The 62924-nt window shown below is 35.6% G+C and overlaps 2 protein-coding genes and 1 long non-coding RNA gene across 3 annotated transcripts; 2 read left to right on the plus strand and 1 right to left on the minus strand.

Moving 5' to 3' along the window:
- The first annotated feature begins 19658 nt into the window (after nt 1–19658).
- On the plus strand, nt 19659–22520 carry LOC111518286 (uncharacterized). The gene is made up of 2 exons (XR_002723938.2): nt 19659–20487; nt 22305–22520. It is a non-coding gene; the product is annotated as an uncharacterized lncRNA (long non-coding RNA).
- A 2567-nt stretch (nt 22521–25087) lies between these two features.
- Nucleotides 25088–26071, minus strand: Bin1 (histone deacetylase complex subunit SAP18). Its single transcript, XM_023174705.2, has 2 exons — nt 25833–26071; nt 25088–25773 (listed from the first exon to the last, which is right to left on the minus strand). The coding sequence occupies exons 1-2, from the start codon at nt 25890–25892 to the stop codon at nt 25360–25362; spliced, it is 474 nt and encodes a 157-aa protein (XP_023030473.1). The 5' UTR covers nt 25893–26071; the 3' UTR covers nt 25088–25359.
- Nucleotides 26072–29281: 3210 nt separating this feature from the next.
- On the plus strand, nt 29282–57563 carry LOC111518288 (luciferin 4-monooxygenase). Its single transcript, XM_023174706.2, has 9 exons — nt 29282–29591; nt 37290–37497; nt 47047–47380; nt 50167–50347; nt 50402–50547; nt 53468–53594; nt 53652–53876; nt 53968–54133; nt 56956–57563. Exons 1-9 carry the CDS (start codon nt 29475–29477, stop codon nt 57084–57086), a joined length of 1635 nt encoding a protein of 544 aa, XP_023030474.2. The 5' UTR covers nt 29282–29474; the 3' UTR covers nt 57087–57563.
- The last annotated feature ends 5361 nt before the right edge of the window (nt 57564–62924 follow it).

A 62924-nucleotide genomic window follows, 5' to 3' on the forward strand; every position in this document is an offset into this window, starting at 1 on the left:
GGTAATTCTGATTTAGGCATACAACGCAAGATATCTTAATTTCAAAAGAAAAGACGTGATATACTTTGGCTTGGTCTAATATATTTAAAATGAACGACTTACATTCGTTGTACAGTATGTTGAAGAACATACTCTTTACATCGAATAAAACTGAGATTGAATTATGTGGCGTGGTCTGGTTACGTATTTTTTCTGCTAAGGTGAGCGAATTTTCAATGCTGTGACGTGGGACGAAATTGATATTATTTTTGAACAAGCCGTATTCCTAGTTTTTTTACCGGATTGATTACATACGAAACTACCGAACATATGGGGTTACCTTCTTCATTCGTTTTTATTAGGCCATATAGTTCAGGGTATGTGGGGTTCATGTTAGTGATTTTTCAATGAAAATTGATTTTTCAATGAAAAATTCAATGAAAATAAGTGTTGTATCTGAAAGGAAATGTTTCAGTTTGACTATTTCTCGTTGGGTCTTTCTTGATGACAGTAATATTTTTAACGAGTTGAAATTCAGTTTTTCCATCTTCTTATTCATTTCGAATACTTCTAAGAACAGTTCTCATTGTTACCTTTGAGAATTATCTTCTTCAAATATTTATTTGTACATTAAATCAAAAATCTTCCATAAAAAACAAAGCTGTAACCGAAAAATCTTCGAAATAAACCGTCAGCAGGGGGTTATAATTTGAGTCAATAATACTTTATCGTTGTTTAAATAGATGACAACAGCATTACAAATGAAGATTTAACAATTTGAATAACAATAAATAAACACACATTCGAGTATATAAATTCTCTCAAAAGGCAACATTTTCATAGTTTGCCAGACAACGAATAGTCATCCCTATCAATTGTTATCTTCAATTACCAAAATGAAATACTTAGTAGCATTCGTTTTTTTTGCCATTGTTGTTGTGGCACATTGTCAAGATGCAGGAGATGAACCAGTTAAAGGAAAATGGACGAAAGGTGAGCAAGTTGAAATTGATGTCACTGATAATAAAATGTCATCGTCAAATAATTCAATTCCCTGTTCCTACTGTTTCTACAATCTGGTAGAGGAAAATATTGCTTATGTATAGTTCATGTAAACAGAATGTATAAAGGAATATTCATGTAATAATAAATGATAGAGAGTTTCTACATTAAGGTAACTCTGGACTATAACTAATAATTTTGAAGTCCGCGGAAAGTAAATAAATGGATACTAAATAGTTTCAGTAGTATGAAAATATTAATGAGACCTAAGAATTGTTGAATTTGTATTGATTTCACACCCAATTGTGTAAATCATAACCAAGTACCTAGTTGGTACTTGGTTTGTTGGACGACCTTCGTCGTCCTACAAAAGGACGACGAAGGTTGATTAGAACAAATTAATAATGTGGAAATAATGAAGGAAATGTAGAACAAAATATATAATTTGGATTATTTCGAATATACATGAGGCGGTGAATTTATTTTCAATAAGGTATACAAAAAATCAATTTTTAGAGGGTTCTTTCTGTCTTTATGTTTCTTTTCGATTCCTTAAACATTTGATCAGTGAAATTTGTAACCTTCATTATAAAAAGCCCAGGTTCATTGTTGAAAAATCATTACCAATATGGAAATAATTTTCTTGAAATGAGTTGATGTGGAATAAGTATTTTAAGTCAATGTTTCTTATTTTTGAGAATAATGTACACAAAACTGTTATTACTTTTTCGTTGAGTTTATGCAGACATAGTTCAGATTGAAATTGCTAATTATATTTTTTCTGTTTCAGAACAAGTACTTGATAAAATAAAATCCAAACTTCCAGCCGATAATGGAATTTGTATCAATCCGAGATGTAAGATGAGTTGTGTAGCAGGAGGACATAAGGCAGGATATTGCGCGGCAAATACATGCACTTGCATTGCTTAACTTTGCATGATACAATAAACGGAGATATTACATTTAAGTTTATATTTTATATGGGTACTTCAAAATCCACTTAATTCCACAATTCCACATACCTATCCCATTAGAAAAGAATATTTTATTCGGTATGGGCAAATCATACTCTATAGATTTTTTTCAGAATTATCATGAAATTATTTAACGGGTTTCTTTGAAAGTTCTCAGTAAATATCTTACTATTCTGTGATTGATACTTTCTACACATTTCCCGAGAGAAATAAAAAAAAACGATATAATAACATAAATATTACTATCCATGATGATAATCATTATGTATGTTATTCATTTTCATCAAGTAACGGGTCAGTCCGTTTTTACATAAATATTACAAAATATGTTATTGCACCTCAAAGTTTTCACATAATTATTGCAATTTGAACCAGATATTGATCGAATAATTTTTAAGTCTATCATGCATTAATGATACTCTCAACTATCTTAAAGAAACATTCAATGAAAAAATAACATTTGATCAGAAATGATCATAAAAAATCCCAAGAATATACCTTTAAAGTGTTCTTCTCCTCTTTAGAATTGTCATAAAAAAATTTCACTTTGAAATATTCTATTCGGTTCATATTGCCCTGAAAAACTTTTTAATGCAATTTTTAAAACATATCAATATCTTTTGAGACATAACTGGGGATGAAGAGGTAATAATTTTACTTTATTTATCAAATATTTTAATGAAATTGATAAAATTCATGGGTTTGGATTCTGTGAGCATAGATTTATTCTAAATTTTAAAATCATTTGTTTCTGTCCATCCTAGTAATTCGGGTAAACGTTTCAGTTTCGTTAAGTGCTCTTTTATTTTATTTTATTATATTTTACTTTACTTTCTATACAGACTTAACAGCCTAATTACATGGAAATTCTCATTACAAATTAATTGTGTGAGCTCACTTCTGTAATTCTGAAAGCTTTATTTTCAATTATCTACGATCACAGTTATATTTCTAATAAATAATTAATAACATCATATCTGTAACCTGAAAAGGAATTACTGAAATCTAAATTTTTCAAAACATTAATTTCATTTGCTTTACGAAGCATGGTTGAGAGAGGACTCAGAGCAGTTATTTTTTTACTTGCCTTGGGTAGTTTAAAAAAGATTGGACTTCTTGTAGGATACTGAGGTACATTAAAATCTATGAGTTCGAGTATGTTTATATCTGTATTGTTGTTCATCACCTTGTATAAAAATATTATTTGTGTTACATCCCGTCTAATATAAAGAGATGATATTTTGAAATGCTGCCTCGAATCCATTGATCTGACTTTTGTGTAATCCGGCAAACAATGTTTTTCTTTATAGTATAGATATCTCAGTAACCTATTTTGTATTTTTTCGATTCTGTTAAAATGCATCTGTGGTTGGGATTTCCAAATAAACGAACCAAATTCTAATATTGGTCTTACAAATGTGATATAAAGATATTCTATCGTGGCTACGTTCACAAACGAATAGCTAGATCTTATAATAAATCCCAACATTTTGTTAGCTCTTTTACAAATTTCATCAAAATGTTTCGAGAATGACAAAATATGATCATAAATAATCCCAAGATCTTTCACTTCGTTTTTTCTGTCAAGGAAAGTATCTCCAATTTCCTAACTAAATTCAATGGGTTTTTTTCGCAAAGAAAAGGTAACGATATTACATTTATCAATATTAAAGTATAATTTATTTTAGATGGTCCAATTATATATTCTATCAATGTAATTTGGTAGTGCAACACAATTTCTGACGTTTGAATTTCTTCAAAACATTTGAAATCATCTGCAAAAAGGATCCCTATAGAAAAATTTAAACATGATGTTAGATCAGTGATGAATAAAACAAACAGCAAAGGCCCCAAGTTTGATCCGTGTGTGACACCCGAGTTGATTTCATAGGGATCAGAGTAAATACCATTATATATGACTACAACGTTACGATTCTGGAGATAATTATTGATTAAACCATTGTTGATACCAAATTTGTTGACTTTTGAAAGCAATATGTCCTGATCAACTTTATCGAAAGCTTTCGAGAAATCTGTATAAATCGTATCAATTTGCTGTTCGTTCTCAAAAGTTTTGTAAGCATCATTGGTAAATAGGAATAACTTTGTATTTATAGATTTTCTGTTAACAAAACCATGTTGCCACTGATCAATAGTATTTTGAGCATGAAGATAAATTTTGTGTATAGGATTTGCTCAAACAATTTTGCCGGGGCGCATATTATGGAAATTCTCCTACAATTAGTGATATCGTTTTTGTCCCCGGATTTGTAAATGGGTTTACATATGGCTAACTTCCAAATCATTGGAAACTCTTCGTTTTCAATCGCTAGATTAAAAATAAATAGGAGTGGAGATTCCAGCCATTCAAAACATGCTTTCAGTACATATGGTGGTATATGGTCAACTTCAGCAGATTTATTTGGTTTCATTTTTTTTACAGCTAAAAGAAAATCCTGTTCGTACAATTTGAAACATTTCACCCAAAAATTGTTGAGATATTTTGAATTCAAAATCATATGACATCAGAACAACTATATCTCAAGTACACTTGTATATTAGTTTGAAACCGTGTCGAAACTATTTCCCGGGTTTGTTGGCCGTTATCTGCAGGTGGCTATGCCTGACGTTTCATCTAAGATTGGGACAAACATTATTAAAGGCAATGAGGCGATGGACAAAGTGATTTAGTTTTCGTCACACAAAACGAACCTAAAAAATAGCTTTGACACAACTACATTCTGTCATGAAAGTTTACTCTCTCTGATAGTTCAGAATTGTTTATGAATTGTCATGACCTCACAAATCAAGAATGTGTTGAGTTTGACGGAAACATTTACGCTAACATCGTTAAGTTCACAAACAGGCAAGCATGGAGTTTTAATTCGTTGCTCTCGTAATCTTTGCTGTGATATGGTGTGCATTCAGCATCAAAACAAGTAGTAATAGTCCAATTGCTACTTATATATATATATATAAAGAGAAATCGAATAAAAGTACCATTCACTAAATATAGGAACTTTCAACAGGGACTTCTGAACGTTGACAATTGATAACGGCCATCTTGTATAACTTACATCAGTCTGATTTGCTAAATCACCATGGACGAACATATCATTCAACAACACGATCGACCAACACTCGTACGTCGACGAAACGCAAGATCTGCCGAAAGCATTGCCGCTGTCTGTAAGAGTGTGCAGGATAAAGGCCGGGACATATATATATATATATATATATATATATATATATATATATATATATATATATATATATATATATAAAGAGAAATCGAATAAAAGTACCATTCACTAAATATAGGAACTTTCAACAGGGACTTCTGAACGTTGACTATTGATAACGGCCATCTTGTCTAAGTTACATCAGTCTGATTTGCCAAATCACCTTGGACGAATATATCATTCAACAACACGTATAATGGGTGTTCTGTTCGGGCAACGTAGGGTCAGGTGGGATACAGTATTACAAAAAAAAATTAGATTATAGTGACAAAAATATTTGTTTAATCAGTCTGTTTTTTGCATACAAATAAATTTTAATAATCCCTCTTTAATTAAAATAACTCATAGTAACATTATTTTAAACCACTTAATAAAATTTGCACTTTAAAAAAATCAGTCTATTGTTACACTCAGCCCCGCATCTGGGGTACTCTGTTACAGGGTAAGGGGCACAGTGTTACAACATAAAAGTTATCGAAAGACTAACAAATAATAAAAAAAAAGTGTTACAACATAAAAAAATTAAAAATTAACAACATTTTAACAAATATTAAATTTCTTAACAATATTCTTTGGAAACGTATAGACATCTGTCTGGCGTTTGGTATTCCTTTCTGCAACATTTTCCAGAGGTAGCACAATTTTGATATCTTCTAAATATACTTCAATAGGAAAAGTAGAAATTATTGTCAACTTTACCACTTTTACGTAAGTAGCTTATGTCATATTCATTATTCTCAATATTTGTGAGTAATTTTCCAACATAATGCCTGACTAGCTGTTTTCCAACAAATTGAACGACTACAAAATCGTTCTTTTTCGGTTCCACAAAATGAGCTAGTGGCAGTTCATCCTCAGACGTTAAACTATCAGAGGAGGCTATCGAGATGTTTTCTGTATCAGTTTCATCGTCATCAAATATAACTCTTTCAACTGTTTCTTTTGTTTTCAGTCTCTTGCTAGGAATTCTTTTTTTTAGGCACCTTATTTTTATTTCCTTTTCCCAATGTTTTACGTTCTCTTTCCAAGGATTCTCTTTCAATTTCATTCTTGATAGGGGTATCAGTTGGGATGCAGCTTTTTCCTCTCTTTCTACCACGATGTGACTGGAGTCTTGGCTGAGCTTTTGGATAAGCTCGACATTCTAGAGGAGAAACAAGAATTAAATCAGCAGTAGATGGATGAAGAAGAATTGTGAATGAAGAGTGTTCATTAGCTGCTGTGGATGGTGCTTCCGCAGGTTGGGTTAGCAAACTTGGGCTCACGGATTCAGAATGTCTATTCTTCATCACTTGACGATCACGAGTAGCTGGCACTTGAACGATCCAAGATGAATGTAGTTCTGTATCAGTAACATGATCATTACCATCTTGACTTGAACTGGAGGCATCTGAAGAATCTTGCTGAGGTTTAAAGAGCTGTTTGGATCCAAGGGCATTAGAAGACGAAGCTGTTTGAGAATCATGTTTTTGACCAAAAGTTTGACTTGTACTGGGAGCACCAGAAGAAACTGGTTGAGTTTCTATGATCTGACGTAATCCAGAGGCACTAGAAGGATCCATGAGGCTTACTAGGATCGGGAGCATTAGAAGGGTCTGTGAGTGGCCGATTTGTTACTTCGCTTGGCATGAAATCATTGTCAGTAAAAATGTGCCTATCAAACGGAAATATTCCAGTTTTGCGGAATCCTGATTTAATACTTGAGGGTGTCATGGCTCGATCGAAAGCTTGTCCTAACAATTCAGCAACATTATAGATAGAAATTGTCTTCCCAGGGTGACGCATCAACCAGGAATCCATTGCTGCGTTGTAATAAGTTTGCAAAGGCCCAAATACCGCCACATCAAGTGGCTGTAATCTGTGGCTTAAGTGTGGAAGTATTGTTAGTAAGGTAACACCATTATCCTTTGCTATATTCAACACTGCAGGTGCCAGGTGGCTATCATGATTGTCAACTATCAGTAAAGACGGGTTGTCTTTTGTAGAGGCTGTTACTTTCACAAAATGTTTCATGACTTCAGAAAACAATTCGCTATTCATCCATCCGGTGGGTTGTGCTAGACCTAGGGTTTCTACTGGTGCACCATTAATCATGAAAGACTTGTATTGCTTTCTGGGAAACACCATTGCTGGAGGTAGAGCTGATCCCGTTGCAGCCACAGCACAACACGTGGTAACGACTGTACCTCTCTCGGCGCTTGTTACTTTATTCAGCTGTCTAGCTCCCTTTGCTACAATGACTTTTTTGGGTTTCTGGACAGTAGTGGTCCCAGTTTCATCTTGACAATATACTCTACTGCCATCTGCAAAACTAGGACATCGCCGCATAACATCTTCCAAATTATTAAAAAATTCATTCACATTGTGACGATTGAATGATGTTGTCCGGGTCAAGCTACAAGGTTCAGGCTTTCTTAAGGTTAAATCACGATGCCGTTTTCTAAACCCATATAACCAGTCAATTCCTGCCATCTTCTTGTCTTCCCAGTTTTTTGGAATATTCAAATTATAATAAACAGTCATCTCACAAGCAAGCTTTCTGCACTCAACCGTATCGAGACCATAGCCCATCCTGGAACAGTTAATTAAATACTCCTTCAATGCATTTTCTTGAATTGCACTGAATACGACTCTATTGGCATAATTTGGAGTAAGTCGCATATTTTCGGCTTCTTGCGATGTAATTTTTTTCTTTGCAATGTCATGAAGTTAACATTCTTTTCAGTTACTGCTTTTCGAAAACTAATACCACTTTTAACCATCAGAATTGCTTCTGCCATATTTTTTTCAGTATGAAGACCGTAATCCGTCTTCCTCTTACGATTTCGCACCATTTTCCTTTAATACCTTCAAATAATAAAAAAATATTTAATTGGGGCTGACTGTTACAGTGTCACACAGTGCCCCGTAATACAGTACCCCGGAGGTACAAGCCTAATAAATAATGCGGATGAGTATTTTAGGTTATGTTTGCAACAAACTACTTGCCGGTAATTTATAGCGAAATATACATGAAATAAAGGGAAATTAACATGACTTACCCAAACACGATACGCCCGGAAAGAAATGAAAAACTTTGAAATGATTCATATCATAACATCATAAAAATACAAGAAAGGAACAGAGATATTTGCATTGTAACATTGTACCCCGTGTAACACTGCGCCCCCTCTGACCCTACCGCAGTTTTGCCTATTTTACGCTACCGAGAGGACTATTCGGAATGTGGTGGATAAATTTGAGTCCACTGGTTCAGTAAACGATCGACCAACACTCGTACGTTGACGAAACGCAAGATCTGCCGAAAGCATTGCCGTTGTCTGTAAGAGTGTGCAGGATAAAGGCCGGGACACACCTGTAATACACCCTTCAGATCCGATACACATCATATAGTCGGACGAGTGTCTGAGAGGGAAATGGTACTTTAGTCACAGATATTTACGGCCGATTTCATAATCAACATCTAAAGTCCATTTTGCCGAAAGGAGACTTTACACTAAAGTCCCCTTTGAAGTAGCTGTTGCCGTCATTTGGTTTCATAATTAATATTAAAGTGTCCTTTCCAGAAAGTATCTTTTAAGTAATTTTCAAGATGTTGGTTAACCTGGAATTCATGGATTCAGACGAAATTTGTCATATTTCGCGAGTATTTAAGTTCCATGTTTGAATAAGTAAGGTTAAGAGTTGTGGTGTTTGGTGTTTTTGTTATTTGTATTTGTGAGGACGATTTATTTGGACAGAAATGGAAATGTTAAAAAATAAGAAAGTTCGCTCATCAAATTTTTCTCGGTAGGAAGAAATTAATTTATTATGAGAAATTGAAAAATTCAAGCATATATTAGAATGCAAAACTACTGATAAAGTAACTAATGCAGAAAAGATATGTATTACAACTACAAGCAATGTTTTGTGTGTATTTTATTTATTGTAGAATACATGTTCATATAATCGTAACCCTAATTTTACTTCATCAAGGGTGAAGCTTGAAATAATAAATTAAAACTATATATATTTATGTAGTTAGATACCTCAATATAAATAAATTTAAATATAATTTTAGGAAGAGGCATGGCGCAAAGTACTTTCCAGCTTCAACTCCAGAAATCTACAAGTGAGAAGTATATCTCAGATTAAAGCAAAATTTGAAAATCTAAAAACAAAAGCTAGAAAGGATATGGCGAAACAAAAATCATATATGACGGGAACATGGGGTGGTCCCGCAATAAACATTGATTTAGATCCTGTTACAGAAGCAACCCTAAATATAATAAATATGAAAACGGTGGTGGGTTTGAATAACAGCTTGGATAGCGATTTCATAAATGCCAACGGAAAACTACGCCCAATCAAAATAAACCCGTTATATAATGCAAAAGAAGATTATTATAAAAAGAAAAAGGAGCTTCTTGAAAAAACGGTAGAAGCAGAGGAGAAGGAGAGATCAAGGAGAACGGAGAGAGAAGAAGAAGAACATTAAAAAAAAATGACTTTATTGGATTTAGAAATAAAATTGAAAGAAAAACAATTAAATGAATTAAATGTTTCATAAAACTGATTTTTAATTGTTATTAGTATTTACAATCTAGCAAAATGTTCATTAATTATCAAATTCCTTATGTTTTCTGCTATATTTGGATTATTTTCCATGGGGGGTAATACATCCTTATTGTCTTCCTCTATTTCATCTTCTTCAGTAAAGTTATCATTCATATCAATGGCAATGTTATGAAGAACTGCAGTTGCGACTATTACTGCCATTGTGGTTTCTAGTTTTAGTCTCATGCCAAACCTCAAAACGGGAAATCGTCTTTTCCATAAACCGTATTGACGCTCTACTACATTTTGAGTCCTTATTATAGACTCATTGTATAAATTTTCAGCAGGTGTTCTAGTTTGTTGTAACTTAGTCATAAGATATGGCTTTAGAGAATATCCACTGTCACCAATTAGCATATACTGACCAAATACACCATTTTCAAATTTTTGCTTAAAACTGCTATTATTAAAAATTGTTTGGTCATGCACCGATCCTGGCCATCTCACAACAATATCTCTTATTTTCAATTTAGCATCGCTTACTGTCTGAACATTTAATGCAAAATAAGATTTTCTACATCTGAATATTTCTGCATCATTTCCACCGGGAGAATCAATTTTAACTAATGTGCAATCAATTGCTCCAATGGTCTTGGGAAATGAAGCTATTTCATAAAATTTTTCAACTGCTTCTTCCAATTCTCGATTATTTTCTACATGCGAATGTGTTGTCGGGCTAGTGAGGCAATAGCAATAGACACCTTTTTGATAATCCTGCTAGCTGAACTTCTAGACACTCCCATAAAATCTGATACGATTATTTGCATTTTTCCTGATGCGTAGAATCTTAAAGTCAACAACAATTGTTGTAATGGTGTAATGCACCCACCTCTAAAAAATAAATAAATTTTTTTTATAATTCTGTTATTAATAAAAATTTTACAACTTACTTATTAGTAGGTAACTCAATTTGCTCTTTTATTTCATCTAGTAGAGACAAAACAGTTTGTCTCTACTAGAAATGGAAAGAGTCTCTCATCACTCCAATTTTCAAATCAGGTGAACGTCGTGAACCAAGTAATTATAGACCAATATCTGTTATAAACAACTTAGCAAAAATATTTGAACAGGTGGTAAAAAAAAGACTGTTGGATTTTTTCACAAACATAATGTCATCACTGATAGGCAATATGGTTTTGTACAGAACTCAAACACTGAAAATGCTGTAGTGGATTTCCTGGAGGAGACAGTCGGGGCCTTGGACAAATCGATGAAATGCGTTGCAGTATTCCTCGACCTTGCCAAGGCCTTCGACACAGTTTCTCACGAAATTTTACTCAATAAGCTGCACCATTACAGTATACGTGGTCTGTCGGCTGACCTTATGACTGATTACCTAACAAGTAGAGAACAACAGGTAAAAGTTGGACAAGAAATAAGTAACGTTTCAAAAGTAAAAATCGGTGTACCACAGGGGACAGTATTAGGACCGATACTGTTCCTTGTGTACATGAATGATATTACAAGAATTAATGGATTTAAAGGACACTATTTTTGTTTCTCCTGTGATCTTCACAGGAGAAACTTGGGAGGAAGTAAAAGAAACTACTGAGACTGACTTGCAAAAAATACACGACTGGCTAAACTTAAACAAACTCACCCTAAATATTGAAAAAACAAAATTTCTCACATTTACGCCAACAGTCACTACCCAACCAAAAAATATTCTGATACAATTACACATCACAAAGTGTCATAAGATCGATTGCACATGTTCCATAGTAAAAAAAGTGGAAAAAATCAAATATTTAGGAGTAGTCTTAGATCAATGCACGCGCTGGTCAGATCACATCACAAATGTGAATAACCGTTTAAGAGTCTTGATGCACAGTTTTTATATCCTGAGAGACGTACTCACCAGAAGAAATCTCCTTTTACTTTACAATTCCCTAGCTGAATCTGTAATGACCTACTGTATTACAGCATGGGGTGGGGCCTTCAATACTACACTTGATTCTCTGCAAAAAACACAAAATATTCTTCTAAGAATTATTCTGAAAAAAAATAAACGCTATTCCACTGACATGCTATACCAAGAATCACAGGTCTTGAATATAAAACTGTTATTTACTCACCAGTGTTTAAAAAGAATGTACATCAGACACGAAACATCTAATCAGAGAAAAACTGGAATAACCAGATCCACTAGTAATTTGAATCTCAGTATACAACTTTTCAGAAAATCTTTAACGCAAAGATCTGTCTTTTTCTTCGGCCCTAAATTCTTCTACTGCATTCCGATTGAATTGAAATGTATTCGAAAACTAGAACAATTCAAAAAAGAAACAAAGAAACATATTCTACAATTTTCAAAGCAATTTTATAATATAATGAATAATAATTTAATATGAACCTTACCTTTAAAAACTATCTGTTCTCCTCTGTAACTGACCCTGCTTGAAACGGTTTGGAATCCTCACCATTTGCAACTTATATTATATAATTATTTTTTATTAATTATTAATTATTATATAATTATTTGTTATTTTTTAAAAAAAGAAAAAAATTCATTGAATCCATCATGTTAATTTTTCTACTAAATTTTTTCTCTACTCACTGCTTAGTTATTATCATAAAATGTACACTTTTTTAGAAAGTCTATAGATCTAATACATGGCAGAACAGATAAACATATCTAGGCCAAGTTACTGGATCTGAGACTTTTGAAAAACACGATATATTACATGTAAATATATAAACTGTATTTCAATATATCAATATATCAATATCAATATCAATATTATTCATATTATTCTAATCAACGGCTAAACAGAGAGAGTATCAGGTTTTATTGTTGCTTAATTACATTTTCAAACTTAACATTTCAAACTTAACTTAAGGTACTTAAGGTAGAGATTGTGTCTGAAAAGGACGACCTAGGCACAGGTGCCTGTTGTGTCTTTGTCCATTTCAGACAATAGAATTATATAACAAAAGGAAATAAAAGCGATATGTAGAGGTAGGTAGTTACAAGAGGCAGACAACCTGGAACAGAGACCAGTAAGTGGAATATTATGAAAAATACTAATTAACTAATTAATTAATTAATTAATGAGGAACAATATAAGATTATGATTAGATGATTGGAAGAGGGATTCAGATGATTTCTCAGAAAATATTGAATTGTGTATCACTGTTGAAAATAAGCTTCTTTATTTCATATTTAAATTTATTTTTATTGCGGATTTTTTTTTTTTTTTTTTTTTTTTATTGCGGACGAACACAAAACTAGCAAACGTAGCGAGTAGCACAACAAATAACCAACACAACATTAAAACCAGAGGAGCTTATTAAAAGTTAGAAAATATCCAGTTCTGTATGACCAGACTAAAGAGTTGTACCGCTGTTCTCTATGAGAGCTCTCCGATTTTCTTCATCTTCTTCTTTCAAACAGAGTGCCATAATGGCTAAATCGTAGTTGCTAAAATTCTTGAACATTTTGCTTAGAAGACCTCCGAGATATTGTTTGAATCGACACTGGCGATAGTGGCAATTGTATCAAGCCGGAGCGGTAAATCGGAAAGAAGTCGGAAGCATGTATGACAAGTGTGATTACCCACTGGCGATCCTACACCAATCCGCTTTTGGTGCAAAATCAAACCGGAGTCCGATCGGAGAAGTGTATGACGAAGTGTGGATCAGCCTGTAAAGCTTGTTGCCTACTTGTCCGGCACAGCACAGTACGTCGCTGTCCGTCGCCTGATGGCGACGGGTAGTAGCATCGCCCACTTGTCCAGCTACAACCAGCATACTGAAAGTGCTGCTTGTTCGATTTCAAAGTAATTTCGTTTGACATCGAGCGGTGACAGAAACATGTCCATCACTCGCAGTTCTGACGAAGAAGTCGTCATTATAATGGCCGCATTATTGAATGTAGAAGAAAATAGTCACAATAGTCCATCCCATTAATCAAGAGAGGACAAATCTGGGAGGTTTTCATCATCTTTCCGAATGACTCCAGGGAAATTTTCAGAACTTATGGATATTTTACAGCCTGCCTCAACAAGCAACTCAATTTTTCCTCGTCCATTTTCATATGCCCATCTGACACTGTGTTATACAACTGATGTTATAGCAAAACAGAGAGACAGAAAATTCCCAGGCACGTTTGGACAAGTTGATGGTGGCAAGCGCTGACCGGCGACGCACTCACTTGGCCAATCCGTCACAGCACGTTCCGTTGTTTGCCGGTTAGGATCGGAGAGCTGGAATCCTTTCCAGAGGCGCACGCTATTGGCTGTGCCGTGCCGGGCTAGTGGATGGTTGTCCATTCATTTTCGTTGTTCCAATCCTATACGAATTTTGACGGGACGGGCCGTGCCCTGCTGTGCTGGACAAGTGGGCTCGTTACGCGCTCCTAGTATTACATAACCAAAAGACGTGGTATTTCAAGACTGTTGACGAAGCGGTGTTGATGAATTTTGAAATTTAGGTTCAAACATCTCTTTGAAAGTTGTTTCAAAGAACATAATAGCCATCGTGCGCGGCGGTGTACGTAGGTTCTGCTGCTGACAGCTCTTCCCACAAGAAGAATCAGAGCCAAGAGTCTTTCGACTCCTGGAGTATCCTCAAAGGCGATAACCAACAGCTACGTTAGCGTTGATGGAATTTCAGAAAAATACTCGATTCATTTTTAAGACCTAACACACTTCTGAGGTGAACAAAAAAAGCGATGATATAACAACCATCAACATCATCGCTAGCTGCATAACTCCTATCACTGAAAGTGCGAAAAGCCTACGGAAGGTCGCCGTAAACGGTCCGGGTTTCTGTACCTCTGAATGTGTTCGACCTTAGGTCAAGCCCAGCTACGTTGGTGGGTAGCTTTTCCGTTGGGCCAGGACAGGCTTTTACCTCCAACCTACTCTGAGAAGAGCAATACGAGTTCTTCATTATGGAAACTGAAAAATAACAGTGAGTCCTCGAGAAACGCGAGATTTGGGTTGTTTATTTATCGTTTGAAAGAAACGGATTCAGATCTACACTTGAGGTTCACATTGATTTCTTTTGGGAAATAAAGTTTTGTTCCACTTCCCAAGTAGTGTGATCCTCCCCTGCTTTTTCAGCGAGATTGAAATCTAATTTTTTTTGTTTAAAGTGTTTGTGCCTGACTAGTGACGGATGTGTTTGTTGGTGTGTGTGTGTGTGTGCCGTTATTTATTTTTTAACACATATGGCAATCCACATATTGTCTATGTGTGAAAAATGAAAAATACATACAACACTGTTTACGTAAGCATGGGAGTGGGGGTGGGGCGGATTAATAATTGTAATAAATATGCTTACGTATTACTTGAACGGCCCCAAAATTTAAAACAAAAAGTTCAAAAAATTACGAAAAAAAAGAAGGTACCTATTTATGATAAACTATGAGGAAAAAAGCAAGTTAAGTATGATTTTCATTATCTTTTCATGAGTTTTCAATATATCAGATATTTCATTTCATTTATGAAGTCTGATAGTTTCATTTTGAATAACATTATAATTCAATTCAAATACAATGGATATGCATTGTCAACTACAAAAAGCAAATATTCCAATATAATAGACAAATAAAATCAATGAACTTGTGGCATTTGAATTGAATTGTTACAAAGTCAGAAGATTTCAATCAATAGATAAACATAAATATGTTATTTACGATTTTTTGTTCTAAGAATTTGCCGTCATTTCAATAATTATCTAGCTTTGAAGACAGATATACAGGGTGTTCCTTAAACACATGCTAATATTTAAGGAGGTAATTTTTAGACCCATTTTAAGAAAAAAACTTCCTATGGACGTATGTCCTAAACGCCTTAACTTTTGAGATACAGGGTGGCAAAGTTTTCAAAAATAATCAGTTTTTTAATAATAACTGAGATAATTTTGTAGACATCTTTGGCATATTTGGTACATATGTTCCATGCCTCAAGGCGCATTTTCTGATGTACACAAATTTGTATTTTTTCAAACAGTGGCATCCCTACGGGTATCGCATTGAATATTTTTGGGGAAAAAGTACTACGCCAATACTTTCTTTTCAAAATGAAATCATTTTTAAAATCCTCATTTATTTTTGAGAAAATTTGATCTCCTGGTATTTCTTTATCCGACGCATGATTTTCACTCAAAAAAATAAAAATCAACAGAAAGCAAATTAAGAAATTAGATCAATTCTAAAATGAATGAGAATCTGAAAATTGCTTCATAACGCATTACCAATTCCCTAATAATATTTGAAAACATAATCTGCAAAAAAATAAATTTTTCACAAAAACGAGTTTTATTTTATTTTGTGACAGTAAGTGTAAACGAATAGCACAAATTTGTTAATTAGTAATAATACCAAAACTGATTATAAAAATTGTTGGAAGTGGCCACCTGCACTTAGTATGCATGCTTCCGCCCTTCTACGCATGGAATTACGCACCCATTCAAATATTCCCGGCGTATTTCGTATAGTTTCACACCAGGCAACTATTCGCTCTTTTAAATCTTCTAAAGTATTAACGGGAGTTTTATACACAAGAGTTTTAAGGTGACCCCATAAAAAAATATCTAAACTGTTGAGATCGGGGGATCTTGCTGGCCATTGCTGAGGTCCTCCGCGACCTATCCAACGATTAGGATAAACTGTATTTAAATGGTTTCGGACAATTACACTGAAATGAGCAGGGGCGCATCGTGCATGTACCATATATTCGATTCCTTAACGCAAGTGGCACATCTTCCAATAACCCAGGTAAGTCTTCTTCGAGAAAGTGTAAATAAGAACGACCATCAAGGCGTCCTGGTAGAAAAAATAGGCCTATTAGATACGCCAAACAATTTGATGACAAATATCCAGAGTTCTAGCGATCTTCCGCGTACTCGTCTCAGGATGTTCCTCAATTTCTTGCAGCACCGCTTCCTCAATTTCAGGAGTTCTTACTACACGAGGTCTACCTTCCGGAGTCCCTTTCTTGAAACTACCAGTTTTCCCAAGTCGACGATGAATATTTGAAAAGGTTCGGCTATCTGGTAAGGCACGATTAGGATATCTTTCCTGATAAATGCGCCTGGCTTCTGTTGCATTACCATCGGCAAGGCCATATACGTAATGCATTTGCACCATTTCCGCATTCGTATAATTTACCATATTTACTGATATTCAGAAAAACAGCGGACTACCAAAATAACTTCAATAACACTTCAAAATCAATCAAAACGCGCTGTGACAGTTTTTAACACCAACACCTTACTTTAAACCAACATCAATATTAGCTACTGACGTTTGTACATACAGAGAATTCGTTTTTTATTGCTATGGTGGGTACGCTGTTTTTTCTGCTTTTAATCTTTAAAAGAAATCACATATCGACAAACTCCATATTTCCAAGAGGTGCAGTAAATAAATTCTGCTACACGTCATTTATTCCAGGATAACTAAATTTATGGTTTCAAAAATTATTAAGCGGTGCTGCGTTATGACGTAATTTTAATTGATAACAGTGCATCTGACAACAAACAAATACCTTTTAGATCCTCAATTATTTTGCAACAAATCTGATCTCTTAGTTTGCTTTCAGTCGATGCACGATACCGCATCAGATTTTTAAGGAATTTATCCTTAAGTGAAGCGATTTTTAATTTTTTGAGCGAAAACCATGCGTCGGACAAAGAAAACCAAACAAATCAAATGTGCTCAAAAATGTATGGAGATTTTAAAAATAATTTTTAATTCAAGATAAAGCAGTGGCGTAGTATTTTTTTCGCCAAAAATATACATTTCAAAACTCGTACGTACGCCACTGGCAGAGAAAATTAAGAAGATTGTACATCAGAAAATGCGCCTTGAGGAATGGAACATATGTACAAAATATGCCAAAGATGTCTACAAAATTATCTCAGTTATTATTAAAAAACTGATTATTTTTGAAAACTTTGCCACCCTGTATCTCAAAAGTTGAGGCGTTTAGGACATACGTCCATAGGACGTTTTTTCCTTAAAATGGGTCTAAGAATTACCTCCTAAAATATTAGCATGTGTTTAAGGAACACTCTGTATATTCCCTTTGAAGTATTCGAGATAACGCCGAATTCTGAATTTCTAGATTTCTCTTGATTTTGGTGTTTTGAAACTTGGCAAAAGTATTGTGATTTTTTTTGCTGTGACTTTTAATAACTGATTTCATGAAAATATATTTTACTATATAGTTGGAAGATCTGACATTGTACTTGCTTTCTTGTTATTTGATTTGCTGCTGATGATTTTTTTATACATTCACCTAAAAAACTCTGAAAAGTGTTTCAGTTTATCTCTCAGTAACAAATGGTTCTGTCCATTGACTATTATCGCTGAGGTAAAAACTGTCTACTTCTTCAGTAAGTATTCTCGCACATTGGACCTCAAAAACAATTTAAATTGCTTTTTTTAAACCTGATATCGGTGAAACTAAGATGTCATTGAAAGTCCGCATTGCCGAGCACAAGAGAAACACACAGCGAGGAGAAACCAGCAAATCAGGAATAGCAGAGCATGTTTGGACTCATCCACAGGGAGAAACACTGGTTTAAGAGGAAATTCAAAGAAGCTATCGTAAAGATACCCAACACGTGGAAACCTTTATTTAAGCGGAAAAATGGTCAACTCCCATAAAGCGAAACGGGGAGAGGGAAGAGGGATAGGTGAAAGCATTCGAATGACTTATAAATAGTCATTTCTCGGAGGAATAGTCCAGTCATCACCCGAAGATGATTGTGGATACTAATAATCGAAACGTTGTGAAGTAGCTTGGTTTGAATCTTTTTAATTTTTGATTCCATTTTCAATTATTCAATTTTTATGTTTTTGTTTACTTCTATTTTATTGTAATTTTATTTCGCGGTTTATTGCTTGATATAATATTTAGTTTCAGCTGTTCAATTTATTTTTCAATTTTGTCTGTTCTTTCAGAGATTTCAAATCATGTTATATCATATTAAACAATGGAAGTCTGAACTAGTAAAATTAGATTAATAAGATATTTTATCTCCATGAGTACTATGATTATTGGTTATAAACAATCTGAGACAAGAAACTTGTTTCATTCACAGTAAGTAAATGAATTTTCACCTGTCTTTCATTTTGATATTCATTTCATTCAACAAACCCAAATGCATATTTGTTAGCAAAGATTTTTTTCGTGTACTTAGAACATATATCGCAAATAAAAATCACAGCTTAGAATTGTTTGAAGGTGATTGACAATGTTTCATGATGAATTTCACTAGTTCGGACTTCCATTGTCTATTATATAAAATGATTTGAAATCCCTGAAACAACTAAAAAAGAAGAATTAAAAATGAATAGCTGAAAATAACAATTATATTAAGCAAAATAAACCTGAAATGAAATAATAGTGAAATAAAATACAAGTAAAAATAGAACAATTGAATAAATAAAAATAAAGAAATGAAAAAAAAAAAATAAAAATAAAAAGTGGAGAGATTCCAAGTCACGTTACTTCACGGCGTTTCGATTGTTAGTATCTACAATCGTCTTCGGGTGATGACTGGACTGATTCCTCCGAGAGATGACTATTTATAGATCGTTCGAGTATTTTCACTTATCCCCGCTTTCCATTTTCCGCTTCACTGGTTCCGTGGGAGATGACCGTTTGGCGGGAGTTGGCCATTTTTCGCTTGATGATGGGTTTCCATATGTTGCGTATTTCTACGCTGGCTTGGCTGGACAACATGTATGCGGCTTCCTTAAATTTTCTCCTGAACCAATTTTCCTCTTTGTGCAAGATCTCAGCTTGGGACCACTCGATGTTGTGTTGATGGGTCCAAACATGGTCTGCTATTCCTGATTTGCTGGTTTCCCCTCGCTGTGTGTGTTTCTTGTGCTCGGCAAAGCGAATATTCAATGGTCTCTTAGTTTCACCAATATAGGATTTTCCGCACTCACAAGGTATCCAGTAAATGCAATTCTTAGAATCGCAGTCCGCGTTTGGTGGCCTGGTTTTCGTGAGGCTGCTACGGATAGTGTTACCAGATCTGAAGCAGGTTCTGATGTTGTACTTGGAACTAATTTTTCTTATCCTCTCCGATAATCCTCTGATGTAGGGAAGTGCAAGCACTGGTTGTGACGGCTTCTCTTCCTTGCAAGGCTCCTGCTGTCTTTTAGCCAAAGTCTTTTCTACCATCGCTTTGGAGTAGCCATTCCGTTGAAGATCATTTTTGATGATATCTAGTTCCTTTTCGAGACCTTCCTGGGATATATTTCCAAGATATCGACTGGTCTACTAGTAGTTAATTCTATGAAAGAGAGGACAATGGCAGATCAATATCTTCAGATGTGTTGCTGCAGGTTTTTCCTGTAGCTGAAAAAGCAAATACGCCACTGGAATCAATCAAGTCGCCCCGGAGCGCTAATAAATTTTTGTTGTTGTTTCATAATTTCATAATACACAATACGTTATGGAAGTATAATATAAATATTACTGTACGGTAATTCAAATATATAAAAACATTTCGGCGGTAAATAAAAGTAAATATTGGGAATCACATCATTATATTTCCAAATATACAGTTGTGTCATCATCCAAAAAATCCCAGAAAATATAATTTATAAATTGAAGAGAGCATATTATATAATAACAGTCGTTATCAACGATACAAAATGAAGTTGTTACCAACATTGCTGTGCGTTGTGTTAATGATCACCATGGGAGGATGTGCTGCTCAAGGTGAGTAACAACAATTTGATTCTCAAACAAATTGATGACATAAATTCTGTTTAGTTATCTATTTTCAAAAGGTTCTCATAAGGCGGTATTTCATATGATATCTGTCTTGAAATTTTATATTATTCAACGGGCAAATAATCATGGCTATTATTCATATGGGTGACATAATCGACACAACCCATAGGTTTGATAAAACGACTGCAGTTTTCAATTATTGACAAGGGTGTAGTTAGACGAGTGTTGTAAATCATCCGTGTGAACAATTAAAAATTGCAATCGTTCTAGGTATGGTTAACATATTGGAAGAGTAGTTATAAAATGTACTGACTAATGATTATTCACCTCTAGTATATGTAACATTTCAAGTGAGAATACTTATAAAAAATGGATATCCTTCAAAATTGTCATGGACAAACTTTTTTCACAGGAAGCATCATGAAAAAAATTACCGCATACTAAACTTGAGTTGAAAATGACAAATAATAATAAATCATGTGATCATAGTATTACTCATTCGATATTTGCATCGACTACATAAAATAGCTTTTTCATTCTTCGTAAAATTATAAATAGAATGAAGACTACGCCATTGATATAGATTAACCTATTTCGATTTTTTTCTTGCTGAAATTGTCTTGGGAATATTCAACAGGGTAGTAATTGATAGAACTAATAAATATTTTTCTTCGACAATAACTTCACGCTATCAAATTAGTTACCTATCTGAGGTTAATATGGATTCAGATTATAAACTATCAAAGCAGAAAATAACTGTGTCGGAGTTGGGACGGTATCCTGGTGGGTTAACGTGGGTAGTTTGCTCCACTCACTCAATCAACCACTGTGCGAACCGGTTGTTCGAAACGCAAGGCCGGATGATAAATTTTTCACTTCCTATCGTCCAACCCGCGTTAGAAATCACACGTTAAAAGGTAAGACGTCGTTAAACCTTAGCTTGCACAAGTTTCGACTTTTGAGAGTTGTCGTTCGTAAGAGGGGCGACAGCTGGTTGACGGAAAAACAATTTTTCAGCAGAAGTTATGCCCCGAGTTGAGTATCTGATATGACGGCAACCGCAGCATTCGCCTGTTGCCTCAGTGCTTTCAGGGATGGCGACCGGGGCCGTAGACGAAACATAACCGACATAAAAACCGGCAAATCACGGCCAACAAACACGGAAAAAAAGCAGAGTAATGCTCATTGAAAAGATTGCGTTTTTTCTACGTCTACATTTCAAAAGGGAAAATTTACCCGGGAGCCAGGCGGTTCGACGTGGGTGCTTTGTTCACTCAGTCAATCGGCCGACGTGTCTGTCGATGGTTCAGGCCGCAGGCTGAACGATCGATTTTCACTTGTTATCGCCCAACTGAATTGAGAATCACGCGTTAAAAGGTAAGACCTCGTTAGTCCTTAGCTCGCACAAGTTTCGACTTCTGAGGGTTTTCGTTCATAGGGGTGCGATAGCTGGTTAACGAAAAAGTATATTTTAAGCATATTTTTTTACCCAGAGGAGGAAAGTAAACGATAAATGTCAATGGATTCTTCGCGAACTAAGGTACATGGAGTTCACGAAAGTTTGATAGAATATTTGTGTTTAGGTATAGAGAGGACCATAATGATATCATAATCGTAAACGGTCAATATGATCTTGGAGTATTCCATAAGATTTTGATAAAATAAGTTAAAATAACATTCATCTTCACAAATGAAGAATTGTCGAATAGATTAATGCACGCATATTGTTCTTCAAATGTTAACCTCAACCTACTTCTTTCTGAAAAAGAATCAAAATCTTATAATGCTAATTTCTTCCACAGAGCCACCTCCATATTTTTCCTGCTATAACTTTTGCATATCAAGAAAAATTGCTGCTACTCAATCTTGGGAAGAGAATTGCAACTGTGGAGAAGAATTCAGAAAATACAGAAATGGGTGAAAATTAACAATAGAGTCTTATATAGAAACACCACGATTTTATTTTTTAATGTATTCAGTAAACAGTAAACCCAATAAATATCCATTTTCTGAGACTATTGATGAAATATTTTTTCAGTTGTAAAAATAATTCATGACTCTTTCTAGTGTGTCACCTCACTAATCATTGACGAATGAAGTAAATAAAAAACTCACAAAAACGTCGATCCTTGAAAAAAATAACTGACCAATGAAAACATGATTATGCGCCCGACTAAGGTCCAAAAATCGTGGGTTCGAACACAAGCTCATCCAGACATTTTTCTCGAGAATTTTTCTAGTTTAAATTAGGTTGATGTAGATACTTTTATTTCCTACTTAAAACACAGGACTAAATACTATAACCGTCGACGCCGTTAACACCTACATCAGAAAAAATTAAAAATAATTCAAGACGAGACTCGAGACATGACAGTAGGATAATACATGTTCATAACGTGTGAAAATCCAAAAATAATTAGATATATTGTTGGACACAAGAGTTTTTTATATGAAATACAAATTCTAAAAAATTCAGCATCACTGCTTCGTCGGAAAACCCTTGAACATGTCATTATTCCCCTGTAATAACTGACAGAAATAAACATGAAAAAATTCTCTAAGAACTCAGATTCAGTGATATAGTTCAAGTAAATGATATAGTACAACCTACCTTCCAACAGCTCCCCTTTAATAATATAGTTAGGGAGGTAACTAATTTCGTTATTCAATAATCATTTCTGATTATATAAGAATCACAGACTTGGTGGCAAAGGAGATTGCGACCTCGTCGTCGAGTCATGTAAGTACAGTTTCAAACGATTCTTGAAAATGGCTCCAAAGCAGGAGCTGAAACGTTGAAAAGAGGCAGGGTTATAATTGAAAGTACTTCTGAATACTACTTATTCACTACTTATATAATATATATATATAAGTTATTTTGTTAACGATTCGAATATACATAAAAATTAAGTATAAATATATATATATATATATATATATATATATATATATATATATACAGTTGATTGCTTCAAAAACACTTCACTAACTTTCTTCAAAAGCTTTTGATAATTCTCCGTCCATCCATCTCGTTCCAGCTAAAATCTAATACTTTTTTCCCTTGTATAATAAATTACTATTGATTCGATAAAACACAATTATTATGAGTAATCAAGTTGCCTTGAAACTTTGTTGAAATACTATTTGTCAAATATTCTCAAGAATATCATGACAATGTCATAAATTATTGTAACTGTCAACTAGTGTTCGAATATTTTTCGAAATGCCATTTTCTCATCAAGAAAAATGTGATAAGTTCTGAATCCTACTTGGTTTGCCAGAAAAATAGCGTAAGAGCACTCCAACACTATAGCAATTTGTTCCCCGACCGTGAATTACCTAATCAGCATTTTTTTGCTGTGCTTCATTGTTGATTCAGGAACAATGAAAAAGTTTTTTGAGAAGCGAAGAACTAAAAAACGTTTTGTAATATCTGAAGATACAGAAATTAACGTTTTAGTCTACTTTGAGGTAAATACAAATAATTCCATCAGATATTTATCTAGAGAAATAGCTGTTCTGAATCCTACTTGGTTTGCCAGAAAAATAGCGTAAAAGCACTCCAACACTATAGCGATTTGTTCCCCGACCGTGAATTACCTAATCAGCATTTTTTTGCTGTGCTTCATTGTTGATTCAGGAACAATGAAAAAGTTTTTTGAGAAGCGAAGAACTAAAAAACGTTTTGTAATATCTGAAGATACAGAAATTAACGTTTTAGTCTACTTTGAGGTAAATACAAATAATTCCATCAGATATTTATCTAGAGAAATAGCTGTTCTGAATCCTACTTGGTTTGCCAGAAAAATAGCGTAAAAGCACTCCAACACTATAGCGATTTGTTCCCCGACCGTGAATTACCTAATCAGCATTTTTTTGCTGTGCTTCATTGTTGATTCAGGAACAATGAAAAAGTTTTTTGAGAAGCGAAGAACTAAAAAACGTTTTGTAATATCTGAAGATACAGAAATTGACGTTTTAGCCTACTTTGAGGTAAATACAAATAATTCCATCAGATATTCATCTAGAGAAATAGCTGTTCCACTGTCTGTTATTCTGAAGAAACATAAGATTTCTCCTTATAAGTTAAGACCAGTTTCGTTGGTGGTTTATGACAGACAAGTTCCAAACTTCTATACAAATATTATATGGAGCGGTGAGGTTAATTTTTCAAATTGTGGGATGCATAATAGAAAGAATTTTCATTATTGGAGTAGACATAATCCATTTCTAGTCCATCCCCTAAGCATGCAAAGACGATTTAGTAATAATGTTTGGTGTGGTCTATTTAGAGGCAGAATTATCAGTCCATTTTTCTGCTATGGTTCTTTGAACGGGCCCCGTTACATTAATTTATTAACAAGGGTGTTGAAAGACTTTTTCGATGATCTTGATCTGGAGACTCGTCAGATGATCTATTTTCAGCAGGATGAGCACCAGCACATAATTTCAGTGGCGTGAAAAGAATGTTTTGTTTTGGAAACAGATGGATTGCTACAAATGATTCTGTTAAGTGGCCTCCTCGTTCACCAGACACGACACCTCTAGATTTATTTTGGAGGATTTCTGAAAAATGAGGTCCCACTTCTAAAATGAACTTATTTTATTTTTTAGTGTTTTCTTTTACATTTACATACTGAAATCAATAAATGGTGTGAACTTTTGCATTTTCTTGGGATAAATTGGTACCTTTATAAATATTCACAAGCTATATCATTAAATGATAGTGTCAAGATAACCAAAATTAAAATCAATTCTGAAATTTCTAAAACAACAGATCAAATAACAAACTTCAAGAAAAATCACTTTCAAAAACCATAAGATAACTTATTAGATAAATTCAATATCAAGGATTAATTAATATGGTCTTGACCTATTGTTATAACTATTATTGTATCCTTTCCTGACATTGTTCCATGAATCAGGGGGTGTAATAGCTATATCCACATAGTCACCAATGTTCAGACGGAGTTGACCAAGAGTCTTCAAATCATCTGGCCCTTTTACACCAGTCATTGTACTACCTATTTCTCGTATGCGATATACCGGCTGTCTAATATCAGGATAAACAAAAGCAAAACTGAATTTAGTCCCTTTTCTTCTTGCTTCAGGATTTACTTCTTTGACGAGCTGGGTAAGTTCATGTAAAGTTGCATCTCGCCAAGTATAAACTTGAAGTTCATTTTGTGGAGAGTTACCCTTCATATAATCGGAGGGTTTATGGTGGGATCCTGTGGAAGATACGAAAACTCGCAACAAGAATGGGCATACCTGCAATGAAAACAAAAATAAAAATTGACAAAATTACATCTAAAAAAGTAATTGAATACCTTCTGCCTGTCTACTGTATCATCTTTTTTTTCTTCAATAACTAGTTCTACTCCAGCCATAGCGCTCTAGTATTTTCTAAAAAAAGATGGGTCCAAAATTCAGGACTCCGATAGAAATATTGTTTTTGAAAACAATTTTTTATGAAAGGATAGCATCAATTTTCACGTATAATATGAAAGCACAACAAGATATTTGTGAGGTTACGATACTAGCAGTGTTAGTGTTCTGTCTTGGATCACGATTCGCAGAGTCTTCTTCTTCTCTCTTTTTTGTGTTTGCTTCCCTTACGACGCAGTAAACCAGTCTCCTCCTATTACATAATGGATGTTAAAAAGTCGCTTCGTCCGAGGACGTAGTGTGTCCTACTCAAAGCAAACTACGCATTTATGTTGTTGATAGATAGTCTAATCAACCAGTTCAAAACATGAAAAATAGAGATAAAGGTCCTAAAAATATGAACGATAGCTCATTCGATTCGAAATCACCTCTAGAAAAATGTTTTTGAAGGATTTTGGTGCAAGTTATTATGGTGCAAGTGTGATCAGAGACATCTGATGGAACATCTGTAAGGAACTCAATGAGAAAACCCAAAAATTAAATATGTTAATTGATTGAACAACATCCTCATTAGTCTTTAGGAGAAAACAAGTGAAGAGGTGTTGTTAAATGAAAGTAAAACCCTGCCATAGAGGGAGGTTGGGAGTTTGTTAAAAAAGAAAATATTTAAAATGTTATGAAATTATATTATTGAAAAACCAGAATTATTACTGGTTCGGAAATCATGTAGATTTTTGTCAATGTCTAATAAAAAGGTATAGATTTCACTGAGGTGATCAATGTCTGATCTTTTATTAAGGCAATTATTGAATTCTAATATAAATGACATTTCCAAAAACAATCTTTTGGATGTATTTCTTTCAGTTGATACAATTTTTGTTGAATTGTAGTCCATTTTATAACCTTCTTTGGAAACATGATTACTGAGAGCACATCTCTCAGGATGTAATCTACTATCACTTTTATGGGCGCTGATTCTGTCTTTGAGTACTCTTTACGTTTGACCAATATATTCCCTACCACAATTTAAACATGGAATGGAATAGATTAATTGAGATTGAAAGTTAATAGGAGTTTTATCTTTAAGTTTCGAAAATAATTTATTAATGGTGAATATGGTTCTATCACTTATGTATGGTAAAGAAGAGAAAAGTATAGGAACTGGAGGTGGATCAGCCCCAATTGTAATATTGTCATACTATGCAGGATTTATATTCAACTGGTTGTTATTGTTAATTTGAACGTCAATGGTTGACGTACTACGATCTTCTCAAGTGAGGATCCGGGTAGGAATTATTAATAAATAATTGGAAAAGTATATTTGAATATTTTTTATGAAAAGAAGGATCGGAAATCTGCAGAATGCGGTTCTTCATTTGTTTGACCAAATTGATTTTCGTTGGTTTTTCATTAATATAATTTCATAACATTTTAAATATTTTCTTTTTTAACCAACTTCCAACCGCCCCATGGCAAGGTTTCACTTTCATTTAACAACATTTTTTCACTTGTTTTCCTCAACACTAATGAGGGTGTTGTCAATTCTGTTTAAAAAATATGTTCTGTTTAAAATCTATTTTTCCGTTAACCAGCTGTCGCATCCCTACGAACGACAACCCTCATAAGTCGAAACTTGTGCGAGCTAAGGATTAACGAGGTCTTCCTTTTAACGTGTGATTCCTAACACGGAATAATTAATTAACATATTTATGAACATATTAATTAACATATTTAATTTTTGGGTTTTCTCATTGGGTTACTTACAGAACAGCCAACGTCTCTGATCACACACTTTTTTAAACTGAATTACATGACTCATTTTTACTGCCCTGAAGAAGCTTCCCATTAGAAGCGAAAGCTTGGCAAAGTAGAACAGAGATTTGATTTTTTGACTGAGAGACCCCGTTAATCCATTTTGCTGTACATTTCTCCAGTCGCTAAAATTATCCACTTTATATATATATATATATATATATATATATATATATATATATATTGAAAGAGGTGGTATCAAGTGTCTATGATTTAAAAGGAAAGGATTAGTCGGAACAGCACTCAAGAAAAATTATTGGTAAACCGCGGACAAGTGTTTCTGTCTAATTGGCAAACCGCGCCAATAAAAAAAATGGACTATACTTACACTTACACTATACTTACTCTGGGTTTTACAATTTGAAATTGAATATTGATGAAAATATTTCACAAAATTGGCGCATTGATATTAATGATGTAATTTTCAGATATCTGCTATTATATAGTGAATAGTACTGTCATGTTCAAAGCTTACTGTAATGACAAGAGTGACATTATCATTGAAAATATTTCTATTTCATAAATGCTTATTAAATGAATTTTATACAACGTGTGATTATTTCAAATTGAGAATATTACCGAAAGCTTGGCGATTTGTGAAATAGAATAAGCAATGCTATTGTCTTCGGCAGATTATTTGTCTCACAGAGTATCATATGATTCACTTCAAAAACAAAAAATGTTGTTAAAATATATTTGGTAGAAATTTCCTTGAGTTTTGCATCGTCTCCTTGCACCAATTAACCTCCTTTATCCTCTAACCTTTTTGAAAAATAATCGACATGATCTCAGAGCAATAAAATATTCAGATTATTTAGAGGCTTGCCTAATTCAAATACTAGGGGTTGTTTTGGCTAAAACATACATCTATCCATTCTTTACTGTTAGGTTTTTTGATGAGGGAGCGAGACGTAGAAATTGGGTTTTTTAGAGATGGCTTGGAGAAATTGCCATTATCATAGAGAGAGATATTTAAGTTCAAGGTGCTATAGGATTAATGGTTCTGTATGGTCGTCGATAAAAGTTAATATTATTATATGCATGTGGTCTGAACTTTTTTTGGTTTGCAAACTACTAATTTTTTTGATTTAATTTAAAAAAAACCGTCAAACATGTCATAGTAAGTCATAATCTGGAAAAATTGTTTCATCTTGTGGTTTGGTGGTCCCGAAATCCTACTTTAGAACAATTTTCCAAACACACACGTTTTCTTGAAAACGTGTGTGTTGAAAACAACATTTCTGATTCTGGTGACTTCTGGAACAATAGTACCACATAAATATTTAAATGAAGCGTCACGCGACAAATGAAACTTGGCTCCCGTATTTTGTAGAAGAAAACACTCAATTTTAATTTTGTAATAATGTACAATCAATATGATGAGATGAGATATAAAATTAGGTTCGATTAGAAAATAACGTCCAAATTCTGAGTTTAAAGTCAGAATTGACAAAATAGAAAGTGAACTCAATACCCCCCCCACCCCAAATATAGAATCCAAATTCGACCTATCGCGACGCGCTTGTCGAAAGTAATAAAAGTGGCAATCCCACTGACGGTTTTCGAGACATTGTTGCCAAAATTGCATAAAATTATGAACATACGAAATATGTGAAAAGTGTATGTGATAATTCGATCGGTGGCAACAGAATTATTATTTAAATTTGCATTAGTATCATTGTCTGTGATAAAATTTAAGTCACTGAAACCAGTAGCTATAAGGTGAATAGGTTGTCATTCTCACCTTTGAATCTATTATCATTTTTGAGACTATGGAAAAAAATTCGAAAAATATAATTTTTGGAGGTGAAATAGAGAGAGTCCTCGATGTTTCGTTGGGAGATCTTTTGATAATGTTACTGAAAACCTTCGAAGATAATATTCTGCAGGTAATTATTACATGTTACATATGACTCTCCTTTAATAATATTAACTTATTTTCCTGTCAAGATCAGCTATAGATTAAATACTACATCCCTGAAGTTTTTCATTTTAGGTATACTACCAATAAATTTGAATATTTTTTTCTATTTTCCAAAGATAATATTTGATCTTTAGAAGGATTGTATAGAGGTATCATGTAATAAATAGAAACCAATAATTATTTCTTTTTTAAAGTGGGGTCCATAGGTCAACAAGTCTTGCATAATTAAATTATAAGTTGTTCAAGGATAGCAACATTTTTTTCTCCTTGGGCTGTGAGAACAAAGGCTTTCATAGCTTGAGTCATAATTAAAGAGAACAAAATCTGTGCTGGTAGAGCTGAAGTACCAAAAGTTTCGTTTGCTACTGTGGCAGTCATTAACAGTGGTATGTGCGTTGACTACAAGGACAGTTATATCCCAAAGTCTTAACAATGAGAGATAATAATTTTTATTATTAAGTTCTAATATTCAATAGATAGAAATCTGAAAGAGTCGAGATTCCTTGATAAGTGAACAGCGATGTAACAAAGTTATATCTGGTATCATAATTGACACCTCAACCAAAGCTTTCACTCTTTCCAGATTCTAATGAAGATAGGTTTGACCTATAGAATGTCCCAAATGTTAAATTTTAGTTACAGAAAGTTTACATCTTCTGAAATTTACTTGAAACCTGTCTTTGACAATCTCTTGAATACTTCTAAAGTTTTTAAATGTTTTTCTTCACAACCTATTACAACAATGTCATACTAAAAATTACTCGCTCTTCTGTCTCTTGCAAAGTTTCATATTTTTTTTTTTAATATTTAACAACTTGTTATTTCATTCACCCAATAAATTCCTGTTTCACCTGTCAACTCAAATTCATTATATGCCATGGATAAATCTACTTTTATGAATATTGGACTGCCATGGGAAGGTGCAAAAAGTTCTTCATTTATAAATCCTATAAATATATATTTACTATTTTTTATAAGCTGCATGTACCTCAACTTACCAATCTCTTTGAGAATAGGTAAAAGAGGGGTTCTCCATTCTTAACTATATATCAAAATTATTTAGTTTTTAACTGGTCCAGTTATTCATTTGTTTTTTGAAAACTAATGGAATTGGTCTAGGTTCGCAGAAAATTGATTCAACTTTACTATCAACTTTTAACTTTATCTTCTCATATTTGTATAAACATATTTCATATTTTTGAATCATCATATCATTTCCATATAATATCCATATCATTCTTGAAATATCTTCCAAGCAAACACATAAATCATCTCTTTACTGTTATGAATCTGCAATTTCTTACAAATAATTCACCATTGAAATAATTTTCTCACTGGAATAATAATACTTCCATCTTTAGTTCTGAATTAATAATCACCAAAATTATATCTGAAAACGTCTTCAGGAAAAATGGAAATACCTAAACCAGAATCAAGAATCAAGTTCGAAAAACAGATTCCTGTTATTTACATGACTGGTTTCCTAAAACATCTAGTATTATTAATAAACATTACTGTGAAATCTCACAAACCACTGTTATTATTTTCATTACCTTCATGAAGATGATTTTTGAAACAACATACATTTGCCGAATTCCCTAATTTTTTACGTGATTTACAAATGTAGGTTTTATATCTACAATTTGCAAAATTTTAATTGCCCATACCATATGTATCACATGTAAGATCTTGACAGCCTTTCTTCTCTTCTTCTCTGTTCTGAACTCTCCTCTCTTCTAAGCTGCAACTTACTCCTTCTGAAGGTAATGTCTCATCATGATTTTTGCCAATTTAAGCTGTATGCTGGTTTACCTAGAGTTTGTGAAGTTTGTGAGAATAGATTTGAAAATATAATTTTGTGTGGGGACTTCAATATAGATTATCTGGTGAATGATACTAATACCAAATTATTGAAGGATCTATTCAACTCATTTAAATTGAAATTCAATATATTAGGCTCTACAAGAATATTCACCAACATTAATTATTACATTACCAGCACCAGTATTGATTATATGGTAACCAATTTCTATAATGAAATTTATAACTGCGTATTGGTCCAACCAAACATTGCAGATCATCTATGCCACATATTAACTGTTAAAAAACAAAAAGTAAATAATAATGAAAAAAAAAAGTTCCGTTAAATGTCCATTTTGACTGCTTTCTGAAACACTCTGCACTATGTCTGATGCTTGACCTTGCTGCGCTAGAACTAGTGCAGAGGTCATTTTTCCTTCCATCATTGATGTTGGTGGTACAACCTAGTCATCTTCTGGCCAAATAAAATTGATAGCAATTAAAAAAACATCCACCTGCAATTGAAACTATGTAATATTGACTGAACATTGACAATAATAATCTATAAAAGAAACTTATAATTTGTGAAAACTGTTCATCGGCTTGGGAAATCTAATATTAGTTTCGTGGATTGCAACAATATCCTCAGAAGGAGTAACTACACCAATGGAGGAGAGCTATAATAAATCATATGAAAAGTAGAGATGTTCTGCCTGACTGTGTCCCAAGTGAATTATCAAAACCACAACCTCTCAATGCTGAAACTGAGACAAATTCAAAAAGGATGGCTGCCCAAAGTTTAGCAAAAGAACTTGCACTGGCAGAAAGTGAATTCAAATTGGTGATACATTTTTAGAGCCAGAAAGAAGTGTAAGTGAAGGTAATGATTTTTTATTAACAATCTCCCTATCATCCCAAAATGCTCCCAATCTAAGCATATGACTAAACCTGTAAAAACAAGATGCGACAGTACTCTCGTAGTAGCTCATGTAAATTCTCAAAGTAAAAAAAATAAAATAAACGAAATAGAACTCCTCTTCGATGATCAAAACATATATATACTCTGTATATCTGAACACTGGATTTAAAGTTCTGATATGGCTCAACTATCATTTTCCAACATACAGGAGGCTTCGTATTTTGCTCGACAAGTTCCATATGAAGGAACTCTTATTTTAACTCGTGAACAGGTAATATGCAGGTCAATGAAATATATTGAAAATATCTCGGTACAGTCGCATGTTGAAATAAGTGCAGAAACTTTAGTGGAGAGTTTTAAATATAAAACAGTTATCTGTTGCATTTAAAAAAATCTGTTTAAAATCTGTTTTTCCGTTAACCAGCTATCGCACCCCTACGAACGACAACCCTCAGAAGTCGAAACTTGTGCGAGCTAAGGATTAACGAGGTCTTACCTTTTAACGTGTGATTCCTAACACGGGTTAGACGGTAGCAAGTGAAGATCGATCGTTCAGACTAGGGCTTGAACCACCGGCCAACACGGCAGTCAATTCGAGTGAGTGAACAAAGCACCCACGCCGAACCGCTTGGCTACCGACTGACCTCCTTTGGGTGATTTTGATATATTCATTGAAAAATTGGAGTAGACTTGTATTTACTTGCAAGAAAATTTTAATTATTTCATTGTCTGCGGTGATCTAAACGTGAACAGTCTCGATATCACTAATAGCAAAACGAAAATATTAAATGATTGCTTAAAATCATTTCATCTTACCAAAACAACAAATGAGCCAACACATATCCTAATAAATAAACATAACCATGTGAGTGCAACAGCAATTGACTACCTTATCACAAATATTTCAAAAGAAAACGTCAGTGTTTTTTTATATGATACTTTATTAGCCAAACATCTTGCCCATATTTTCTCATGCAATCTTACCAACTCTTTAGCGAATGATTCTCTGGCTACAACTACCTACTTAAGTAGAAAATTTACAGATGAGAACTCACAAGAACTAAGGACACAACTAAGTGATATTGATTGGACGTGTGTAAGTGGACTTACTACAAATAATGCATTTGAGGCCTTTATGAAGAAATTGACTTGGTGTCTTGACGTGTCATGTCCTAAAAATAGGATAAATGTAAAACAGAAAGTAAAAAAAAGTTGGGTAACAAGAGAAGTTAAGAATGAAAGCAGTCAGCTAAGAGAATTGCACAAAAGAATGATAGATGGAGAAGTGAGTGACGAGATTTACAGAAGGGAAAAAAGAGAATATACAAATAGATTAAAGAAGTTATTACATTAAATTCAATAAAAATTAAAAAAAAAAAATCTATCAGAGACATTTACTTCTAAAACATTAGGAATAACACTTCTGTCCTTTTTTGTGTACGGCAAGTAATGTGCTTGCTCGTAAGGGCCGTGGGTTAAATCCAACAGATAAGGATAAATATGTGCAAAAAAATGATAACAAGGACGCCAAGTAGTTTATTGTGCACCGACTAGCCTAAACCTGAAAGGAAACTACTAAACAATACAGATACGCGAAAATAGTATGGTGGAATACGACAAAGGAACAAGAATAAAAACGTTGAATGTTGCTTCCCCAAAATACGCCTGTTCAACGGATTTATTCTTCATTTATACTACAAACTAAACGCTTATACAAAGGCGAAGACAAAACTATTCGGAAACACCTATTCAGTGAGGTTCATTGCTTTCGTAAACAATAATGTCAGGATCCCGCAAAAACAACACCAAAAATAAAACTTCTAATCGGTACTTATCTAGCTGCTAGTGATGTGTAAATTCCTATGGCCTGCTACTACGCAAATTCGTGAAAAGCTCTTAATTCCACGTCCACACGGTCGAAATAGGAACACCACCATACATATGATTTCGGAAAATTTGCGGTTTAGTCGCTACGTATAAGGCAATAAATTTCAAAAAGGTCTGACCCCATCCAATTCGACGTGTTCTCGAAGGTAGCACCGTCCGGGCGAAATTTCGATTTACCATATCAGAGAAAAACATCTAAAAAAAGGTATTTTCGTAAATAATTGATTTCGCGATACATCCGCGCCAAAAAAATAACTAACTATACCCTTACCTCCCAATGCTCGACTGCCCTAACATTGCCGGAGATGTTTTTAAACGGTCCGGAAGAAATAATTCATTCGATAAAATTCATCCCAATCGATAATAAGGATATCGCAAAATCGCTCCACAGCAGAATTACCCAATCACAATCACAAACTACCTTTTCAAAAAAACTTACCCGAGTCGGCTAGACTATATATCAGGTGTTTTACAAATAGAGTTGACCTAATTTAATAATTAGCGTTCAAATATTTACAACTAATCATACAAAGTTAAAAACAGGATATTACGCAAATCAAATAGAAATAGCTGAAAACAAACAGAAAGCTACATGGGATATTGTAAATAGTTTCAGAGGTAAAACTAAAATTGGTAATAAAAGGGAGCGAATGGTATCCAGAACAGAAAATGCCATCAATTTTGCTTGCCACTTTGCCAGAGAGGCCTCGGCAGCTCTGTTAAGACATGTAGGTCAGAACATGTCACTACCACATACGGTCTCGGAATTTAATGAAAGCTCAATGTTTTTTGAAGAAGTACTAGAACCTGAACTAGTTTTAACAATGACCCAACTAAAAAATAGAAAATCGAGTGGCCTAGACGATATAGCAATAAACTTTCCAAAATATGTCATTCCATCTATATCTGAAATTCTATTGAATCTTATTAATCACTCTATAATATAAGGTATGTTTCCGAGTGTCTTCAAAACAGTCAAAGTTATTCCAATTCTTAAAAAGGGTTCACATGAAGATATAGATAACTATCGCCAAATATCATTACTGATATTATTGAACTTATTGAAAAAATAGCAAATAGAAATATTGCGTTTTTCGAAAAATGCAAGATTCTAACCGATCATCAACATGGTTTTAGAAAAGCTAGATCAGTTGAGACTGCTATTGCTAGAAAATTCGAGTTTATTTACAATGAAATCGATAAGGGGAAGTACGAAGTTTCAATTTTATTTGACTTGGCTGAGGCGTTTGATTTAGTAAATAGTGACATAATGGTTAGTAAGTTATTGGCATTAGAGGGTTCCTTCTGGAATAGATAAAATCTTTTATGGAATATAGGAAAATGGTAGTGACTGTGAATAATGCAGTATTTGATATTCAAGATATTATCCTTGGGGTACCACAGGGGTCCATTTTAGGCCCACTGCTTCTTTTTCTATCTATATAAATGATCTTCCGAAGTATATAAAACAAGGTTTCATTATCCTATTCGCAGATGACACTACCATAACAGTTTCCGGAAATACTGCGGAGGAGCTAGAAAACAACATTAATTCAGTCATGGATGACATGATTTCTTAGTGTGATAGAAATCAACTGAAACTGAATAAAAATAAAACAGTACATTTAGGCTTTGCGTTAAGGAAAACAGTGAAACTTAACAACATCCAACTCTCGGAAACAGCCAAACTCCTTGGTATGTTTATAGATAAAATCTTGTCTTGGGAGCCCCATATCGATCATGTCTGCAAAAAAATTGAATCAAGCAATATTTGCAATACTACAGATCCAAAGACATGCTTAGTTTAGATGGTAAGAGGACTGTTTACTATTCATTGGCCTACTCACATAATATGTGAGTAGGCCAAGTACCCCACAATAATACATTTTGAGCCATATTATGGCTCAAAATGTATTAATGTGGGGTTCTTCTGTGGGGGCAAAACGTGTTTTCATTGTTCAGAAGAGATTAATTAGAACTATTTTTGATATTGCACCCAGGGATAGCTGTAGACCCGCTTTTTGCAAGATGCTAACGTTACCGTGTATCTATATATATATATATATATATATATATATATATATATATATATATATAAAGCTCTGCTTTATATGCTGTTATGAAGTTAAAATTATCCTTGAATTTCGTAAATGAATAATGTACTTGAACTTCAGTTCATTCTCAACAGCACAAGATAAGTTAAAAATAACTCCACCTCACACATTCACCACATGTTTCATTTTTGTTCAGTACCATTTCAATTGATTTTTTTTATAATAAAAGGAGCTTCATTCCCATTTCCGCTACCTTTATTAAACATCAAGTTCGATTACTTATGTTTTTAATATAATTTTTTATTTTTAATAATATTCAACTTTTGCAATCCTACATGTAAAATTATCACTGTCAGTCATTTCGAAGATATTCTGAAAAAATGACAATAGAGGGTTATCTATATAATATTATATTTCCAGAACCTCAATGCAGCAGCATTCTTTTGTAACAAAAACAAATATTGACTAAAGTTCAATGCAACGGTTATGGTACAGTGGAAAAAGTATTTCCACTTCCTTTTGTCTGATATAGGTATTTATTTTTGACGTGTCCCATAAAAAACCGATTGTGATTTCGTCACATTCTAGATGCGATATATATTTACCAATAGGAGTGAGTTAACGTTAGGTTGTTAGCACTTGTTGAAAATACAGAAGGTGCAAAATCCTCTGTTCTCTATTTTCCTAGATAATCTAAGGACTTGTATATTTACCTCTGGTCTAGTGAAATACTTGATATCTATGTTTTAATCCATATATATGTTCTGTTGTTGCCGTTTTATGGACTTATAATTTTTACCATGTATCTTGTAGTCATTTATCCTTTCATATTTGTGAACTATTTGTTTCCTCAATGTACGTCCGACCTTTTCTCTTACTTGCCACATATTTGTTTGAAAATTAAATCACTGAATACGAGACCAGCAGCATAGTAGCATCATCTAAGAGAGCCTTTGTGATGTTTCACGCTTCATCAATAAATGATATTTTTTTGACATTTCAGGTTGATGGAGAAACAGGAGAAAAACTACCAGCAAATTTACTCTTCAAAAGGGCAGTGCGTTTAGCAGGATGGTTGAAGAAGCAGGGTATATCCATCGGAGACAACATTTCAATAAATAGCAAAAATAGATTGGAGTTTTGTATTGTTCCTGTAGCAACATTATTTGCAGGGGCTACTTTTGCACCTTTGAATCCTGATTACACGCCAGGTATAAATCTGAAAGTTCAGTTCATTTGGTGTATTGAATCATAGAATACAATACAACTTAAAATATGGAGATGAAAAATAATTTCAAATATCTGATATACATTCTCAGATTTAAATGGAAAAGGGCATATTTTTACGAGACTTCAATTTTTGGGAAAGAGGTTTTGGCTGTCTACTTCTCCATCTTTATACAAAAAAGTGGTAATTTTCCATTTTTTTTATAATCATGAAGAAGTAGAAAGGTAAAACATTTCTTTCCCACATCTTCAAATATTTCTAACCCCCAACAGAATTTTGATACTATAGTAACAAGTAACTGAAGTGGATTCATTGACAACCATGTGAACATCTCAGCAATATTTGTCCAGTATCATAGTCATATAATAGACAGTCCTTGTGTGATTAACGTCTTTTGGTATTAATTTATTGTTACAAAGCAAATGAATCACCGTCTTCAATGTTTGTTGAACTTGGAATTTTTATAATGTACTGTCCTCGAAGAGAACTTCAACTTTTTCATTTGATGAAATAGCCCAATGATTGAATTGAAGGGGTTATATTTTTAGGAATGATTAATTTTTGGGAAAGAAAGTTTTTGGTTTTCTACTACTCCATCTTGATACAAAAAAAGAAATGAGGGAATCTTCCAAAGAAAAGAACGAAGTAATCATCTCTGTATCTGTAGAGTAGGGAGGGTGAGTGTAAGCCCACGCACTTAGGCCACATGTGACCCATTGTACATCCTCCCGAGGAGTTGTCCTCATAGGTCGTCGTCCATCCTCTCCTTTCCAGGAAGGTGGACAGGTCGCTGGGAGACATCTCCTATATATCGGCAGGTGTAGGCCAAGACTCGCCGAACACACACACTCTCTTATTGACGATAACTCCGGGCACTCGCACAGAACATGCCTGACAGTCTCATCTTCCTGTTCACACATCCTGCATAGAGGTGTGTCCACTAGCCCCATATTATATAGGTGTTTCCTTAGCTGACAGTGGCCAGTCAGAAATCCTACTGTAAGGCGTAGATTTTTCCTGGTCATCGCCAGATATTTCTTCGGCGCCAGCTTCCCAGGGTCGCCCAAGGTGATCCTGGCATCCCATCTCTTTAAAGATTGAGCATGGGTGTAACATTTGACTAGTTCCGCAATTGTCGAAGTCATCAGGCCGTGAGTGCCACTTGGTCCTAAAATTCTTAGTCCAGCCGCTTCCTTGGCTAAAGAGTCGGCAATGCGATTACCTTTACTCCTTTCGTGCCCTTTAACCCACCTCAGGATAATGTTATTATCTACCGAGGCTTTGGCTAAATCTTGGTGGCACTCTAGTGCTAGCCCTGAAGTAACACGGTGTCTGTTCAAGGCTAATAGTACTTGTCTGCTAGCAGTGCAGGTTGTTATATTTTCACCAGAAATTCTTTTCTTGGTTATTTCATTTGTGGCGATTGAGATACCAGCCAGTTCTGTTTGGACCACGCTGGTATTTCTTCCCATTCCCCATTTAATCCTTAGGCTTAGTGATCTGGAGTACACTCCACATCCTGAACCTTCTTTGGTTTTTGAGCCATCTGTATAAATCTGTATTGCATTTGTAGCATCTGACTCTGTGTTCTGCTTAATTTGTATTTTATAGGGTTTATTAAACACAAACCTGGGTTCAATTGCATCACTTGTTGCCTGCAGCAGAGGTTGCGCAGTAAGCGCTTCCCGCCATAGGCCCAGCCTCAATCGACCCATTCCTACTTCTAGGTTTACATCAGCCGTGTGCAATCGTACCATGGCCATTAACGCAACCTCCTTAACGTACAGATCCAGAGGGGTCAGACCCGTGATTAATTCCATTGCCGCGGTTGGTGTTGTTCTCATGGCTCCTGTGATGTTTAAACAAGCCAGTCGCTGTATTTGATATAATTTTTGGATGGCCGTTGCTTGTAGAACTTTCGGTCCCCATGCAATGGCTCCATACGTTAACATAGGTCTTATTATTGCAGTGTAGATCCAGGCGACTACACGGGGTGAAAGGCCCCATACGCGTCCCACTGTCCTCCGACATTGCTCATAAGCCACGTATGCTCTTTTTGCTCTACTCTGTAGATGAGAGTTCCATGTTAGCTTCTTGTCGAGGATAATACCAAGGTATTTCACCTCTTCAGAGAAGTTTAGTTGGCTTTTGAAGATTTCGGGAGGTTTTAAGCCCGTTAAACTTCTTTTCCTGATGAAAAGGACCATTTCAGTCTTCTTGGGATTGATCGACAGTGAGTGTTCCTTACACCATGTTTCTATCAATTTGAGTCCATCCTGCGCTCTATCGCACAGTGTGTTTACAAATTTGCTGGTCTGCAAGATAACTATGTCATCTGCGTATGCAATTGTGTAGAATCCATTTTTGTTAAGGTTTGTTTGTTTTGTTAGGGTATCCAGAACTATGTTCCAGAGAAGGGGTGATAAGACCCCTCCCTGTGGACATCCCCTCATGACCAGTCCTTTAACTGTGATGTCTTCTACATTAATACTTATTGCTTTGCTAGAGAGCATCTGGAGTATCCATTCTCCTACTACCAGGGGTACATTCCTGGAGTGTAGTTGCTGGGTAATTGTTGGAAAGGTTGTTTTATCAAACGCTCCCTCAATATCTATGAATATACCTAGGGTGGATTCTTTGTTGTCCAATAATCTCTCGATTCTGCCAACCACATGGTGAAGGGCCGAATCAGTAGACCTTTCCGGGGTATATGCATGCTGATTTGGATGAAGTGGGTTGTTAACAAGTACTTCATCTCTTATATACCGCTCACATAGCCTCTCCATGGTTTTTAAGAAAAACGATGTGAGACTAATTGGTCGGAATGCTTTTGGTAAGGTGTAGTCCATCCTACCTGGTTTGGGTATAAATACTACTCTTACTTCTCTCCACTTACTGGGAATATACCTCAGAGCTAGAGAGGCTCTGAATATTCCAACCAGGTGTGGCATAAGAGTGTCCAGTCCCCACTGAAGTAGGGCTGGTCTTATACCGTCAGGCCCTGGTGACTTGAAGGGGGAAAAGCCCGATATAGCCCATCTTATTTTGTCCTCATCAATTACTGTACTAGCATATTGCCAGTCATATTGTGAGGGTGTTATTGGTACATCCGTCCAGTTCGCCGTTCCAGGAAAGACAGAACCTGGGAAGTGAGTTTCCATAAGAATCTCAGCACTCTCCTGGAGGTTGGCGGCTTTGTCGCCATTTTCCCTCGTCAGGAAGCCGATAATCTTATGGTGGTCATTTGAGAGTGCCTTCTGTAGCCTAGAAGCTAGTGGAAAGTCTTCGACTGCCTCACAATAGGCTCTCCAGGCTTCTCTTTGTTTTCGTCTGCGGACTTTTTTGAACTCTCTGAGGTTGGCTTGATATATAACCCAGTCCTCTTCGGGTCTTGTACGTTTTGCCTTGTTAAAGGTCGTTCTCGCTGTCTTCCTGAGGTGTTTCAATTCAGGGCACCACCATGTGTTGGTTGTGCCATGCGTTTGAACCATCCTCATTGGACAGGATTCCTTATAGGCAGTGTCTATTTTGTTGTGGATAGATACTGTGTACCTTTCCAGTTCTTCATTGTTGCCAGGAGTCTCAGGACCTCTGTTTCCCGCAGAGCTCCTCTTAAGAGTCGATTGTAGAGAGCTACATCCGTCCTCTTCGGGTCACGGGATTTTACAGTAGTCCTGAGATCCTAGCTTACCGTAGCAGCCAGGGGTGGTCTGACATAGAAATATAGTCCGAGACTTTCCAGTCTTGGATTTTGTTTGAGCGTGATATCTATTAACATTTGGCTAAGGGCATTAATAAATGTTGGCTCCGTGCCTCTGTTCAAGATTGTTAGATCTTTCTGTATTATATATTCGTATAGCGACTTACCTCCGGCGTTGATATCCTTGCTGCCCCAGCTCACGTGGTGAGAGGTTGAGTCGCAACCCAATATGAGCTCCACTCTCTGGTTGAGGCAGTGGTCCACTAGTACTTCCATTTCTCTGGTCGGTGGTAGGGTGGCTGCATCTGAAGGGAGGTACACCGATGCGATTATCAACGCCATATATTTGCCTTTCCCAACTGGACATTCAACTTTGACCGCAGTGAGATCTGAGGTGCTGAATTGTGCCATCGGAAACGCTCTGTATATCCTAGGAACGTAGACAGCCGTCCTAGGTTGCTGGTTGCTTGGTAAGCTGAAAATTTGACCAGTTAAACTACTGAAACCAGTAATGTTGGTCTTTATTATCCAGGGCTCCTGGATCAAAACTATTGCCTCCTCCAATACATCAAGGTGGCGACATAGTGTTGCCGTTGCCGCCTTTTTGTGTTGGAGATTGCATTGTATTATTTTTACTTTTTTTCCAACGTCCTTGCCCATGAGACAATTGTTGGATACAAAGTTATCTTTAGAGGTCCATGTGCTCCCCTGCTAAGGGGGGGTGGCCTCGCCGTTTTTGGGTGCCTCCTCCGTCAGGTCATCGAATGCCATCTGTTCAGATCCTTCGACTTCCTTTTCGGGACCCATGGTGGCCTTGGGGTCAATATCCACTTTAGGTGGTTCAACTTCCAAGGACATCTGTTTCTTTTGTTGTTGCCCTAATAGTCAGTGAGGTAAACGCGTAGCTTAACCTCATCGACTTCTTCTTCAGGACAGCCATATCATCTTCTCCGATCCCGAAGACGAAGAGGTGTCCTTGTGGGTTCATCTTAACCTCATGATTGAAGGTGCACCATCTTGCTACCTTCAGGTCAGGATTCTGCGCCTTTAGCCGACCCAGCACCCTCTCCTTTTCACCGGATGTCGTCTTGTGGACGTCCTCCGGGATCCAGAGTGAGGCTTTGGTAAGCTTCGGGAGCTTATCCACACTGACGACCGCAAGTGATGCCTCCTCCCATGGCTTAATACTCATTGTGGCTTTCTTCAGCCACTCTAGCGTCACGTCGTCATCGCAGACCACTCTGATGATTTCACCGGAGTATGTCCACGACTTGAACGTGGGCGGTTTGCTGTTGTTGCTGGAAGCGGAGAAGATGATCTTGTCCAGCTCCTCCAACAGTTGTTTTTTGATGAGACTCTCTCGTTCTGCGGTAACCTTACCGTACGGGTTAGTCTCATCTATGATGGCTACCTTGAGGTGTCTCAAGGCGGCCTCCACGAAGGTTTTGGAAGGTGCAGCGACATTTCTGTCGCTGCGCAGCTTCTTCAACCTTCTTGGGGTTCCCTCCGTGAAGGTACTCGCGTGAGGGTGCTTTCCTGCGGTGGCAGCCGGTTCCTTGCATTTTTTCCAAGGCGGAGCTCTTGGCGTCCTCCGCAAGAGGTGCCCTTGTTGTTGAGGATGGAGTGGGGGAGGTGGAGGGTGCACTCATAGTTGCTGCCACTTCTGCCTCTTTCGCTCTCTTCCTCCTCTTGGCCTCGGCGCCGCTGATACGGTTACGCCTTGGCCTTTGCGTTGCATCGCGAGGTGGTCTGCTATGTCCAGCCTCTTTCTGAGCGGTAGCTTGGGGTGAGCATTTCTGTTCATCCCCAGCCCCCGCCCTAAATTGAGATGAGCATTGCTGCCCAGCCTCGGGATTGGTTGGTTTTTTATTCATTCGTTTAGTGTCCATGTATGTTCCCACGAGTAGCAAGGGAAGGGTTGGTCACCTCTAGCAGAGCCCCGCATTACCATAGGAAGGCTAGTTACAATGAGGTTTCGCCCGGTTCCTCAAGGGGATCGTTCGTAATCGCATATAACCCTGCGGCCATTCAGCTGTCGACACGATTCCTTATATCTTAGCTTGGGTAGGCTGGTCCGTGGTGGCATGTTTTGCAGGGCTTTTGGGGGTATTAGTTCCCCTCACCCTACTTATTTCTGCCACGGACCAGGAGTCCGTCAACCCCGTCCGTTAGGCCACATTGGCTTCCCGGATAGGACCTCCAGTCCCCTGGCCGTTCCCTATCCGCCACCTGGGGACGCGCCCGATAGGTAGCCCAACCCACGGGAAGGAAGTAATCAATTCGAAAATAAGTAACTCTATACATGGATGTGTAGATCATGCAAAGAAGTAACTTTCAGACACAAACTGAAAGAAAGTCCTCCTGAAACAGCTACTTTCATATAAACATTGAATTACACAAAAGAAAAAAATTCTTTCGAAACAAATACTTCTATATGAACACTGAATTATACAGAAGATACTTTTTTCTACTCAGTTTGTATTTTAAACATACGTTGTGTTTTATTGTTTTAAACAAAAACCATAACAAATATTTTTGTTTTGAAAGATCTGTGATTTGTCTTTCTGATAGTATGAAATTAGAAAACACTAGCTTTTGAATGGATAAACATACCCATTTGGAACCTATTTCAAATATGAAGCTCATGATTAAAATGGTATTTATATAAATTATGATGAATATAAAAATGATAAGAAAAATCATTGTTTTCTTTTCTTTGAAAACAGCTGAACCCAAAAGTTTCATTCAGAACCTTTCTCGAGTACTGCTGATTGGATCTAAATTAGATTAAGACAGACCTGTCTGGTTTCATCTAATTCTTTTCTTGCACTGAAAGCTAAAGGAAGTGATTTCCCATTCTGTAGTTGATGTAGAAACTTGTGGTTTGACTTTTCAGCTCAATGAAATGACCTGTTTCAAAACATTTATGTACGCCAGCAGTGACTCATGATATTTATGACCTAACCAAAATTTATTTGAAATACTCTTTAACTTTTTTGAAACTTAAAATAATGTTACAGGTTTTGTGTTGGTTCAAAGTTTTTAATCATCACTACATTTCATATCTGGAGAATCACAAGTTGGTATACCGACACAATCACGCTAGTAAATGTTGTTTTCAACAATTGTTGTTTTAAAATTTTACAACATAAAAATAATTTACACTATTCGGTGAATCCAGAATAACAGATACTGACAGTTAATCCTATTTTTATTGCTTATCTACTAGACTGTTTGCTTGAAAACTTTCATTATCTATATTTGAGAAAAACATTACTTGTTTATAATCATTAAAAGAACCCAGACATTTGTTAAGAGAGCTTGAAGTATTTTAGTCTTGTTCACTTCTTAAAATACACTTTTTGTGAATATGTGTCACATTATCAGAATCAAAATATTTTTCAATACCATAAATATTATATAAAATTTACACATGTACATATAAGAATTGAAGTAAAAAAACTATTGAAGTTCCCAATTGTATCATCTGCTACTCTCTTTTACTTTAATCAAATGGCTGCCCATTTGACCCTGATAGTTATTATTCTGTTCTATAATTAAAATTTACACACAAAAGGACAAAGTACATTCAAAATGAATACAATCAAGCCCAAAAACAGGTGAAAAACATATGATACAAACAAACTGAAAGGATTGAAATTTGCTAAAATTTATTTAATTCAACTGCCCATTCAGGATAGCCTTTTTGAAATTTTTCTTCAGACTAGGAGCAGATAGATTACAATACTCTAATGGCATATTATTTGGCAGATAAGTTGCTAAGTAAGAGAAGGATGCCTCAAAAAATGAAGAACGATGGACAGGAATAGAAAATCTATCATTTATGTTCCTCAGTGATCTGTTGTACTTGGCAAGGTACTTGGGTAGTCCAGTAGCCGAAATCTTGTTGACAAGACAAATGTAGTGAACAAAACACATTTCATCAATATCAATGTGCTTGAGGAAGAACCATTTTTATAAAATGAATGAATTGATTTTGTATTTTTTGCAATTTTGCAAGCCCTTCATGTGATAGACAAGGTCCATAAACTATGTCATCATAGTTAGTATGGGAGACACAAGAATTGGGAAGCATTTTTTAGTGGTAGCACCCAGATCCCGTTTGAAGGAGAATCGTTTTTAAAGGCTTAGGTAGGTTCTCTTTGTGATGATATCTAATTGTCTGATGAATTTGAACAAAAATAACACCAAGACATTAATCTTCAGATACAGAAGGAATGAATTCGTTGTCAGTACATACAGGGAACACATCAAGGCGGCTTAAGTGGAAGGATGACCCAATAAGAATATTTAAGCTTTTTGCAGGGTTTGGGAGTAGAGAGTTTTCCTCTGTTCACCTTTTTATGGTTGTAAGATCTTTGTTTATTTTCTGTTTATTTTCTTCAGCATATCAAATTTTTGACAAGACGTCAGCAAACATATACAGATTACAGTATTCCATTAACTTCTGCAAGTCAGATATGAAAATAGCAAAACGAGTTGGAGTGAGTACCAAACCCTGAGGTACGCCGTTATTGACAATTTGGGTGTCCAAAGTGAGTACTGTTAGGTGGTTGTTTACATTGACAAATTGTAATCAGTTGAAGAGAAAGGCTTTGAACCAGTCTGGAATTCCACCATTAAACCCAATGTAATGAAGTTACGCGATTAAGCAGTCAAGGTCGACAGTATGAAAAGCCTTTGACATATCCAATAGAGTAAGAGATACCATTTTTTTGGTTATTTAGGGCCTTGAGGAAATCGTCTGTCATAGAACGTGATGCAGAGACTGTACAGAAGCCTGACTGGTTCAAAGGTAGAATATGCTGTTCTTCAACAAAGTCTTGTATCTGTATGGCTTCTTCAGCGATTTTGAGGGGGAACAGATGTCAGATTCATGTGGCGAAGATCACCGAGGCTATTTACTTTTGTAGAGAGCTTCTTAGGTATTGGTTTGACACCTAATGTCTTCCACTACTGGGGAACACAGACTGTTTCAAATGATAAATTGATTATATGTGAGAGGGGCAAAAGGCAATGCAGTTATAGCATTTAACCAGAGATTTCAGTAAGAGGCTTCTGTTTGAGAATTAGTTATTGGACTGGACTGATAGAAATAAACTCTAAGGATGCTGATGAAAAATTTTGGTGGAAGCTTTCAATGTATTGTATTGTATTGGCCAGGTAGTGATTTTGAGTCAATAAAATTATCATTGATTATATTGGCATCTTTTAGCCGTGGCTAGAAATGTGGATACGTTGTTATTGCCAATATTCCATAATTTGAGTTGGGTTCACATGGCTATAGTAGGACTTCTTTTCAGATTAGAGAGACGGACGTGTTACAAGGTATTATGCAGAGAACAGTATGAATGCATGTTTCGAGTTTAGTTCTGTTGAATCTCCTTGAGGCATTAACGTGCAGATTCCTCAATATTCGAAGGGTATCAGTAAACCATGGTTGAGAGGTTTTACTGGTCAAACTAGTCTCCTTCATTAAAAGTAAAACATTTTCATTGTTTACCTACGAATATTTGTAGAAACCACATTCTTTATTTTTTTCCACTTCTTAACATGAGGTAATGTAAGTATATGGTCTACTTGTAAACATCAATTGTTACAACCTCATTAGCGACTAATTATCAAGTATCTTCAAATCTCATTTCCTCTGACATATGTATTTGTCTATTTTGTTACACGCTCCTAACAATAAATCGAAAATTCTGAAAGCTGTTCAGTGAAAACTCTTAATCAATCTTGGCTTGTTCAAGAAATTTACATATCTGTATGTCATTTCATTCAACTCTTTTGATTAATATTGTAATATTTTAGGTGAATTGAAACATGTGCTCGGCCTTTCCCAACCGAAAATGATTTTTTGCTCCAGTGAAACAGTTGATAAAATAATTTCCATACTTCCTGAACATCCTTATGTGAAACAAGTGATATTGTTTGAAGGGTCACATCCCAGTTATAAAAATGTTGTGAATTACCAAGATATAATTAAAGGTGCTGAATTTGATGAAATTGATGATGACTACAAAGCTGCTCCACTTGATACAAAAGAAGCTGTTGCCACCATTTTATGTTCTTCAGGCACCACCGGGTTACCTAAGGGTGTTATGTGTACCCATGACAACATGACAACCTATGTAGATATATTGAGGTGAGTTCTGAAAATCGATTAGTAACAAATAAGGAAATTCGACAGTCTGAAAATTCAAATGCTAATTTTGAAAAATTAGACTAAAAATTTTATATATCAAATTGATGTAGATTGTAATGGTTAGTCGGAGGTCTTGTTACCATTTCTTTGTTTTTCATATCCAATTAGCTTTCGTTGTCGATAGACTAATCAACATTTTTGCTTGCCCTTGTCCTTGCACTTCATACCAATGATATCTGAGTAGATCAAGTTTCCATCATCGAAATTGTTCTTTCTGTTTAAAAAGTTTGAAACAGTGAATGGAATATTGTCCCCCTCCTCTGCGAGGATATTGGTTTTCTCACTACCTTTTGACTTAAAACACATATTTAGGTTGCTTGATTTATCTCTGATAGTTGCCTTAGGAAGGTTTTTCAATCCCAACTCAGCTGAGATTTACAAGTATATAACTTTAGAGGTATTTCAGTGGCTTCAACACTGAGGAATCGGCTCAGAATAATCACAGGGATATTCACTGGTTAGGTCCAAAGTGAGTGGGTCTATTCGACCCTCCACTGGACAATGACCATTTAGAGGACACCTGAACCAAATTGGGCTGGAGAGACCTACAGGCAGGCTGGAGAGACCTACAGGAGAGAACTACAGGCAGTACAACAAAAGGAAAGAGAACTCATCATGTTTTACCCACTGGATCACTGGAGGAAAGCAATTAGTAGATATACCAAATTATATAAGAACATAGGCTTTCAGGTCATGATTAGGGAGAACAAAGTTCGAGCTGGTAGACTGTGGTCGAATGACATTTGTAGTACGAAATTTTTGGTACTACGTGGATACAAGGGCAACGAAGAGGCTGATTCACTAGCACGAGAAGGAGCACAATGCTCCCCCATTGGCCCAGAACCCTTTTATGGTACAGGCAAAGCGCTGCGAAAAACTTGTAACAGCAACTGGAAGGAAAAACAATCTCAAAAATGGTTAAATAAGGCGCCGGGTATGAGACAGGCCAAAGAGTTCATTAAAGAGCCATCGCCAAAATTCATGGAGTACCTACTGAGTCTGAATAGGCGATCAACTAGAGTTCTGGTCGGGCTATTGACGGGACACTGTAGATTCAACAAACACATGAACAACATTGGACTGGCAGACACAGCCCTATGCAGGCTTTGCCAAGAGGACACATACTATGCTATTGCGAAGGTCTGTCAAGGATAAGGTTTGCAACTTTAGGAGAAGGAAAACCACAACCCTCTCAATATATGGGGAATTTGAGGTCTGTCTGGCCTATGGAGTCTAGTTACAAGGACGGGACTAGACAAGGAACTCTAGCATACATGAGGGCACACGCAATAGACCTGCAAAGGTCGCCGTGTGATGGCTGTTCAGCACAGAAGCTCCATATTAATCTAATCTATGTATCCAAATTTTGTAGTTTTAAACAAGAATGTTATTGATGTGAAGTCACAAGTGAGGTTTTTGCAGATTTTTCACCAGGTTGTCGAGAACTAGAGAGACATTGATAACCCACCCTCCTTGTGACCAAAAACTTTTTCCAGTCATTTTGATTGAGTACTTCAGTCATTTTGATTGAGTACTTTTCTGAATCGATTACTGGGAATTTGCTCTTAAGCTCGTGTTTCGAAGAATGGGGTAACAAGATCTTCCACCATTTCAAGACGATTTGAAAGATTTGGTGTTTTCAATTACCTCATTGATTATTTGGGCTGTCTTCTAGCTTAAAGCCAGAAAACTGCACATTTGAAAACTCCCCCAAACTTTTTTTTTAGCTTATTTCGTTTTAATGTTTTTCAGAGATATCTTTCAGAAGACTGTGGTGGGGCTTTTTTAGACATTTTTTCATAGAATAACCGGCAAGATCTCTATTTGAATTTTTCTGAGTTTTACTCTATAGAAAACCCGTTCGATCTCTATAGAGATCGAACGGGGGTGGTTGACATTTAATTAACCGCATGGTTCATGCTTACTATTAACCTGTTTAGGAATAAGCCAATCTTATACATAGAACAAAATTTTCTTTTTCACACATTTTTCATGTTTATGGTCCACATATGCTCCATGGGAAGTGAAAAAAATACAATTATCTGTGATAGCAGTTCTCTATGCCACAGAAAGTTATATATAATAATATACAAGTCTTCCGATAGCCTCTCTAATTTTTTCATTTTAATTTTATACTCGTTCTCACTTTATTTTCCAAAGTCATATCACACCTTCAATACTTTGCAATACAATGTGTACATACATTTTAATTATTATTCATAAAGTAGCAGATAAAAATTAATTATTTTTCATTGTTGATTATTACTGAGACTCTTATGGTTTCAGGAAATAAGACTACTTTTTTTGACTTTCACACTTTATCAACTTTGATAATATTAAAGTCGCCTGTAATAACTAATATAAATGGATCATGTTTTTATTCTTATTTTTACCTACAAACTAGATAGTTACGCTGACAATACAGCACTATAACTAAGTGAACTTCAGACTGATGCTCAAATATCATTTCATTAGCTCTCTTCGCACTGTACTTTTTCCAAACTAAACCGACTTTCCCACTTGCCATGTTGTATGTTTGTTACCAAACTTGTCAAAATATTGCAGAGTGATAAAAGTAAATGGTACTGTTAATTGTCATGTCGACTTTAATTGTAGAAAGGATTTCAAAACAAAATATTCTTTTTCAGTAAACATTGTTGGAGTGAGATGAACTGAAAAAAATTGACATTGAAAGACTTATATACGTAACTAGTAGTAATTTTTAGGAATTCTCTTAATCACATGGCAACAAATGATGATCCTAATGATGGTATGATGGGACTTATACCTTTCTTTCACTCTTTTGGGTTCATGTTGATGTTTTTGAACTTGCTGCGTGGCAAAACGATGGTGGTTTTATCAAGATTCAAGCCAAAAATATTTCTTGAAGCTATAGTAAAGTATAAAGTGAGTTGTACAACAAAGTATCTCGCGAATCTCTGTAAATAAATTTAATTCCAGGTGACTAGACTAATAGTTCCTCCTCCAGTATTGTTATTTTTGCTGAAAGGTAAAATGGTGAAAAATTATGATTTATCTTGTATCAAAGAAATAAGAAGTGGAGCAGCTCCAATGGGCAAAGAAATGGAAAAAGAACTGAAAGAAAGGTAATCAATTCAGTAAAATATGTTACATGATCTGTCTCATTAGAAATTTTGTAATTGCTTTCATTTCATTCAATATTTTTATGTAACTTGCGAATATCATAAGAATAACACAAAATCGAATGTTATTGAAATACTACATATATCACAGTGATGAAACAGGGGAATTCAAAAGTTTTGAAAGGGTAAAATAACTCCATTGACAAAAAATTTCATTGTTAAAATGTCATTTGACTATGTAATTTTTAGGCCCTCCATTCCTCCACTCTTAAGGTGTGACATCCTCTAAAGATTTCAATGAAAAATGTACCTCTTGGGACCACATTATATATTCTGTATATTGAATAACCAAAAAATAGGTGTCAAATCTGGTTGATAAATAATGGAGATATTTTTTAAAACGTATTCAAATGAGAGTATCAGTATTCGAACAGGATGTCAATAAAAATTCAGTGGATTTAGTCTGTTGTTCTTTGAACGGTTTTATTTAGCTTACCCTTTGTTTGTTTATTTGGGTCAAATTCAGTAATTTCAGTTTGACACTACAAATCTAGAATTATTAGGCTGTACTTCTTCAACGAAACACTGATGGTAAACAGTACCATTACCTCCTATTTCAGTGATATTCGAGGATTTTTGTGAAATAATTTTCAACGAAGATATTTGATCAATAAGAAAGAACAAAATTCATGCCGGTAGGCCATGGTTGCAAGGAACTTGTAATATTCATGGACCACACTTGTGCTAGGCTGCTGCTGCTGGTGGGAAAAGGAATGTTGTTATATTCTAGCCCACTTCTGGCTACCTGACATAGGTGTCAGGTATGCTTGCATCCTGGTGTTAATGCTGCTTTTGGAAATTTTCATGTACCTTGAGTCACAGGAACAGGAAATTCTGTAAACACTCGCTGATGACAGAAGCTCTCGATGTGAAGTTGATCAGTTGACTTGTGAATGATCATAATGTGACTTTCAGTTTCAAATGGCTGGTTTGTAATCAAAAGTGGAGTTTGTCTTGTAGGATGTAGGACATGTTTGATTTCTTGTGTTATAAACCCACAAATCCTGGTGACACAGTCAACAAAGGTTTTTATAAATTGATGGATGTAGCCATTACTACGTGGTAGTGATGGCTTTGTTTTTGACCACTTGTATTTGTAACAAACGTTACTGCAGTCTTGTCATATATGGAAATTTTCAAATGAATACAATAAACAACAACAACATACTCATTTGAAAATGTCCTTATAGGACGAAACTGCAGTAACATTAGTTACAAATACAAGTGGTAAAAAACAAAGAAAGATTTATTTCTCAATTTTCATGATGATCTCCTACCACGAAGTAACAACTACATTCATCAGCTTAGTACAGCAAGACAAGTCACATACTACTTACTATAAACTGAAAATGAAATACTGTTACGTTTTTCCCCGTGGGTTGACCAATAATTAACTACACTGAATAATCAAACTTAACTTTATTTCACTTTATATACAACAAACACTTCAACTAAAACTTCAACTATTATTTGAATGTTTATCGTCTTACTAGATCACTTCGCGTACCGCACTGGAGCTTCCCCTTGACTGTGTCGATATCCTCGTGGCTAGCCTTTAAATATCTTAATCGAATGTCGTAGAAATTTTGCCAAAGTTCTGTCGAAGTCGGTAGCATTATTCTCGCTGCTTCTCGAGTGGCGGAGAATCATCGTACATTCGCGCGCTTTTAGCTACGTCACGTTTGGTTTATGGTTAATAGTGGCGGCCGGCGTTATTTTCTTTCGGGCATGATTTACAACAATACCATCAAGCATCGTAGAACTTATGGTTCATCCATGAGTGCCTAAGAAGAAAAATTACCCCGAAATACATCAACTTGGTTTATAATATTTATTTGAAAATGTCCGTATAGGATGAAGTTCCAGTAACGTTAGTTACAAATACAAGGGGTAAAAAAAAATAGGAAGTTTTATTTCTCAATTTTCAAAGTATTTTATCATAACAGGTTTGTGCCCTGGACAGTAATTTCATTTCTTGTTGAGATACCAATAGTATGAGCAGGCTTGTGATAAACTGTGTGACATATTTTTCTGGCAATATATCTAGAAATTATATCTTTTCTTCGTTTTCTCTTTCCATGGTGAACTGAATGTGAGGTTGAACGAAGTTGTTGTGGAGTTGAAACTGTTTTGATATTTGTTCACTGTAGCTCCAGATGAAATTATTACCAACGTAGTGGTACCAACAAGTAGGTTTCAATGGAGTGATGCCGAGAGCTTTTTTCTCGAAAACTTCCATGTAGAAATTTGCAATCACAAGACTGAGGAGGCTTCTCATGGCGACTCCATTCATTTATACATAGAAACAGTTATCCCATTGGAAATACATAGTGATGAGAACATGGTTGAGAAGCGGTGTCATATTCTCTGAGAAAATTTGTTCAACCTGCTCCAGTGTCTTCTTGAGTGGTATCATGGTGAAGAGAGAAACAATATCGAAGCTGACCAGAATATCCTTCGGCTGCAAGTCCAAAGTTCTCATTTTTTCAATTGGGTCCTTGAGTTAAGATTCTCCTTTTTCTTCATGTGGCTGCAGTAGGCTCGTTATATACAAGGATAATATGATGATATGTAATATGTAACGAGCCTACTGCAGCAACACATAGGAAAAGGATAATCTTACTCCAAAGGCCCAACTGAGAAAATAAGAACTTTGGACTTGGAGCCAAATGATATTCTGGTCAGCTTCAATGTTGTTTCTGTCTGCCACAGGGGGCAAGCATTAGAACAATTTCTACGACACATCAACTCCATTTAACCTTGCTTTCAGTTTACCATGGAAAAAAAAAATGAAAGGAAGAAAGCATTATCTTCAAAGTTCAACAGAAAATTGATAATAGCTAGCAACTAACTGTTTTTAAAGGTTCAAGGTTGGACATGTTTCTCAAAGCTATGGAATGACGGAAACGACTCTAGGTGTCTTAGTGACTCCTCCAGAAAAAAGTAAGATTGGTTCATGTGGAAAAGTTGTAGCTGGAATGATGGCTAAGGTGATTTAATTTTTTTTTATGATGATGTATGATGTATATTCATGTATATTCATTTAGGTGATAGATGAAAATGGTAATCCCCTTGGACCATATAAAGAGGGAGAATTATGTTTCAAGGGCCCCCTTATTATGAAAGGTTATGTTGGTGATCCAGTAGCAACAAGTAACACAATAGACAAAGATGGTTGGTTACATACTGGTGATGTAGCATATTATGATGATGATGGTTACTTTTTTATAGTAGATAGATTGAAAGAACTGATCAAATACAAAGGTTTCCAGGTAATTTTATATATCATAACGGCCTTTTTTATGTAGATTTTTAGCAGAAGAAAATCTTCATGACTTGGTGGTTTTTTTTTTTCAACTCTAGGTTGCACCTGCAGAACTAGAAGCTTTGTTATTGACACATCCGAGTATTCAAGATTCGGCTGTTATAGGATTACCAAATGACGAAGCAGGGGAATTACCCATGGCGTTTGTAGTAAAAAAGCCAGGAAAAACTCTCATAGAACAGGAGATTGAGAAATTTGTGGCAGGTATGATTCTTGAACACCTATATTTTTAAACTTTTTTTTGAGATTATTGGTAGAAGAATTCATTTCTGAAGCATCGTGTTTCAACATTTGGCTGCTAAGTATTTTTAAGAAAAAAATAATCAATTATTTTATAAAAATGATATTCAATAGGTTTCAAACATTAACTGAATTCATTAGAATTGTATGAGAGAATTTAAAAGTTTTGGCTGCAGTTCATTATTTGGCCACAATCTCTTGACAGTTAAGTTTCCAGGGGTATTACTTCATCAAATTTTTTCATTCATAGAGTATGCAAGCTTTACACCGATTTGTGATTTGTACAAATATGTCTGTGCTTCTTTTACTCAGCATTATACTTGAGGACTGTTATTGACTCCAACAGTGCACTAATGATATGGGTTAAACAGTGCTGCTTTATTTTTGAGCACTGGTTTCATCTTTTTCCCTTGCATTACTAGTTGCACAGAAAACAGCAAACTCTCATTCAGCAGTCGAGGTCAGAGATTGACTTTACAATAGACCTCTGTGGAGACAGTAGTTTACCTTGGGTCTTTCACTCAGGTTTTTTCTTTATGGACCAAAAATGGATATCAATTCAAATTTCATCACCAACTTAGGTTGGTAACATTTTTTCTCGAGTGATGTTTATTAAACAGTAGCAATTATTTATTCATATAGGTGAATCATTTCTATTTTTTCATTCTTGAAATAAACCCTTGTCGCGATCCCAAACACCTAAGCAAATAAAATTAATTGAAAAATGTCACAAGACTTGCATTAGTTCGGACAAATTAGTGCTTCAACCCCTAAAAATTGCTCGAGAGCTAACAATCATTTTAACCCCTCTTGAAGGTCTCGAATGACGGGTATAGTATTGCGATGGTTTCTAGGTTGTGCTTCAGATTTCATAGCCTAAAAACCACGAAATTTTCGCTTTCGTCAGTTTTTTGCATCTAAATTCATTAAAGTCCGCGTTGAATGGCTATTGAAACATCGAAATCAGTCCAGCCGCAATCGTCCGTCAAAAATAGGCAATTTTTACCAACTTCGCTAAAAAAATTGACAACCCTCTAGATTCAAATTGACTGCTCTGATTGGAAAATGTCAAAGAGCTAAAGGTTTAGGAAATTTAAGCTCAAACAGATGCTTTTTGGAGTATAGACTTTGCTCACTTCAGTGCTGAGACATGACTTTTAAACCAAAGAAAGTTCGTAGTGCCAAATTTCCGCTAAGGCAGCCCAAAACAGGAAACTTCGTTCATTTTGTCAAGATCTGATTACGTACCTGATTGATGATTAAAACAGGTATCAGACGATCACAGAACAACAGTACAGGGAAGAAAATGAAAACGTTAGATGCTCATTATAGTAAAACATTTATTACTTATTAAATTAGTCATTACAAATAATAGGGGGTTAATTACATGGGTTATTACAATTAAGGGGGGATTGTGACAGTCGTTATTTTCACCTGCGTGCTTCTTCTTCTAGCTACTAGTTCGTCTGAGTAGATCCTGAAGGCAGATGAATAGTTTTGTATTATTATCAGGAATTACTATACTTAAATACTACTACAATTACTAAATTACATTAATTTATCATTTCCATTATTCTCGTCAGTAATAATTTCAATTATGTTATTTAGTGAAAACTGACATGAGTCTTTATTATTCTCAAGGTACTGGGCAACGAAGTTGACACATTCTGTCACTTCAGAACTCTCCCTTCGTTCACTGGTGCCCTCAGCAGCGTGAGGGCCCACAGAAGGGCGTGAATGGAAGAAGGTTTCACGGCAAGAATCGTGGTATTTTCCTTTGGTGGCTCCTTGATATGAATCGTTCATCCTTCAAGCATCTGTGATTTTTTGTATTGTCCCATCTAGAGTTATAAGCATACGTACTGTCTCACGTCTGATAATGGACAGCTTTTTTATTTGACCTTGAATCTTTCAGAGGCTACCTTTTCACAGTGAATGCAGGGTTTCTTGAATTTGAATTTCGCTACTTTCTCACAGCCTCTTGTCCCGCGACTTATCTTTCCTGCTTCATTATCAGCCCTAACAATGTTAGACTCCTTGGTATAGACACCTTTGCGATACTTCTGGTGAACGACAACAGCTTTCTGAAATGTTTTAAGTTACTTTTCCTTTGATTTCCCCCTATCCTTGCCCTCTTTTGGAACATTCCTGCATATAAAAAAAGGTACACTGGCCATTTTGCTCCTGTTGTCTTCAAATCACTCATTACGTTATGTAAATTCGCGTTTCTCTTAACAAACTGTGAAAAGAACTCGATATTGAAGAACGTACATACCTGCGTGTCAAGGGACGATAAACCGAGTCCGTCGTTATAGCACTCTCTGGTTGTCTGGAATCCGAAAAATAAGTGGTCCTACTAGGCCCTATTATCACACAAAATAATCTTTGGGTGTTTGTTCCAACTGATTGACTCGCTTCCTTTTTATTATAGAGCAACGAACCAAATTATGTGACTCGTTATGATCAACTACTAAAAAATCTGCAACTTACTGAATAAAGTTATGAATGCAGAAATTGATACAATTTGTCCTAAATTATTCAAAATTGTTTCAAGTTCAAATTGATTACATTTTTTTCTTGAGAAAATGAAAGCAAGTTGAAGTTTTTAGTTCAGACAAAGTTTCCTGCGTTGAGTTTCCTACGCGGTTTCTACTATTTCTAGCTGTCGAGCAATTTTCAGGGGCTAGAGCCTTTTTTTGTTCTAACTTTCCGGGGCTACATGTTTGAAACTCGAAATTAACTTACAATTAATAAGGTTTCACATCTAATTCCAATTTTATTTTTAGATAATGTATCACCCCAAAAAAAACTCAGAGGTGGGGTGGTATTTTTGAATGAAATTCCTAGGAATCCGACAGGAAAAATTCTGAGAAGGGTTTTGAGAGCAAATGCACTAAAACTAAAATCAAAAATATAGTTCATTGGAATTTGTGCTATCTATGAGGTGACACCAAATAGCCACAATTATTGCCATTAGTTTATAATTGTAGTATAAGTTAAAAGAAACATGCTGGTATTACTGGTTTTTATTCATCCTTATATTTTATCGATAGATCAAGAAATGTCAAACATTACAAATTTAAGTGTTATACATTCCCAAATAATGACAAGGTCACTTTTATCTCCATATTGATTTTCGTTATTATCATGGATTTTATATGATCAGACAATTTCATGTAAATAGTTCTTTGTTTATAAATATTTACAAATAAATATAAATTTGTAACATAATGTATGATTACCTTAACATCAGAATAAAATTGAAATATATTTAAAAAATATATACTCAAGTTTCAATTATTATATTCCTCATTCTGTTATTTATTTTATACATACAGTTGATGTTTATTGTTTGTTATATTTAAATTGTTTTAAATAAAATGTTACAAAACTATCATTGATTTATTGCAATGCCAAAATACACTTGAATAAAATCAATTTAATTTTTGGGGAAAGAAAGGTTTGGCTTTCTGTTCTTCTGTCTTTAAAAAAATGTGGGAAACTTCCTAAGAAAGGAAGAAAGCAATTAATTTTAAAATAAACTCTACAAAGATGTTTAGATCCCAAAAATTAATCTCTCCTGAAAATTAAGGCAATATATTGAATTTTTACTGATGTTTTACTGTTAAACACACAAACTGTTCTCTATAGCAAATACAAACTATATCAAAATACAATGTCTGGAAAAAATCTATTTTGGCTGCCTATACAGTGCATTTCTTTAATGTCCCATACCTTTTTTATTTTTTGAACAGGTTAACTCATAAAATTGAAATTTGAGATAGGTAATGAAATTAATGCATGAATACTTTATTTTGAAGTTAAATTGACAGATGAAACTTTCAAGATGGCGGCTGGGCGCCATCTGGGAAAAAAATTTAAATGTGTCTTGTGACACATCTTTTTGAAACTCCTGACAAATGCTTCACAACCACAGAAATGTCAATATCTTCAACTACTACAAAATGGCGGAAATTTTAATAATTGCTTGAATACATTTACATTTAACTACACAATATGAGATAATAAGCTTGAAGTTAGTTCAGAAGATGCTCGAAATGGTTGCCTTGAACTTCTTGACATATGAACAGCCTATCCGATATTTCACGCCGAACATTTTTGAACACTAACGTCAATATCTCTACATATATTTATATATATTATTCTCTGCCATATATTCAATATTGAAGCAGGTTCGGTTTCGTACACCTTTTGCTTCAAATAACCCCATAAAAAAAGTCCAAAGGTGTCAAGTCTGACGAGCGGGCTGGATTCTGTAGGACCTCGACGGCCAATCCAACGACCGGGAAAAGTAGTATCTAAATAGTTTCTCACTTGTCTGGAGTAATATGGTGGTGCTCCATTGTGTTCATTGAAAATCCTTTCAGTCTCGTGAAAGTTACGTGTCGCACCGTAAATAAAAATCGCATCAATTTTTTCTTCCAATGGACGAGAATTGACCATTTTAGAGATTGTTGACGTGGTACCTTTCTACTAGTAAAACCGAAAACTAAGTGAGAATATTCTGAGTGAACAATTATTTTCATTGTCGTACTGACATTTTTTGAAGATTTTATAAACAAAAACTAACTTAACAAACCTCATCGGATTGTTGGAATTGCCATATGGCAGATAAAAAGAAATATTTCTAGAAATATCGAAATCAATGTGTTTGTCTTCAGGAAATTATTAAATGTTCCTCCATGTTGTAGTAACTGAAGATATCGACTTCATATTCAAGGGTTGTGAAGTATTCGTCAGGAGGTTCAAAATTTAATTTTTTTTCCAGATAGCACCCAGTCGTCATATTGAAAGTTTCATCTGTCAATTTCACTTCAAAATAAAGTATTCATGCATTAATTTCATTATCCCAAATTTCAATTTTTTTGGTTGACCCGTTTAAAAAATAAAGGGGGGGGAGCATTAAAGAAATGTCTGATGATATAGATAGTGAAAATTTGAAAGCTTTCCACTTCCAATATTTTGGAAGAAATAAAAAAGAAAGCAAATGATATGTAAGTTTCTTTTCAAGCTTCATTTCCACATACATATATAATGCCTAAAGCGAAGAAATAATCAGTGAATGTTTAAAATATTACTGGAGTTTTTTCCCAACACCAAACACCAGTAATATTCATTACTACACCAAAGGTTCCAAACAGTGCATCATAAGTAGTGAATGTTTAAATTGAAAAAAAGGAATGATGAAATAAAATAAAAACTATGAATTGTTTTTACATAATATTCTGAATACATGCTGTCGAATATATTTTTTGGGGGATTGCATTGTAAATATTAATTCTATTTTGCAGAATATCGTACATTTTTGTCTAAAACTGGTTTTCAGATTGAGCGTTTTATCAACAAAAAATAAAGTTTTCTACGTGTATCACGTTTATCAACATCAACCACCTCATTGAAATTATTTCTAACGAAATGGATGAATTTGAAGATTCTTAATTTATCAAGTTCTTATATCCAATAATTTATTAGGTTTATATAAATTTCAGTAGACACTTGATAATCTAATCTGAAAATATATTTTATTGATTCAGTTAGTAATTTTTGTAATGACTCAATTGTAGAAAGATTTGCTGAACTCCAAATAGCTACTAAATATTGCAAGAGTTTTTCAGGTTTTGAGAACAGAAACAATGTTTTCCGAATCGTTCACCATCTGAAGGAAGCTAGGTATAGATTTTTTTCCATTTCTGACAATTCATGTATAAATAAATGTAAAGACTTAGTAGAAATTAGACAAAAGTTATTTTCTATATTCAATATAGCGTCAATACTCTAGTGGATCGTACTTTCGAGCTCTGTAATACCAAGGAAGGTCACGAGAAGGAACTAGGCGTCATCAAAAAAGATCTTCAACAGAATGCTTACTCCTGAGTGATGGTGGAACAGATTTTGGCTAGAAGACAGCAAGAACCTTTCAAGGAAGAGAAGCCGTCTCAACCAGTGCTTGCCCTTCACTAGTTAGAGGATTGTCGAAAAGGATAAGAAGAATTGGGTCCAAGTACAACATCAGAACCTGCTTTAGAACCGGAAACACCATCCGTAGCACCCTCACGAAAACCAGGCCACCAAATGCGAACTGCGATTCCAAGAATTGCATTTACCGGATACCCTGTGCGTGCGGCAAATCCTATATTGATGAAACTAAGAGGCCATTGGAAATCCGCATTGCCGAGCACAAGAGAAATAGACAGCGAAGAGAAACCAGCAAATCGGGAAAAGCATAAAATCAAATATGCTATATTATTCATTTCTCTTAAACAAATTTAAGGTCTAATGTACAGAGTATTTACATCTTTCCCACGTACGGAAGTGGTAGGGAGGAGTATTGGTAAAGGAAAAAGAGGGAAGTCTTCAGCAGAATGAGACTTCCATATTGAGCCCCAGGACGTTCGCAAGGTAAAGCGACGCCTCATGGACCCACGACAGGCCGATGGGAGGCGTCTCCGCTGGTGTTAACGGGTGACTCTGCCCAACAGAGCCTCATTTCAGTATTCAGTCTAAGGCTTTCCGCTTCCTGCCGAGGCTTACGTAAGATTTCTCGTGGTGTTGCGATTTTGATACTTCATATCTGAATATAGTAGTTGAGTGTTGCAAGTTTATCACTAGCCATCTGGAAAACGTTCATGAAAAAACCAGGTAAGACTAATTCTGATATCACGAGAATACGTGAATTATCTTAGCCAGCTTTTCCATGAACTAAGCGTGATCACATTCGCGCCGTTCATAGAAAATATCGGGTATTTCATGAATCAGCCTGTGTTTACGGGGCTGATTATGATAACTCCTAAGCGCCGTGAAATCCCTCGTCAGCGGGTTTTTCGGCAAAAAGAACTTGAAGAATTTATAAGACAGCATCCTGATATATTTAGTGGCCGTCTCAACTTCTGCCAGATCAATGAAATGTATCTGTCACTGTTTGGGCAAATATGGAGCACCTTATCTGCATCGTCTCGAGTCTCTGCAAAAGAGTTCTATTGAGGCTGCTGAATATGGGACAGGCGTACAACATAGATGGTCTAATCATTTGTTTGTAAATTAGCGGCTTGTTATCAACACTAAGTTAGAGTTCCGTGCAATGAGCGGGTACGTGCGTTTTTCCGCAGATATAATTCCCAGATATCGCGCCCTCCTCTGCTCGTCAACACAGTTACCTTTGACTCGCTACTTCCCGATGATCTTCACGTTAGTAAATTTCTTCGAGTAGTTGACGAGTTCCGTTTTGTTAGGATTAACCTCCATTTTATTACGACCAAGCTGTCGTTCTCGGGAACATCGGAAAGTCCTGCGTGTACAGAGAGTACATGTGAGGTGACAGGCACGACCTCTGCGGGACACCTGCTTCAATTGAATAATTCGTTGATGTGGTTTGGTCCACTCTCACACTACCTCCGTATGCTTCACACAATCTGGGTAGTGTTTGTGTTGGATTATAGCATTGACTATATGTACTAGTTGTACACCCTTTCGAGGCAGACTGCACAGTAGAACTGCCTCAATCCCATCGACTCCTGGGGCATTGTTTTTCCCAGTGTCTTAATGGTTGCAATCGCTTCCTCGACGTCGGTGATTCACTTCAGCAATGCCGGTTCCGGTATCGTCGGGGCCGATCTGATCATGATGTTGTTTGCAGTGCTAGTGGTGGCTCTGTGTTCATCACAGACGTTGGGTTTAATTCGGTGAACACTGGCAAAGTATTCTCCAAACAACTGAGCCTTTTGATGGTCCGTCACCGCATGCACGTCACCGTTCTCTATGGTCGGGATGGTTGCGTTCGTCAGCATCCGCAACATTTTATCTTTGCAACAGGGGTCACGCGTTCTCTGCCAGTCCTTGCGTATCCGATGTTTTCGCCTAATGAGTTCAACAACATCAAGCGGAACAATAGCTCAATCGTTTTTCACCACGACCTTCCCCGTAGAGGTGTCTGAAGATCTTCGAATATTCTGAACAAATTATTCTTAAATCTCATCAATATCATCCTTACCAATGTTACTTTTGATGATGGTGAGATTATTCATGGACACCCTGAACTCAGACCAGTCCGTCCTCTTGTAGTCACCTTTCTGTTGTCGGTCTGGCTCTGTTTAGATTGAAGAGCACTGGACAGTGGTCCGAGCTCAGCTCGTCCACAGCTACCAACTCGCCCAGATCTCGAACGTTCTTGTTAAGTACGAGATCAATCGTAGAGGGCGACGTACCATTCCAATTATAATGTGTCGACTCCTCGGCGTATTCGATGACAATGTTTTTGTTCAAAGAATACTCCAGCAGCGTCCAAATCATGCGGAGTGAAGAGTCCATCCGGCTTATTTTAGACCGCAAACAAGCAGGTACCATCTGCAAGCTTGACACCAACATGCTCAATGTTGCCTCGCTGTTGAGGTATCTGCTTGTGTGCGATACCTTTTCTTATCAAGATAGCCACCCCACCGCTTCTCACAGCAGCAAGGCGGTTCATGCGGACAGTGTAGTTTCAGTGTATGTGTCTGTCGCAGCTTGGTTTCGGACAAAAACATTGTGACTACATCATGTGAATGAATGAAGTTCACTGGGATATTTGTTGTAAATTCCGTTCACATTCAGCATGCATGCCTTTATAGGCATTCAGAAGTTACATGCCTTTATAGTCATTCAGAAGTTGTATTTGCTTATACCACCCGCTAACGTCGCGAACGCGTTCCTCTTTTCCAGTGGGCCAATAGCTCCTGCCTAAGGTTCACACTTTCGCTTA

This window comes from Leptinotarsa decemlineata, unplaced genomic scaffold (genome assembly GCF_025532065.1).
Source record: "Leptinotarsa decemlineata unplaced genomic scaffold, Ldec_3_MD MMD2_tig00000199_RagTag_RagTag, whole genome shotgun sequence".
NCBI classification, from domain to species: Eukaryota; Metazoa; Arthropoda; class Insecta; order Coleoptera; family Chrysomelidae; genus Leptinotarsa; species Leptinotarsa decemlineata.

Excerpts from the sequence above, each read along its gene's own strand:
- Bin1 (XM_023174705.2), bottom strand. The coding sequence starts at position 25,892 with ATGGCTGGAGTAGAACTAGTTATTGAAGAAAAAAAAGATGATACAGTA. Across the intron at positions 25,774-25,832 it reads ATACAGTAGACAGGCAGAAG|GTATGCCCATTCTTGTTGCG; the intron begins GTATTCAATTAC and ends TTTTCATTGCAG.
- LOC111518288 (XM_023174706.2), top strand. The coding sequence starts at position 29,475 with ATGGAAAAAAATTCGAAAAATATAATTTTTGGAGGTGAAATAGAGAGA. Across the intron at positions 37,498-47,046 it reads GAATCCTGATTACACGCCAG|GTGAATTGAAACATGTGCTC; the intron begins GTATAAATCTGA and ends GTAATATTTTAG. Across the intron at positions 54,134-56,955 it reads GATTGAGAAATTTGTGGCAG|ATAATGTATCACCCCAAAAA; the intron begins GTATGATTCTTG and ends TTTTATTTTTAG.